The sequence below is a fragment of the Furipterus horrens genome, unplaced genomic scaffold, assembly GCF_987537825.1.
Source record: "Furipterus horrens unplaced genomic scaffold, mFurHor1.1.pri manual_scaffold_8, whole genome shotgun sequence".
Taxonomy (NCBI): Eukaryota; Metazoa; Chordata; class Mammalia; order Chiroptera; family Furipteridae; genus Furipterus; species Furipterus horrens.
Genome location: NW_028327178.1, coordinates 86,137,062 through 86,209,150, shown reverse-complemented (window position 1 = coordinate 86,209,150; position 72,089 = coordinate 86,137,062). Strand labels below are relative to the sequence as shown.

The 72,089-nt window shown below is 43.0% G+C and overlaps 1 protein-coding gene across 2 annotated transcripts; it reads left to right on the top strand.

Moving 5' to 3' along the window:
- Positions 1-58,720: 58,720 nt before the first annotated feature.
- On the top strand, positions 58,721-71,855 carry PRNP (prion protein (Kanno blood group)). Of its 2 annotated transcripts, none has more exons than XM_090286080.1 (3): positions 58,721-58,824; positions 61,245-61,341; positions 69,430-71,855. In XM_090286080.1, the coding sequence occupies exon 3, from the start codon at positions 69,440-69,442 to the stop codon at positions 70,250-70,252; it is 813 nt and encodes a 270-aa protein (XP_090142206.1). In that variant the 5' UTR covers positions 58,721-58,824; positions 61,245-61,341; positions 69,430-69,439; the 3' UTR covers positions 70,253-71,855. The 2 variants fall into 2 exon arrangements, with proteins under 2 accessions (XP_090142206.1, XP_090142205.1); XM_090286079.1 differs by having other exon boundaries at positions 58,721-58,828.
- Positions 71,856-72,089: the final 234 nt, after the last annotated feature.

Below are 72,089 nucleotides of genomic sequence, written 5' to 3'. Positions count from 1 at the left end.
CCATGCAGCAGACCCCCCCTCTCTTCGCAGCTGAAGGGTCCAAGGGAAAGACAAAGTCAATACAGCTTGGCTTCAGGTGCGCCGCAGGAGTTGCCGGTGTTGACTACAACGTCGAACCGCCTTAGGGACTCCGGCTCCGGATTTTCTGTCGGGGTTTACTCCCTTAGCCTTTCCCCTGAAGAGGTATGCCGCAAGGCAGCGGAGGTTTTTTGGAGTCAGAGTTTTCCTTCTCTGATTTTAGAGATGTCCTTCCTCTTTCCTCCTTTACAGTCTTGAGGGCAGCATTTACAGGCTAAAATAGAAACTGGCAGTGTAACCTTCTAAGCAGATACTACCAATACCCTGCTTGGGTATACTCACCCAACAATAAACATCTCTTAAATGTCCTCCAAGTGCCATGCCTCGAATTAGTAAATGGCAGTGCAATGGCAGCCAAACATTTGGATCAGTTTCACTAAGTAAACCACCAACACAAGTAGGTTTTTAAAACAATAGAATAGTGTCTCATTTTATTAAAAATAATAACTATTTTTAAGCAACTTACCAGCAACACTGAATAAAAACCTGGCTGTGTTTCCCACTGTTTCAACTGCTCCTCAGCTGGCTTTAACACAGCAGTATCCTGACTGGTGGCCTGAGTTAAGACTTGAAGAACAACAGTGCTGGCACTATTGAGATCCATGGAACCCAATTGGCTCAGTCCGAATAGCCCGGCTCTCCAGCTTCCACTGTCCAACACGAAGTGGCGTCGGTTGGTCCCGCGCCCCACGCTTGCAAGTCCACGCGCCGCCGCCCACTGATGCCGAAAGCGGCTTCTAGGAACGCGCCATGTTCTGAGTCGCAACTCTAAACGATGCGGACGCTAGAATATCGTGTCACAGACATCCACAGCAATAAAAAAGATCAAAATACTGATACACAAAACAACACAAATGAATCTCAAAAAGCATTACGCTAAGTGAAAGAAGCAAAGCATAAAAGTCTACATGAAGTTCTAGAAAATGCAAAATTATAGAGACAGAAAGAAGATCACTGGTTGCCTTGGGCTATGGGGCTAGAGGAAAGGATGATACAACAAGACACAGGATAATTTTTAGGGAGATGGAAATGCTTTAATCTTGATTCAATAGTAGTTATGCTACCGAAAAGCAATTTGGGGTCCTGCTGCCTGCCGCCACCCTCTAGGCAAAATTCCAGCTCCCTGTGACTCCCATTTATATATCCTCCATATATTATATAAGCTTTCAATAGGGGAGAATGATAAAAATCTTTCAAAAACCACCATCCTAGCTCACTGAAAACCACAAGCTAGGGACCTTATTTCCCATAAAAGTTGTACTGTCAAGGGAATACATGTGCCCATTAGGCCTGGCTTAATGAGTACTCTACCCCAGAAAAAAGTGATAATTTCCAGAGCTGCCTAAAGCCTTTATTCTCTGCCCAGAAGTGATGCTATGAGAAGTGAAATTACACATAAATTAAATGCTTTACAGAAGAGGCTCCAAATGTAACTTACACTAAGTATAAATAATAACATTAATAATATATCCCTCATCTTGTGTTTATCTCTGGCCCTGGAAGGATCAAAGCCATCTGATAGTTGCAGCTTCAAAGGCCTCTCTCATCCCAGATCTGGGAATGGGCATATTCCAACAGGCCTCTCTCCATCCTCAGTTCCCACATTTCACAAGCAGAGAGGCACCAAATCATCTCAAGTAGTTGTTAGAGCCTTTCTGCTTATGATACCTCTTTTATAAAATTAGTGGCACTAAAACGGGGTGTTCTCTGCTGAAGCCACTATTGGTTTATGGGCAGGTCACCTGCTTCACCCTTCAGTGCAGGCAGCTGTGATGGGAGTTGGCCCTAAGGCACTGGGGGATGAGACACACGAACAGCCCAGCCCTTTTAAACCCTAAGTGGGAGAGGGAGCAGGAGGGGAAGATGGCGAAGTGCCCATAGACAAGCTGGGGGACATCGATCCCCTAAGAGCCACGTTACCTGGGGAACCAACTTCTCACCTTCAGAGGAACAGGGCTGGGGCAGCAGAGGCCTGCAGAAGTGATACCCACCCTCTAAAACCCCCAGTGGCTCACGGTTGACCTGGAAGCAGGACCTTTCTAACAAAGCCCCAGAAGAAGCTGCTGTTCCTCAAACCTCATGTAGTGTGGGAAGGTCTAAACAAGTTCTGAATAGCAGCCCCACACTTTTGAGAGTTTATAAATGGAGAGAGAAATTTTCTAATGTCTAGCACAAATCTGCTGCTCTAAGCAATGAGGATTTTTAATAGGGACAACAGGGATAAGGGGGGGGACAATGTTGATTTTACCTGAGCCTTGTGCTCCTGGAAAACAGTGGCGGTTAAGAAATCCTCCCACCCTTTTGGGTTCTGGAAAGGACTTACTGCAAAGAACCACCCTTTCCCCTTAGGACTCATGGATGCCCTCCTTGTTTACCTAGACAGAGCCAGACACAGACGCTCCAAATTCCCATTTTTGCCTCATAAGTGATGGGCTGAACTGCTTGCCCCCACTGGTCAACTGGAACAAAACACGTGTTAACCAAACTTGGTTAAGATTATCTCCTTCCCTCAGGTCCCTGAACTTGGCCCAGGATCAGCCTGAGCTGGCACACAGCCCCTCCTCAACGGTCCTTCCTGAGAAGAGGCTGGCGCCAGGGTAAAACATTCTCTGATGAACTTCCCATCACGCCACTCGCCCTCATCCCACGTCCCCACACCTGGTTCTTTCTAGCCTTCTCCCTTTAAAATGTAAACTCACCCCGGGGGTGTGTCTCAGTGGATTTGGTGCCAGCCTATGAAGCAAAGGGTCGCCAGGTTGATTCCCAGTCAGGGCACACGCCTGGGTTGTAGGCCAGGTCCCTGGCTAGGGGCATGCGAGAGGCAACCACACATTGATGTTTCCCTCCCTCTCTTTCTCCCTCCATTCCCCTTTCTCTAAAAATAAATGAATAAAATCTTAAAAAAACAAACAAAAAAACCCAACCGTCCTCTTTACTTAACCCTCGACATAAGCAGTTCTTAGGGTCATGGCCCTTCCGCTGTTGCCACAGTCCCATCCCCCCAGCTCCCCTGCACTTGCAATAGTAGTACCTTTCCCTCCCTTCATATTCCCTTCTTACCAAATGCAGATTTGTTGTTTGTTGTTTGTTTTTGTTTTTTAATTTGACGGGCAAAAGGGAGAAGTTAGAGGGGAGTTGTTTTGGACCAGTCATCTTGAAGGGAGGCAGCGGAGGGCAGCTGAGGAGGTTGCTCGTGGGAGGGGCAGGGGTCCTAGGGACTAGCTGGCAGTCATGACCTTTTGCCCAGGCTCAGCAGGGAAGAACAGGACTGAGGATCCAGGGGGTGCGGAGGGTGAGAGGGCAGCCGTCCAAGTCTCGGGCCTGGATGCCATTTTTAATTCTCCACTGCTTCGTCGCTGCCTTCCCTAGCATGGGACCCCCATATGGATGCGCCCAACTTTGGCCAAATAAATGGAGACCCTGGTCTGCCTCTCACCTCCGCAGACTTTCCTTTAGCAATTAAACCCTCACTGTTCCATACCCTCGTCCTCCCCCCATAAACCAGCTCCTCCCTGGCATTAAAACATCTCCCCCATCTTAAACAATTTCCTCCTTGACTCCCAATCCCGAGGCTGCCCTTTCTCTTCACAAATAACCAAATTTATTTAAATGAGTTGTCTGCATCACTGCATTTGGTCATCTCCCAGCCTGGCTCCACCCATGAAATGCCTGTGGCCCACACTGCTCCCCAGCGTTCTCCACAGGTGGGTCTGCTGGTGGCTTGATAACCCTACTTCCTGAAGCTCCTCTAATCGGTTCATTGCTGCCACAATTTTGTGTTATTCCAACCTCTCTGCTTTCTCCTTCTGAAACTTTGCTGGTTGTCTGTCCTTGGCCTTGGCCTTGGCCTGGCCCTCATCTCTCTTTCCTCCCACCTGGCTATCCTTCCTTCCTGGGTTGCCAGTAACATCTACATGCTGATGACCACCAGACTTAAATTTCCAGCACAGTCCAGTCCCTGGAGCTCTAAACACATCCTCCCAACTGTCTGCCAACATCTCCCCTTCAGAAAATGGCAACCATGTCCACATGGGCGCTGATTCCTAGCCTGCCTTTTCCTCACCCCACATGCCCAAATCACCAACAAAATGTGTGGCTACTTCTTCCAAACTCTATTGCCCTGCTGCTTCTCCTCATGTCCAATGCTGCCACTCCAGTCCAAGCCATGGGCATCTCCCGCTGGACTTCTCCTGTGAGCCCCTCAGCTACTGTTCCTGCCTTCTCCAAACTGGCCATCTCCACTGAGCTGCCATAGAGATCACGCTCCTTCCCTCTCGAAGCATTCAGTGGATTTCCCCTGAGCTCCAGTGATAACCCTAAGTCTTCAACGTGGCCTGTGCTGTGTGTCCCCTTCTCCCACTGTTCATGATGCTCCAGCCATGCTGACCTTCTTCCCTTCCCTGAATTCACAGAGCTCTTTTCTTTGTCTTTTCTTTCTTTCTTTCTTTCTTTCTTTCTTTCTTTCTTTCTTTCTTTCTTTCTTTCTTTCTTTCTCTCAACTGATTTCAGAGAGAGGGGAAGGGAAGAGGGGGAGAAACATCAATGTGAGAGAGAAACATCGATTGGCTGCCTCCCAGCCAGGGACCAAACCCACAACCCAGGTTTGGGCCTTGACCAAGAACCAAACCTAAGACATTTCAGTTTATAGGATGATGCTCCAACCGACTGAGTCACACAGGCCAGGGCCACAGAGCTCTTTTCTACCTCAGGACTTTGCACATGATTTTTCCTCTGCACAGAGCACCTGCCTTCCTGTTTTCTGCTTGGTGAAGGCAAACTCATCTCTCGGTCACAGCCATAATACCTATCTTCAAGGAGGCCTTTCTCTCCGCCACAGTATGCATCTGGCCTTATGTCATGATCTCTTGTCACTCCTGAACATCTTCTCAGCACTTATCACATTTTTGTATGAATAGCTACTTAATAACTATTTTCTCTACTTAACCATAAGCTGATGGAGTCAGCCTATCTGTTCTCATAACAACTATTAGAACCATGCTCTTACTGGAGTGCTGCACACAGAGCAGGGGTTCAATAAATGTGTTTTGAATGAACACTAAGTATTTTACAATAATAAATAGATGCACACTCAAAGGATATTGATTAAGCACATGGGAGTGACTGTCTGTTGGAGCTGTTGGCAGCCCACTCTGTGGGGCCCCACCTTCCCCCCAACCCCAACTGCACTGAGTGTTGGCTGCTAACGTTGCACAATGGCTCCCCTTCTTTGGAGAATTGTCTTCTGCTGAGGAGAGCTCTCAGGCCACCCTGAACCCCTCAGATTATAGGCCTGTCCCCTGCCTCAAAGTAAGGTAAGCAGAATGGGGAAGAGAAAGCAACACTCTGGGAGGCCATTCCCATGGGATCGAGTGGAACCTAGACGGCATCTGAACACACGTCTTTCCTCAGCACCTTCTTTAACGTGCTCACCTGACCAGGCTTTCCTGAGAGCTGCTCCTTGATAAACCACTGAACAAAAATCTCTGTCTCAAGCTCTGCTTCTAGGAAATGCAATCCAAAACACCAATAATGGGGAGAGAAATGTGTGTGGGGTCAGGGATTAGAAGGAAAACTGGAATGAAACGAGAGGCCTGCATGGACCAGTGCACACCCAAGAATTGAGGTGGATAAATCAACTGCATCTTTGGCCTCTCCCAAAAATCGTTGAAGGAGAGAATGAGGGGGGAAGAAAAAGAGAGCGGAGAGAAGGGAAGGGGAAAGGAGCAGTAGGGAGGGGAGAGGAGAACTCTGCTTCCTCCCCTACTTCTTGCTTATATTCACTAGTTTCAGTCTCCCACCCCACCCCCCGCTGCTCTATGAGGGATGGATGCAAGCGCACATTCTCCAGTCCATTTGGGTTTCTCTCTTAGTGTCCCTGGGAGTCCAGAAGGAGCCTGCCAATCCCCAGTCCTCTCGGGGACATTAGGTCCCGAAGCCTTCTTTGCCCTGGAACCAGCCTGCCTGCCCTGTGTGCTGCAGCATAACCTTTTGTTGCTCACTGGCTAGGGCACTGGGTAAAGCAGCTTTTCAAACCCTAATCCCTTGGGCTCCTGGTGTTTGAGATTCTTAAATATGTTGTCATGGTGACAACAGCCTACAGATTAATTTACAAATCCTCCTGGAACCAAGCTTTAACAAGGTGGGACTCTGCCTAAGGGGGACAGGGGAAATTCCACAGTCCTCTCCAGAGTTGGGACCGTGGACCCAAGAGGTGGGGAGGTGGAGCAGTCACCACTCCAATTTTAGGGGGACACTTCCTGGGGGCTCTGGGCTTCCTGAGTCAGTCCTACCTCTGGAAAAGGAGTGTCTAACCTCAAAACTTGTCACTGAAAGATATCTGTGTCGCTCTTTTATCTGAGGCTTTACCAGTTATCATGCTGCCGGCATCTCTGCATAATTAATGAGCTAATCCTCACAGACACTACCCAAACACCAAGCAATTCTTAGCTGGAAGATCATTTGAAGCAACTGGTTAACAACACCCGGCCCCAAAAGATTAAGTGTCAAGCAGGTAATTCCTTAAAGGAAGAAAACTGCTTAAGGTAAATGCTACTAGTGCAAATCTAGTCAGAGAACCCAAGATGGGATTTGACCCATAGTTTTAAGTAAACAAGATTGGAAAGTTATATATGTAGTTCCCCAAAATAAGCCTGTCCCTTCTAATTCAGAGCAGACTTGTAATATCCAAGTGGGCTCTCAGATTAACTTTGGTGGCTTTCATTTCTCCCAGATGATTACGGTCGATCAGCTGAGAGTAAGGACTATTTGAGAAATCCAGAGGGGCTGCGTGGGCTGCTTCGCAGGCAACCCCTGGCGGCCTGGCATTGTCTTGCAGGCAGCGCTAATGGCTGCACAAAATGTGGTCCTCCGCCAGCAGCATCGGCATCACCTGAGAGTTTGTTAGAAACAGACTTTCAGTCTCCACATCAGACCTACTGAGCCAGAATTTATATTTGTAGGGGAGGAAATAAAATTTTTCCTCTATACTCTTACAATCTATGCCTGGGGCCCTGGAAATTAAGTTGAAAAAGGACGGATTAAGAGAAAAACAGGGTTTATTAACATACATATAGGCGAAACCCAGTGATAAGTGACTCAAAGGAATGGTTGAAGCTGGAGCTTATATAACATCTAAACAGAGAACAGTCAAGTTTTAGCAAAGTGACACTACAAAGGAAAGGGGTTTAGGCTTTTAGGGGTGGCAAACTGGGAAGGTAAATATGTGGGGGAAAACTAATAGAAGGTAAGTGTTGCTTTCGTAAAGTTTGTTGTATAGATTCCTCTCAGTATCGTATCTGGCTGATGAGAGTCTAGTGTTGTTCCCCTCTTCCTGCTACGGAAGAGAAAGATGCCTTGACAAACAAAAATTGAAATCCTACTCTTAGGCAAATGAGGGGAGGGCAGAGAGCTTGTCTGGTGTCTGCTGTTCTCAATTCTCTTCAGTTCAGAATAATCCTTATGCCTATGCGGCATATTTTGAGTTGGCATATTCTGATTCCCTACACATTTTACCAGATTCCCAGGCAACTCAGACATATGATAAAGCTTGTGAGATGCTAGCTATCCTTCAGCCCTTGAGGTTTCTGGAGTGGATGTGTTTACGTGTGCACATGCTTGTACAAGTCAAATGGCAAAATGGACTAGGTCTTTAGCTCACATCTCACTAGCTACCCCACTCAATGCCATAACAGGAACTAGCTTGGGTTTCTAATGACAGTGTAAATATGAATGCTCTGGTATGACATAAAATGGAATTGGTGCCAAGTAAAAGAAAAAGACAGAACCAGAATTATAGTTGTTTACACACGTTCCCACTTCCTCCCTTTGATCTACTCTCAGTCTGGCTTCTGTGTCCCCAGACCACAGGAGGTGCTCTGGGCAAGCTCACTGTGGTCTCCATGTTGCCAAATACAATGGCCAATGGTCATTTCTCTGTTCACACATCATTTGACTTCTCAGCACTTTTCTTCCTGGTTGAGCACTCGTTATCAGACCATCATCCTCTTCAGTATCTCCCGGCTCACCGGCTGCTCCTACCCTCCACATGCTGTGGTTCCTTCAGGCTACTCTATCCCAGAACCTCCTCCCTTCTATGTCCCCACTTCCTCTAGGTGATTCCATATACCAATGGCTTTAAATGCCATCTGTGCTAAAGTCTCCCAAATGTTCATTTTGTGGACCTCACCTCTCCTCTGGGCTCTAGATACAGATATAACTGTCTCCTCATTACCTCCACTGAGATTTCTTAAATGGCATTCAGAGTAGTATGCAAACAGGATTTCTTATTTTATACTCAGACCAGGTCCTTCCCCAGCCATCTCAAGAAATAGCATCACCATCCAGCCAGTTACTAGAATCAGAAGTCAGGGGTCCTCCCTGGCTCCTTCCTTACCCTAACCCCCCACACCCAGCCCAGCCCTAAGTCCTGTCAATTCTGCCTTCACACACCTCAAATTCATCTGATCTCTACCACAACCTCCTTTACTGGATGACTCCCAGAGCCTTCTCAATTTTCACTCTCCCCTGTCCAAGCCTCTCTCCATGGAGCAATCAAAATAGGCTTGAAATTCATATATCAATCTAGGCAATGGTCATCAAAAAGTAGAAGAGAAGGAAGTAATGAAGGAAGGAAAGAAGGAAGGAAGGAAACAAGGGAGGAAGGAAGGAAAGAAGGGAGGAAGGAAGGAAGGGAGGGTGAGATGAAGGAGAAAGGAAAGGAAAGGGAAGAAAAGAAAAGTAAAAAGAAAAGGAAAGGGAAGGAAACAGGACAACCAGAATCATGGACTTCTTGATGAAAGTACACAATACCACCCACGAGACTGTGTTTTCAGAAATATAAAACCTCTACTTAATCAGGTCTCTATAGATACTGATTTATAGAAAAAACAAGGTGTGAGTTTCTTGGGCTATGTTTTGAGGCCTCACTGGGTGGGGAGGAGCATTGGAGTTGCATGGAAGGGAAGCTTGGGAATAGCCCTCCTGGGAGCCTGCAGCAGGTCAGACTAGGAACATGTCTCTTGGACCTCATCAGAGAAGAATTGGGGAAAGGACCAGCCCAAACATCCTCTTGCTAGTCCTTTCTCAACTCTTTTTTTCAGCCAGCCTTTTGATAAATACTGGAAAACAGTGCATTGGTGAGATGGTTTCCACTAACCCACACCTGGAGGCAGCTAAGATGTGTGCTTGGAAGACTCAAAGGACAAGAGGGACAAAAGAACCAACATCCTGCTGAGAACATGCTGGGCAAGAAGGCTTCCCAAGAACAGAGTTTGTGGCCTACATGACTTGTGGTCCTGATGACTTGTATGCATTCTTACTGAGTCCATTTATAACCGATCTGAGGTTAACACCTCTTCTCTGCCCAGCACTGTAAGAGGCGATCCACCTGCTCAAATTGTTGGGGACATTAACAGTGATGCAATGTGATACTTGTCACATTTGAGGGTGACATCTTCTTCCACAAAAATCTAACAAAATTAAGGCTTTCCTTCAGTCCAAAACAGGGGAGTGAACAGGATGGGATTTTGGATTAGGCTACAAAACCAGACTCAGATGAGTAAGGCGGTTTCTAAGCCTGCACCTCATTTTTCTCTCCAGAGACACAGGACAGCTGCTCTCTGGGAAAAGACAGCATATCTTACGGAGTCACTAATGCCAACATATGCCAAAGTAGATGGAAAGAGAACACCATTAGCATGGAGCTTTCATCCAGTCTCTCTCTCTCTCTCTCTCTCTCTCTCTCTCTCTCTCTCTCTCTCTCTCTCTCTCTCTCTCTCTCTCTCTCTCTCTCTCTCTCTCTCTCTCTCTCTCTCTCTCTCTCTCTCTCTCTCTCGCTCTCTCTCCAAACAATTGTGGTTCTTCCAGGATGGATGTCCTAAGATGTTTCACTTATCTAAAAGTGGTTCAAGCACCTGCTTCTCCTCTCAACCTTGAGGCAACAGGCATCTTTCTGTAACAAGAACTGAAATACTAAGCTTCTCCTTCTCTCCCCAAGTTGCTGGGGAACACTCCTTGGGTACTTTCAAAAGGAGGAGAAAAGGAACAGCTGTTTTCAATCTCCCTAAGAAAACACTGAAGACCCCACCCACCCCTCATCTCTGCACAGACTGGCTATGTCAGTCTCAGTTAACAAAGGGGACTAGCCCTTGAACTTTGTTCTCCGGAGCAAGGAGCTATCTACACATAACAAATTTCAGATGCAAAAATTCCCCCCTCCCCATCCTTCAGAGTTCAGGTTTGAACAGAACTGGCAAACAAAAATTTCAAATGGCCTTTTCCTGCTTCTTATAGCTGGTTTCAGTCATGTTAACTTCCCAGTTGTCACGTATTGTGGTACTGACTGACTGTTAATCATCTTACTGCTTCTCTTATAATTAAACCGATAATGTTTCTCCTCTGTTACAGATGGAAAGTATTAGTTACTGGAGTGCCAGAGACTTTTGGTGGTTGTGAAAGCCTAAATGAATTATTCAGCAAATAGTCACACCCACTCCTTCCCCATCCCATTGATATTGGACTTGGCCATGTGACTGGCCTTCTCTGTGGAGTATGAACAGACAGAACTGAGTGCCAGCTCTGGGCCTGGGCGTTAGGAGGCCTTGTGTATTTCTGCTCGGCCCTCTGGGAGCTTCTGAACTTCTCTATGAGAAAGAACACACCCCAGGTAACCACAGATCCAAGGAGAATAGAAAACATGGAAGAGACCTGGACCCAGCCTTTGCCCAGAGCCTGGACTCCAGTCTCACCAGCCAAACTGCAGCTGACCCTCAGACCCAGGGGTGAGAAGTAAATGGCTGTTGTGCCAAGCCACTGAGCTGTGGGGAGGTTTGCTATGCAGCATTATGGTGGCAATAACTAACTTAGACAGTAGACAAACTAGCATGTCACCGCAGAGCCAACAGTTAAGCGTGCTTCTTGGGTCCAGAGAGCAAATAGGTGTACTGTGCCCTAAACTGCAGTGTTGACACTTGAACTCCAGCTCTGGAATACAATAAAATGCCCTCCCTGTAAAGATCACTGTAAAGGTCACTTTACAGGAAGAGGAGCGGGGAGAGAGGACAGTAGAAGGCACAAGAAAAGGGGTAAGAGAAGGGAAGTTTAAAAGGAGAAAAAGCCTTGATTTTGATGGCATCCAGCCCAAATCTATCTATCATCTACCTATCATCTATCTGTCTTTCATCTCTCCTCTCCCCCACCAGTATGTTTCTGTCTTGAATTGATTTAAATGGCACTCTGATGAGAGTGCTCTTCTCTCTGAAGAGCTCAGAGCATTAAGTGGCATTGTCTTCCTGTTGTTCTGGGCATGAGGTGCAGTTGGGGGTGGAGGGCAGGAATGGTGGATCTCATTTATGAATGAGAGTCCAAAGGCACAGGGCTCTTCTGCGTGTGATGGCAAGTCCCTGTCTCTGGCTGAGGCAGGCAAAGCAGGAGCAGAAGCCAGATCCCAGCTCTTGGCAGTGGGTATGGAAGCAGGATGCTTCTTTGAGTGTTCCCATCCCCTGAGCTCTGTCCCAAAAATCAGATTGGAACCAGAAGAGATTCCCTGGATCTTTCTCAGATCTCCCCAACACATAATAATGACATCTAAATCCCCAAAAGACAGATGTACACATAACCGTGAAAAAGAGGTTCAAGTTGGAATATAAAATACAAATTTATGTAACATGTTCAGTCTTATAAATGACTCATAACTTAATGTGATTGAGATTATCAGACTGTAATAGCCTAGAGGAACAGTTAACTATGACAAGAGGGAGGAAAACGCAGAGCAAAATGTTCTCACATTTCTTATTTTTCTGTCTGTGACTTAGGTTACAAAATTCTACATATAAACAGACACTGCTCATATTTTGAAATAACTTAATAAATTGTTTCATGCACATTCTATAGCAAAACAAATACAGGCCAATGAGCATACCTACCACACAGATCTTAGTTCCTAAATGCCATTCTCCACTAAGAGGAACCAGGAATGCATGGAGAAACGGCCCAATTCCAGGACTGGGTGTGGGCAAGATCAAGGTGACCTTGGAGCAATTTGCACCAGAAAATGAGGATGTGACATAAATAGGGTCCTAACAAAAGGACATGGGATTCTGATTAAAAAGGCTCCTACCAGACAAATTTGGGACAATTTCAGCATCAACAATAAATAAATAAATGAGGACAATCGTATGTCCTAAAACACAGAATATTAAAAAACATAGCAATTATCAAAAGAAGATGAAGAAGATGACAGAGGAGAAGGAGGGGAATACAAAACATGCTAAGGAAAGCAATTTTTTACAAAAGAATGCCAGCTAACTGATATAGAAGGAATGGAAGAATTTGAAAAATTGCCATTTTTCAACTGCTAATTTAATAATCAATATGGGCTTGGGTATTTAATGAGACAGATAGTCTGGACCCTCCAAAAATGTTCAAGTCTTTAACAAAGACCAAATCAACAGGTTCTAGATTAAGGGAAAATAAACAGACCTGACAACTAAATGCTATGCATGATCCTTTATTAGATTCTTGACTAAAAAAACAAAACATAAAAAAGAAAACAAAAAACCCCCCACCATAATGAACATTGCTGAGACAGTGTAGAAATTTAAATATGCAGGCATGTTAGACTTTAGTATTGATGTTAAATGTCTTGGCTATGGTAATGGTATTGTAGTTATGTAGGAGAATTTGTTTTGTTCTTAGAACACATAGTGTTCCCAGTTTATAACTTATTTTCAACTGGTTCAGGAAAAGAAAGAAAATATGCATATAAAAAGAGTATAAACAAATTGACAAAGTGTTTATAATTACTAAATCTAGCTGAAGGATATTCCTGGCACTATTTCTTCAACTTTTCTGTAGGTTTGAAGTTTTCTATAATAAATAGTTGAAGAAAGAAAACAGCATCTTAATTCCTAAGGGATGTACCTGGAAATAATGATGAATGTTTGTTCTTGAAGTTGGAGACGTCCCAAAGCTTAGAGATTCTGAAGTAAGATCATGTGACCTAAATCACCACCAGAGTTACGCTGATGTCAGTGAGCACACTCTGGGTTGAGGGCCTTGAAGGGTGAGGGGTGAGAAGTGTAGGATAGAGCTCCGGAAAAGCCCTTCCTTCTGCACCCATTGAGTGGGAGTAACCCACAAACCCCAGTAACAGGTCCTACAGTCTGGTTGTTCCTGTGTTTGCCTTGCAGCTAGTTTCTCAAAGGAAATGTCAGTGCTGCTAAGGTGAGTAGTCCTTTATTTGATCAATTTTCAGAAACACAAGCTTTATGACCCAGAAATCAAGGAAATAACTGCAGTCACTTAAGTCCTCCTCACTTTGCTCGTCTACAGGAAAAACATACACGAAATCTGAGTGGCTATGAATTCAGATATTCACAGTGGATGAAAATAAACTAAAGTGACTATAATCATGCTTGAGTAAAAACAGTCCTCAATTTCCCCAAAAGCCACAATCCACAAACAAATCTGACCCAAAACAGGAAGGGAAGTAAGAAATGAAAAAAAAAAAATCTTTACAAGCCTTGGAAAGGTGTTGAAACAGTCTTTGAGCACATCCAGCAACCAACTCTGTATGTATTGTCTCCTTTTTCTGACATTTAAATATAATTTTGATGTCTGCCAGATTAAATTACCCACTTCACCAATTTATGCCCTTAACGTTAAATGCTGTAATTATCCTTAATAAGCATAACTATCAGCCTGTTTTTCTTAATGGTTATACAGTTTTATGCCTTTTAATAATCCTCCTACAGGTGGACCATCCATTTTTCCAACTTGCTGACATTCTGCTCTGCAAAAGCGTCAAACCAAATCAGTCTTGCTTTTGTTCACCAAAGCACCATGAGCTTTGAAATGTGGGTTTGGAAGAAAAAACACATGCGGAAAAATGTTCTCTCAAGAAAACTGGCAAACCAAGGAAATCTTACACATATTTTGCAACAACAAAACTTGTCTCCTAGGACAAAAAAAAATTATTTTTTTGAGATTTAAGCTTCATCATTTTTCCTGACAGTAATTAGAGTTGGGTTTCTGGAAATGACACCCTGTTCATTTTAGCTTCTCAATATGGTGCTTTTCATCCCACATCCCTGGGTTGCTGCTGCTACTGGTTTCATCCACAGAGGTGCCTGATTTTTAGCAAAACATTTGGTTCAGGGATTCCTTTTTGTGGGTGGGTATTCATACTGCCTCTCATCCTTACACCTGAGTGAAATTTGTACATTTACTTTGGTTTTGTTTTCTCTCGTATTTATATGGTGTCAAGTAAAAAAACAAATCTGTACTTAGTAAGGAGAGATTTTAGTCAACAAAATTATTGCAAAGGAAGGGCCTGTTGCAATTGGGCTTATCTTTGGCCATAAGATCTATAAGTGTCTCGAGGTTTAGGCAAAAAGGAGCTTTCTTTTATAGGGAGAAGTAAACCATGCTCTAAAGAAGCACATGTGGGGACATGAGATGAAGCTGAGTGGCATGATTGGATCAGATAATGTTTTGCCCTAAGGCAAATACTGTTCTCAGTGTTACTGAAACCCAAAAGGCCAAAACTCAGAACATCAGAGTTTGGAGTAAGGAAAGGTTTATTGATCAAGAAGATGCCAACTGAGAAGATGGGACACCTAATGGTACCTTAAATGCATCTTGCTTACCAGACTAGATTAAGGGGTTTTAAGGGCCTAGGGAGAACATGTATGCAGAAGTGCTGGTGGGGCAAGTTTTAATTGGAGGACCTTGAAACTTGGCCATTTATGATAAAGAAGCATTAATACCGGAATTTCCTGGACACCAGATTCTTGGCTTTTCAAAGGGTTCCAGTGTTCAAAATCTCGTTATATCCTTGTTCATTGGTTCTGTGGCAGGGGTGGAGGTGTGGAAGAGGAGAAACTTTGGTTCTGTGAGCAGCTGGAGGTCAAAGTGTAACCACGATTTAATGTTACCCATCTCACGGTCAAAGTTATGTATTCCTTAACAAATCAAAGTATATAATCAACCCTGTGCTTTCACGTCTGGCCAAGTTCTCATTATAGTTGAACAGCTTGTTTTCAGAGTAAAGCATGCTGACTCCAGCAATGAAACCACAGATGTCTGGCTGACACGCATTGAAAGATAACATCAGAACAGAAGAAAAAGCCTACAAAAGAACTGCACATCACCAGAAATTCCATAGTTCCCCTTTTCCCATGATTCCCTTATATAGCTGGCCAAGGCGTTTGAGACATTAAGATGATTTTTAAGGACAGGAATCAACCATCTTCTCAGGTCACAGAACATGAGTAAACCTCTTTTCTTACTCACCATATCTGTCTCATGAGCATTGACTTTCACTGGGGCAGGCACCTGGGCCTGTGGATCATTTCCCTGGTTTCAAAAGTTCTCTCCTCTGCACATGCCCTGACTGCATGACATGTGGTTTTGGTCTGTTATCTCTGAAAAGCAATTCAGTATCTCGTTAAAGATTTTGAGCTGGTTCCAAGGTTGCAACAGGAGGGACTGTTGAGGAGGGGCTGTGCACTGGCTCAAGCGGATCCTCGGCCAAGTTCAGGGACCTGAGGGAAGGAGAGAACCTTAACAAAGTTTGGTTAACATGCATTGTGTTCTAATTGATGAGTGGGAACAAGAAGGCCAGCCAGTCATTTAAGAGGCAAATGAAACTGGGCCTTAACATTGTAAATGAACCTTAATAGTTTTTTTCTAGTTTTAAGTGTCTTTCAGGAGATAACAATAGGCCTTCTTGCAGCACTCCAGAGACCACAAGATCAAGCCAGATCAGACTGGTTCCAGAAGCTTGAGCAAGCTTGGTTAACAGCTACACAACCCTAAACTGACATTGAGAGCACAATGGAACCAAAATTCTTGGAACTCAAGTTGTGGAGATGCTACTTTTACCACCTGGAGCCCAATAAGAAGCAAAGGGGTCGGTGTGGAAACAAAATTTGGACACGTGTAGGACTGATAAACTTTGCCAGATTGGAATTCCTTTGTTCTCCTTCACCTCTCCCACATTCTTAACCTTAGATGGCTTAGACTACCCAATTAGATCCCCTGAATTAAGATTAATAAATATGTATAACCTCTCCCTATACTCACCTCTTAAAACTGACCCTAAGCTTCTGTTGAGCTTTATCTCTGGTCTCCTCTTTTAGCCAGCCCAAGAATAAATTTTTTCTTCACAAAAAGATGATGCCTCAGGTTTTTGGCTTTTCTAGCAGCAGGCATCAAACTCACTGTCTTTGTTCATTAACACTAATAATGTGAATCTAAAGGTGAACAAAGGGGGGGGGTATCCAAACACACCATGTGTTGCTTTGCTGGTACAGAAGCAGGAAGACATATGAATTGTCAGGAGTGGATAGGACTGTCCCACCAAAACTGGAAAAGTCAGCACTTGTGCTGCCTGTCACTACCAGAACCAATAGGTAGAGACAAGGATTGAATCATTATGGCACTTTATTCAGATGCAGAGATCTGAAAAGACAGTGGGTTATGTACCCTAAAAACCACCTTAACATCTCATCTGAAGCTGACCTTTCTATAAGGAGAAGAAGTTTGGAATTCAAGGGAGAAGATTAATCAGATAAAAGTTGCAGTCCAGTGATTTTACCAGCATTCTTTTATTTGCTGACCAGCAATTCTTTATCTGCATCCTGGTTAGCAGATGTTCTCTCCCTGGAGAACAATGGCTCAGACACTGTCTTGATACCTTGCAGTCTTCCTGGGAGCACAAAAGTTGAATTGTTTGCAGGTCTCCTGTACTCAGAGTAGGTATGGTCATGCATTCCAGGTCCTGGAACAAAAGCTTTCTATATGCATTAATCACTAAGCCTATTAACTATAACTAAAGCTAAAAATGTTTAACTATTGAGTCCACCCATCACCATCTGGGACATCAGCTTTACTTGTAACCTCCTCAGCTACCTCCCCAATTTCATCCCATTTGGGAGCAGGCATAAGTTCCCTGTGAGCTGGAGAAAACTAAAAATATGGAGGATTCTTTCAGTTCTGTAGCCTACTTCTTATACCCTTAATAGTTCTGTTAAAGAACAAAATTCGACCAAGTAAATTTGAAAATCTAATGGCTTTCTTACATGATTTATGAATCGAGCAACATCCCATCTGGCAACTAGAAGAGTGCTGGAGGCAGTTGTACAAAATGGAACATTTTTTATATGTAGAAGGGGTGGTGCAAGGGAACTATTAACAAAAGAAAAGATTGTTTTCAGACCAAGTCATCTTTTGGAAGGAAGGGAACAGAAAGAGTTTTTACCATGCAGATTGCCTCTTCTTTAGGAGATGGGATGGAGTGGACCCAATGATAGAATACCTCATCCATGTTGACAGAAAGTTGCAGACTGGTTGATTAAGATTATATTTCTAGGAGAGCAATTAGGTCAGATATTAAATCCAGGATTAGCATCATGGCTTCAGCACAGATGACACCATTCTGTGCCTGTGGTTTTCTCTTTAACAAAAGTCACCTGTCAATGCCTGCCAGCCTAAGACCTCCAGGAACACACCTGTATTTTAAAAAATTGAGTTTATTGCTCATTTAATGAGGGAATACACACAGAAAGGAGATCCCTGGGGTGTCTCAGTAGGAAGGTGTTACAAAGGACAGACAGAATTGTGGTTGTATAAGGCAATTTGGGGGAAAGCTCAAGGAAGCAGGGTTTTGCTCAGGGTGAGATGCTATCTGGAAACAGGGGCAGTTTTGTGGTCCGGTATCTGAATCCTTCCTAGGTAGAAGACGAGAGGATAAAGTGAAGAGAAGAAGCAGCCACAGCTCTTAGCCTGGATGGAGGCTGCTTGGTCATTTTGTGTTTTAGACAATGTAAATGTTTTTGTCTGGGTTCAGACATGATTGTGGAGAGATTTACATTTTGTCTTAATCGATCAGAGTTACAGAGTGACCTTGTCTGCATGAAATAACCTATTTCTGTTTAACAGGAGAATGTCTCTCCTGGCTATCAAGAGCCATTGTACCTTTGTCAAGCATTACTGAATGTGTTAGCCAGGGTTCTCCAGAGAAACAGAATCAGTAGGGTATATGTAGAGAGATAAGTGAAGACTTAGTATTGGAATTGGCTCACATGGTTATGGAGGCCAAGGAGTCGCAGTCTGTGGTAAGCTGGAGAACCAGGGAAGCTGGTGGTGTAATTCAGTGGAATTTGGAAGGGTTGAGAACCTTGAAGTCTCTGGTGTAAATCTCAGAGTTCGAAGGCCAGAGAACCATTGTTACCAGAAGGCATTTGTACCCAGAGCAGGTCTGCCTTGGGCCTGCTGGTAGTGTGTGGATTCTTGGTTTCACGTCAGAAAGATTTCACAGCAGAAGTCCAGGTGATTTTCAGAGTAATGATTTTCATTATCCCAAAGCTAGGGATAATGAAACAAAGAAAGGGTTTAAGATAGAAGAAGCAACAGTAGCGAGCTTAGGCAGGGCTGCTTTGGCTCACCGAGAAATAAAAGTCACAGTGACAGAAGTCAGCTCACTGGGAAGTCAGAGAAAAGGGGGCCTTGGAGACAGGTTCTGCGGGTCAGCCTGGGATGAGCTGCTGCTGCCTGCTGCTCCCCTGGGTGCAAGTCTTGTTGGGTCCCATAGAGCTCAGGATAAGGAGAGCAGAGATACAAGGTGTGGGTGTGCTCTAGCGAGACCTCGAGTAAATTGAGTCTGTTAAAGCTGGGGACAGTGCCTACGGGGGAAGAAACGGGGCGAGGGAAAGGTTCAGGTGTGCTCCTGGGAGGTATATCAGACCTGGACTCTTTGTCTTGAGGCTTTTTATCTTCCTTTTACCATCAGGAATCCTAGGGCCGATTTTGGGGGTGGATCTTAACAGAATATTCATTAGCTTTTTGGGTGTGTCCTTCAATATGCTGACTCATCAAAATGTGTGTATAAAACGATCAGGGTTATTTTTCTAGTTAGTTTCATTTTTAAAGAATGTTATGAAGAGGGACCAGGACTGAGGCCTGTCTGCCCCGGGACCGTCTGGAATGTGTAAACCATTTGCTCCTAAGTGTTCTTGGTTAGGAAAGATAAAACCTTTTGGTTCATTAGCTGGCTGTAAATTGCTCAAATTGTTTGGCCTTTTCTAATTACTAAGTTTCAGTTTTCCTTATTATACTTGTCAAGAAATTCCCCTAGCTTCTCACTATCCTGCCTCACCAGGAGCTCAGATGTCTGAGAGAGAAGATGGACTTCATAGCTCTAGAAAAGAGAAAGAATGTACTTTGTTACTTTTTGCCTTTGTTATGTTTGTTATTTGTCTTTGTTATTTTTTAGGCTTTATTGTATTTTTTCATTACCATTTCTTCTCCTTATAGACCCCTCCCCCCAGCAATCACCACACTGCTGTCCTGGTCCACAAGTCCATTTTGCTTTTTATGCCATCACTTTGCCTTTTTGTTTGCTTCATTCGGGCTCCCAAAGGAATGGATGGTGCCCACCCACACCAGTTAGGTGTGGATCTTCCTACTCATTTGTTGAATCAAACGTTAATCTCTTCCAAAAACACCCTCACAGACACACACAGAATTAAGGTTTTACCAGCTACCTGGGCATCTCTTAGGCCAGTCAATTAGCACAAAAGTAACCAACATGCTGAACTCTTTTGTTACTCATAATTGATTCTCTTGGACTTTTTCTAGGTAATTATCCACATTGTTTTTAAAAATTATGATAAACATTCTCTCGTCCTTTCCTTTATTTATACCTCTTGCTCTTTTTTTATTGCATACTGAAACTTGTAGAGCAATATTAAATTATAGAACTGATAGCAGGTTTGGTCTTGTCTTATTCCTTACTTTAATTGAAATGCCTGTAGTACTTTATCATTAAGTATGAGTTGGGCTGTTTAGGATGATGTTGATATCAAAGGTTATTCTTAATATACTAAATAAAATTTATTCTTGTCTCAGTGTATTCAGAAATGACTGTTTAATTTTATCAAACACTTATTTTATACCCACAAGGGCAATGATGTTTTTCTCCTTTTCTCTACTGATATGTTCAATTACATTAATGGATTTCCTATTATTAAAATATCTTTGCACATCCAGAACATCAATGTTGAGTAATTTCTGAATAAGTGTCTAGATTGGAAATACCAGGGATTTATTCAGATTGTATACATCTGTTTATATACAAGTTTGGTTTTTAACTTTTATGCTGTATTTCAGCATCAAAGTTATTATAGTTTCACAAAATAAATTGGGAGATTCACAGCCTTTTTATATGCCTGAAAACAGCTTATACGAGATAAAAATGATCTATTCTTTTCAACTGACCCATACAAGTTTTGCAATGACTGAAATGTTTTATATCAATGCTTTCCAATATGGCAATCACTAGCCACCTGAGGCTGTTGAGTGCTTGAAAGTGGTTAGTCCACCTGAGGAAATAGATGTTCATTTTTAAAAATTTTTGATTAATTTGAATTTAAATGGCCACATATGACTTGTCACTTATTATAGTGGGCAACACAACTTTAGAGTTTAGTTGAAACAATCTATGAAACCATATGTGTCCAATACCTTTCTTGACATAATTCTCTGGCAGCTGTTCCCATCTCTCTCCGGTTATTATTCTGACTTTTCTAGTCTGTCAGACAGATCTGGCAATTAATAATTGTCTTAGAAAAAAGTCTCATCAGAATTTTCAAATTCTGCAGCTTAGAGTTATATATCATTTTGCTTTCAATGGTTTTAATCTCATCTGTATCTTCCATAGTGTCCCCTTTCTTATTATTAATGTTATATATTTGTATTTTCTCAGTTAAGCTTGTAGAGGTTTGCCTCTTTCATGGGATCTCAAACTCAAATGCCTTTGTGGCTAAATAAGTATTTGAGGGTGAGTCCCTGCTTCTACTGAACGTCAATTCCTACACCAGTCCCCTGCCTCCCACCCCACCCTCTTCAGGAACCTCATGCTATTATTACACATTTCCTCCTCCATACTGTATTCCCAACCTTTACTTTTGCCTGTTGAAGTCTTCCATTAACATTTAAACATGTTCTAATTTCTTAGATTTTCTCTCTTGTTCCAGCTATCTCCTAATTTCCCTCTATGGCCTCCTCCACTCCATGGCCATATCAGTGAGTTATCTATTGCTCCACACCAAATCACCCAAAACTTAGCAGCTTAAAACAATGCACATGTATTATCTTTCTAGGATTATGGAAGGGACTTAACTGGGTAGGTCTGCTCAGGGCCTGTCATGAAGTGGCACTCTAGATGTTGGCTGGGACTGTAGTCATCTGAAGGTTTGCTGGGGCAGGCAGGTGGGTCCTCACATGACTATTGGTGCAGGGCCTCAGGGCCTCCCTGATAGGGCTGCTCATGCTATAGCAGCTTGATTCCTCCAGAGAGAGGGATCCAAGAGAGGGCAACCAAGACAGAGAGCTACAGGGTATTTATAAGTTAATCTCAGAAGTGACAGACTCTCACTTCTGCCATATTCTATTGGTCACAGAGATATACCCTGATACAATGTGAATACCAGCAGGCAAAAATCCTTGGGGGCCATCTTGAAGAGGATGGACATATTTTTAAATTTTTTAATTTTTTTTATCCTCACCCAAGGATATTTTTTTATTGGTTTTTAAGAGAGAGGAAGGGAGAGAGAGAAACATCAGTGCAAGAGAGAAGCATCAATTTGTTGCCTTCCATATGTGCCTAGGCCAGGGACTGAACCCACAACCTAGGTATGTGCACTGACTGAGAATCAAACCCGCAACCCTTCAACTATGGGATGATGCTCCAACCACTAAAGTCACACTGGCCAGGGCTCCTGTGCTACATTTGTTTCCTCAGGTCAAGCAAGTGTTCTTCTATTTTATCACCTGATATCTCTGAGCATTGTGACTACTCTTTTCCCACGCTTTTCTAAAGTTGGGCCTCCTTCCTCCCTTCTAAAGTCCACTCTCTTCCTCTCATCTTTTTCATCCTACTCTTTTTTCTCCAGATTCTGGGAAACTTTCTCAAGTTTTCTCTCCACATCACTGATTTGATTTTATGCAGGTTTGATTCTGCTTTCTAATTTTTGAAGATTTAAATTCTATAACTAAACTTTTCCTAATCTTTTAACCCCCATTTATGACTATTCATCACCCACCTACCTCATCATCTCTGCTGCACTGGGAGCCACCACTCATCTCTTACCTTGAATCCTAACCTTAATTATGTCAAGAACACATTGCAGGTGCTTTCTAGAACTTGCTCCTTCTTTTGTTTTTTAATCCTCACCTGAGGATATGTTTATCGATTTTCAGAGAGAGAGGGAGAGAGAAAATCAATCGATTGACTCTGGGATTGAACCTGCAACTTTTCAGTGTGTGGGATGATGCTCCAACTAACCAAGCCATCTGGCCAGAGTGCTCCTTCTTGAATTAAATATTTCTCCAAAGAACTCTCCCCTCTATACTTGACTCTCTGTCTCTTAGCTATAAAATATTTTCTTAGCTACCATATTAGCTTGTTTCTTTTTAATAATTTTTTAACAAAAAACAGTCCATTTAATCCTGGGTTATGGACTTAAAAAAACATTTTTTCCTCACCATGGGACTCTTTGATATTAGTATCTGTCTCTCAGTTCTTAGGCTAGAAGGCCTGTTGATATAAACTTGCAGATCTATAATCCAGCAGCAACCTGGCAAGAGAAAGAAGAAAATCAGAGCCATGCACTCTCCTGCCAAGGGATGTTTTTTCTCTGATGGGAAAAATTATCATCCCTAGAATTAACTATTTCTAACTTGCTATGTGTCTGGGTAGGAAAGAATCTAGTCTTGCCCAAAATGAGGTCTGATTTTTGCCTCGGCTTTGGAAGGTAATCTATACAATATCTGAAAGAAGTGACTGTTGAAAGGTGGGGATTGGCCATCCTGAATCTTAAAGCAGGATTTGTCACACCCAACAGTCTTAGGATAGGAACTGACTATGCTGGGAAGAGCAGTCATGTGGTTTGGTGTGAGGGCTTCTGGGTACACAGAATCAGTTGACCAGAAGACTGAGTTCAACCACATGGGCAACCAATCTATCAGTCCTGCCTATGTAATTAAGTCTCAATAAAAACTCTGGGTGTTGAAGCTCTGGGGGACTTCTCTCATTATCAATACTCTGTATTGTCGCACATTGATACTGGGAGGGTAACATGATTCCGTGGGGAGAGGACAACAGAAGCTTCACACTTGGAACCCTCTGAGACTCTGCCCTTTGCATTTCTTCCTGTGGTTGATTTCAGTCTGTATCCCTTCCCTGCAGTAATCTGTCACCATAAGTCTAAAGCTTTCATTGAGTTCTGTGAGTCTTTGTAATAAATTATAGAACTTGAAGGTAGATTAGGGAAACCTTCAGATTTACAATTGGTGTCAGAAGTGAGAGTAGTCTTATGTGAAGACTGTATTTTTACACTTTGCAGTTTGGCTAATTCAGGTAGTTTACTGTGCCAGGTTCCAGCTAAGACCATACTCTACCTCTTTCCTAAGGCCGCTGCTTTATGTTGACTAAAGCCAATTCTATAAATACTAAGAAAAAGGCAGCCAGGCGTTGAAAACCTCTCATTTGCCTCCATGCTTGATCATGAGTGAGAGAGGGTTCCATGCGAGCCTCCATTTACTCCAGGACGGGGATCAGAGAGCCGACCCTCATTCTCTTCCTCTGTGTCATACTATATGTACCACATGTAGCACACATTCCTTGAAATGTCTGGCATGGGGTTCTATCCCCTTATTGATGAGTTTATTTTCTCTCACTTTCAGTATTCAGTTGGTCATTTTCAGAGAAGCCATGGAGCGCTGGCTGGGTAGTTCAGTTGTGTAGAGCATTGCCCTGATACTCTCAGGTTGTGGGTTTGATCTCTGGTCAGGGCACATATAAGAATCACCAATGAATACATAAATAACTGGAACAACAAATTGATGTGTGTGTCTCTCTCTCCTTTCCTCATTCTAAAATCAATAAATACAAAAATTTTTAAAAGAGGTACCGTACCATGAATTGCAGGATGGTGAGGAGGGCATCACATGGCGGAGAGAATTATATTGCAGTCTTAACAGGAATGGATGGAATAGATATAAAACAAGATTTAGCCTAACTTAAAATGTAATATTTGTTGGGGGAGGAAAGCCGTTTGAAAGCCACACATTCGTTTTTAGTCTTTTTCCCATTTATCTGTCCTCATATCTGCCCTCCCCCTTCATTGAAATATGGAGTCACATCCAGTCCCATTTCTAGCCTTTCTAAGGTTCTAGCTCTAAGCACTATTGACATTTTAATAATATTGAGACTTCCAATCCATGAGTGGGGCACATGTTTTTCCATTAGCTCAAAGCGTGAGCTTACCATAGAACCAATAGAGAATACTGTGTCCATGACAACCAGAAAACTCAAAGCAGTGGCTGATTTTAACCATCTGGTTTCAACTTCGTTCTTTAAATTCCTTTTTTTTTCTCAAGGGCTTTCCTTGTTGCCTTACATAAAGGGCAGGCACACTGCTACACAGGCAGACAGAAAAACACCCATGCTGCCTGCTGGAAGAGGTGAGACAAGTATCAGTGTGTAATAGATGCCAGGTGAACTGTTGAGAGAATAAAGACCACTTGCTGCTAAAGATATCAGCAGGGCTTTCTGTAGTCCTCATTTGAGCTCCGCCTTCAGGGTGATGACTGAGTTTTGCTGGGGAGGTTCACACAGGTGGGCATTCCAGGGAGAATATCGCCAACTTGCAAAGATGCAGAGGAGGGAGAAAGGGAAAGTATGTTTATGGAATAATGAAGAACTCACACTGGATTTGTTTAAGACCAAAAAGTGGTCTAGGGTCCCATTGTGGAGACTTCTGACCGGTCAACTGAGGAGTCCAGATTCACTTCAGAATCACCTGTTTTTAGTGTAGTATTAAGATATTTTGTCTCTTTGAGTCGCATGCCTCCTCTCCCTGGATGGCACAAATGGTCTTTTTTGTGTCACATCATCTAATACAGTGCCGTGCCTAGTGATGGTGCCAAAAGAGTTGTTGATTTCTATTGAAAGTATTAAATAGATAACGAGACGTCATTAATAGGTCCTGAGCAGAGAAATAGCTACATAGGGAAACCAGGATCTACAACAGGTCTGTTACTTTTTCATCATCCCTCACTCCCATAATTACCAAGCTTAGATTTTGTGATTTACCATTGTAATTGCTCCCTTGCATATGCCTTCAGTTCTCTGCCCCTCTCTCACTTGGCAAAACCCCAGCCCTGGTTTAATCCAACTCTCACCTGCTGATTAACATTTCAATGCTTACATGAGAGAAAAAATAACACAGTGTCCATGGTTGAACAAACTGAGGTTAGAGCTTAGGTGTAACTCACTCACTGCCTACAGGGGTCTCAGCCTGAGAAGCATACACACAAAGCTCTCTAGCCTCCAAGTAAACAATTATTCATCTACTCAGACACCTAAAAGAAAAAACAAACACTAAGTTCCAACATGTAAAAGGCTTAGAAGTCATCGCACCCATCCGTCCAAGAAAAAGCTAGACAAATGAAAGATAATTGACCCATCAGAGAACTGAGGTGAGAGGCAAAGCATTTTCCTGAACTGTGGAGAGACTAATGCATCCAGAAGTGTAGCTCCTGAGATTTGAGTACATGGACTAGAAACCATTAGAGTCAATAAGCTCATAGAAGCACTTAAATCTTTATTTTGATGACTTGCAAGCATCTGAGTGCAGAAGTGTGTGAGAGTAAGACACTCTGGTGAGTACCTGAAGTTATGGGGCTGTGGAACCTTGTTTATATTGGCTGTCACCCCAGAAACTCCAACATCTTCATACAAGTATATATAACCTGAGAAAGGTCCCCTCTAATTTGAATGGGAAAAGAGTAAGCTTCTCCAAACTTGCCCAGACTCTTATCCCTAACAAAGGACTATCCTACAGGGGCAAAGAACAACTTACTGCCCTGGCTGGGTGTCTCAGTTGGTTGGAGCATTGTCCCATACACCAAAAGGTTGCAGGTTCGATTACCAGTCAGGGCACATACATAGGTTGCAGTTTAGACACATATGTAGGTTGCAGTTTAGACCCCTGATTGGGGCGTGTATGGGAGGTAACCAACTGATGTTTCTCACTCACAACAATGTTTCTCTCTCTCTTTCTCCCTCTCTCTCTATCCACATATATCCTTGGGTGAGGATTAAAAAAAAATTAAAAAAGGATGTCTTACCTATAGAAGAACAAAGATTACAGCAGGCTTATTAGAAAATATACAAGCAAAAAGAATGTGGAGTGTTAAAAAGAAATTGCCAATTTAGAATTTCATATCCAGAGACATCACCTTCAAAAGTGAAGGAGAAATAAATATTTCCTCAGAGAAACAAACACTGGGGAGATTCAATGCAGCAAGAAATGGAAAAGAAGTTTTTCAGGAAGAAAATGATTTAGGTAAGAAACTTGAATCTACACAAAGAAAGGAAGAGGATCAGAGAATAAGTGAAGGTAAGCTAAAATATTTTACATTTTTATTCTCAAAAATTCTAAAATAAAACTATTTAAACCAATCATAGTAACAATGTATTTTATGCTTATAACCTATAGCTAAGTGAAATGAATGACATTGGTATCACAAGGGATGGGAAACAGGAACTGGGAATAATGCTACGTTACAAGGTACCTATACTGTGCAGGGCACTGGAGGGAGAAGCAGAGGTGCTTGTGCTCTGGGAAAACAGCTCATTCACTTTGTATTAGCATCTCTGTAACAGAGCTGTCCTCTGAATCACTTTTCCTTCTGGTCTCCCTCCCTTAGATGCAGACAGGGTGCTGGCTCTTTGCATAAAGACACTTGTATTGACCTGTCCCACTACGCTACACTGACAGGTCAGATTCATGATTTGAGTCCAACAGCAGCTACCACAATTCCTGATTATCATTAACACCCCACAATTATTTTACATCCTACAACTGGGCTGCACTCGAAGCCTGTTTCTCAGTCCCTCTTCTAAACAGGTGTGAGTTTCTCATCATCCCATCTCCTGGATAAGAGTAGCTCTCCTTTGGGTACTGATCTGGAGGTAAACTCATAAAGCTCTCCCAGGAAAAAAAAAAAAGCCTTGACCAGCGTGGCTCATTTGGTTGGGCAGAGTTCCATGAGGTGAAAAGTTGCTGGTTTGATTCCTGGTCAGGGCACATGCCTGGGTTGTGGGTTCAGTCCCAGGTCAGGGCACATACAAGAGGCAATCAATCGATGTTTCTCACATCTATGCTTCTCTCCCCCTCCTTCTCCTTCCCTTCTGCTCTCTCTAAAAATAAATAAATAAAATCTTATTAAAAAACAAAGAGATGAAAAAGATGAGAAAGATGCTAGGTACAAAAGTACAGAGACCAGAGATTAAAACCCAAGAACAGAGGGTTCCTGAGTGAGAAGCAAGAACAATTAGACTAGAACAAATGAGCAAAGGCATAATTGAGGCAAACTGCCCCAAGACTGGAAAAAATAATAAATCTGGATATTTTGATTAAAAGAACTTCCTACATCACAGAAAACACCCATGAAAAAGAAGTCTTATACATAGGACATCCTGGCAGAATTTTAGTTACTTTATTAAAATAAATTAACTTTTCCTCCCTGAAAAAAATAAAGAATATGCAAACATATTCTTGGAAAATATAGATTAGCAAAAGGAAGAGAATAAAAATCATCTATTGTGCCACTACCCTGAGAGAAGCTGTTAATATTTTGATACAGTTTTTTATAGTTCTGTTAATATGCATATTATTGTTTACATAACAGTGATATACATGGAATACACAATTTTAATTTTCTAAATTTTTAAATGCCTTTTAAAATTAATAAATCAATACACAGTAATGAAAGAAAAGTGGAAAATTGAAGAGAAATTATGAAGAAAAGGGTTTACCACAATTCATGTTGAGATTACGTCCTCATAGCCTTTTAATCTACACTTTTTTACACAGTTGCAATTATGCTATGTAATCGATCTAATTCTTAAACACAGTTACCATCTAGCAGTTCAGAGATTTAGACGGTAAATGACAGAGGCTTACAGAGAGATGGTTTGCACAAAGTGATTCAGTAGTCTTTCCTAATCAATAAAGCCCAAATACTCAATCATTGAGAATAAGTTTTAAAGTGCTAAAGGCCATAGGAAAAACATAGCAATTCTATTAGTCCCTGAGGTCTGAATAGTTTGGCCACCATCTGCCACACTGGAATGTAACAGCACACACTATTGTTCTGAGTTAATGGAATAGCAGGTTTGCATGACAAACAAACTTCCTGGTTCTGGGAAAGCCACAGAAGTAGAAAAGGAGGAAATTGGAGGGCCAGGCCTTAGTACTGTCGCAGACCCCATATTATCCAGTAAGAATTTGGACTTTGTGGTCAGGCTGAATAAGTCCTTTTGTACAGTGATCCCTCACTTATCGCAGGTATTACATTCTAGACACACACCCCCTGCCCCCCCGCGATAGGTGAAAATCCGAGAAGTAGGAACCTTACATTTATTTTAGTATTTATATATATTTTAAGGCTTTATAAGCCCTTCCCACACACTTATAAACCATTCCCACTCCCTTATTAACCTTTCCCACTCCCTTATTAACCTTTTCCACACTTTTATAAACACTATTTATGTTCTTAAACATATTCTACACTCTTAAACCTACGTAACTTTAACAACATATGTATACACTACTGCAAAATCCCGCGATATAGCAAAAAATCCGCGATAAATAAATATATAATATTTTTTAAAATCCCGCGATAAGTGAGGCCCACGATATGTGAACTGTGCTATAGAGGGGGACTACTGTACTGTAACATCCTTGTTGTGGGGAGAGAGGCAGATGGGAGCTGCACTCAAAGGAAAAGTTATGGCCTTAAATGTTCTCATTGTTCAATGAGAAGAAATGACAAAATCCAAGTACGCAGCAAAATGACATAAAGAAGATTGAAGGGAGCAATTGGTAAAGACAAGCATAGCAACTCATGATTAATAAAATGAAAATATGTTAACTAATAAATCCATCCAAGAGCTGGTTCTTGGGCTCGGGATCAGTTTGTGAGAAATCAAGTCACTGAGAGTCAAGTCCGCCCCCTGCAGTGGCAGCTGAGGGCCTTGCATCCATTTCAGAGAGGAAGTAGAAGCAAACAGAAGAGTCATTCCATGTGCTGCCAGACTACTTCCACCTGGGCCTGTGTTCTCTCTCCTTTCCTATTAGCTGCAATCAACTGTCCACACTCCAAGCAAAGACCAGCCTCCCTATCTATACGCTCCATCTCTTTCCTTCTCAGTCACTCAATGACATTCCTCTCTCTCATGTATCATTATTATCTCCATCAGAGTACAAACATGCTGATAAGAGAAACCCTCCTAGAGCCTACATCTGTCCCTCTCCTCAGCCACTGCCCCACTGCTCTGCCTTCCTTTACAAGGAAGCCCTTTAGGTGATGTCCATGATGTGTCTCCCGCTCATCTCCCATCCTCTCATGAACCCATTGCAGTCAGGCTGGGCCCACCTCTCCTCCCAGACCTCTCTGATCCGGTCTCCAGTAGCCAAGGCCAACAACCGTTTCTCAGACCTCATTTACTCTGCTTCTCAGTGGCATGTGGCACAGCTCATCTCTCCCTGCTTCCTGAAGCACTTTCTTCCCTTGGCTTTGGGATCTGCCTCCATTTTTCTCCAGCCCATCAGGTACTACTTCTCAGGCTGCTACTCATCTCCCTGACTCCCAGTCTTCCCCAAGATGCAATCCAGATATTCACTCCCTAAGTGTCCTCATCCAGTCTCATGACTATAAATATTATCTTTTTTTTTTAAAGATTTTATTTATTTATTTTTAGAGAGAGGGGACGGGAGGAAAAAAGAGAGGGGGAGAAACATCAATCAGCTGCCTCTCGCACGCCCCCGGCTGGGGACCTGGCCCGCAACCCAGGCATGTGCCCTGACTGGGAATTGAACAAGTGACCTTTCGGTTCACAGGCCGGCACTCAATCCACTGAGCCACACTAGTTGGCGCTATAAATACCATCTTATCTACACGCTGACAATACCCATGTTTAGATCCCCAGGCTGAACCTCCCCTCTGAACTCCAGACATGTACCTCTACCTGATTACTGGACACCGCTACTTGGTTGTCTAAGGGGCATTTCAGATATAAGAGCTCCAAACCTGAACTTCTGAATCATCACTGCCCCTCCCCCCCCAAAACCTGCTCCTTCTTCAGTATATATATGGGTGTCCCACAAAGACATGAGACTCAAAGGCATGGAGGCACTTGAGGCTTCTATGCCGTTCTGAGCTAAGGAATGGGATATGTGCTGTGAAAGAGAGGAGGGCCCCTCACAGGAAGCTAAGAACAGATGTTTGGTAACCAGATGTTTGCTCTGCCAGGCAGCTAAGTCTGTCAGATAAAAAAGTTATCTCTGGTAATAACCCTCTTTCGGGGTCAGACACCCTATCTAAACTCTTTAAGGCAATTAAAAAAGGGGTAAAAAGCTTTTCCTGAGTCTGCTGGGTCTTTCTTGATTTATCTCAAAATAATCCGCATGCCAAAGTGGCACATTTGGAGCGGCATATTCATCCCCCCCTCACTGAACTTGATAAACTAAAGGAGATTTGAGATGTTATTTAAAAAAATATAAACAACCATTAGTGGAACTAAAACCAGACTTCTTTTTTCAAAATAATAAGAGGACAAAAGGTAAAATAAAATATAAGCCAAGAGCCAAAACAAAGGAGCAGTTAGGGTGCTACATTCCAGGAAACTGCCATCTCACCTCACACCCACTGGAAAGCGAGGCTCAGCACCTTGTTGATGCTCTGCAGAGCTTTGGCAAGTAATAGACTGTAGATAAGATTTTCTGGGGAGAGTGAAGGGAGACCTTACAGTGCACTCCACACAGCAGACAACCTAACACATTCTTTTCATGTTCCACATCCGTCTTGGGCTCTCAGGTACCAGGATTTTTGTTTGTTTGTTTTGTTTTTTAATTGGGATGACAATCTAACCAACTGAGCTACCCGGCCAAGGCTAAGTACCAGGTTTTACACAATCTCAACACTACTTAGCAAAAAAGAATGAAATATTAAAAGAAAGCAACAACATGGATAAATCTCAGAGACAGTATGGTAAGCAAATGAAGTCAAAAACAAGAGTATGAACTGTATGATTCCATTGACATGCAAGTCCTAAAAAGGATAAACTAGTGAAAGCAGATCAGTGGTCGCTTGGGGCTCGGTTAAGGGCAAGGATCTGGTGCAAAGCACTCAAGGAAACCTCTTAGGACAAAAGTCTGTTCTATAGGCTGATTGTGGTGGTGTGTACATAAATATGTGCAATTACCAAAGTTCATCAAAACTATACAATTAAAATTGGTGGTTTACAGTATGTAAGGAATACCTCAATAAAGAAAAAGAAGGAAATGCTTCATTTTCAGGTTACCTAAAAAATAAAAATGTTACATATCAAAAATCTATAGACTACATCTAAAGCTTTCGTTTTTAACAGAAAGAATAAAAATATATTAGGCAATAAACTTAAGGGTGACAAAAGAAAAAAAACTACAAAATTTGGAGAAAGTCATAAAATTATAAAAGTTAGACATCAATTTGAAAAAAGAAAAAGGAACCATAAGTAAACCCAGCAGTTAGTTATTGTTAAAGCAAAACTCCTGGCTAACTTAATCATTAACAACAGGAGAAAGCACAAATATACAAAATTAGAATAACAAGGAGAAATAAACTGTAAACAACAAGAAATTAGAGAATTATAAGAATATTATGCACAACTCTTACCTACTTTGAATCTTCTTTAATATGAGAGGTAATCAAAATTGACTCAAGACTGAAAACAGACCAAGAACCACAGAAGTGTAGAGAGCTGTGAAAGACATACCACAAAGATGTGCCAGCCCTGTCAGTGCCAGGAGTGAATTCATTCTTTTTCACACTAATTAGTCTCCTGCAGCAAAACCCCTACCCTGAAACCTGCCAAAGACAATACAGGAAAAGATATCTGCAACTCAGGCACTCTTAGCAATATTGAAACACATTTCCAAGTTAAATATTAGCAAATTAGTCCAGCAGTCATTATTTGTTAATTGGCTCGATACTTGGCAATGTATTATAAAGCATGTGTTAATAAGGGAATAAACAAAATAATATTTGATGAAATCCAATATTCATTCCTGTTTTGTTTTGTTTTTTGTTAATCTTTAATAATGGTAAGAGATAGATATTTCCCACAACATAACCCACTGCACCATGCTTCATGATGCTGCCCTAGAAACAGCCCCCATTCGATGTAAGAAAAAGCAGGAGTGGCCATTCTCACCACTTTATTTACCAAGATTCTAAAAGCCTGACTCAATCCAATTAGAGAAGAGATCAAAATAACAAACACAATACACAAAGAAGGAGACCCTCATCGTAATTTGTGGATGCTATGATTGCATTCCTGGAATTCAAAAGGATCAACAGAAAAATGTTTTAGAAATAATCAGAGAACTTAGTAAGGTGACAGGTTATGAAATTAAGCTGCAAAAACCAAAGGTTTTTCTATACTCAAACAGAAACCAGTTTAAAATACAGTGAGGAAAAAATATCCCACATACGAGAGCAATAAAAACAAACATCATTTATATGGACAAATTCTTGATAAGAAATATACATGATCCAGAGAAAATTAACCATTAAAAAAATATGAGAAACAAAAGATTTAAATAAAAGATAGTACTAACAGTTATTAAAAGATGAGCTGAGGCATATTTAAAATTTTTTAGAGTTTATTTGCACAAAAATCTATTGGAATGGGGCAACACCAGATGAGAAATTGTTAGGAGCATTCACCTAACGGGAGCTAGGGGAGAGATTTATAGAGAAAAGGTGAAATCAAAGTAAGGGAATTACTGATTGACTATAGTTTAAAGCACAGTTGGCTGTTAGTGATCTGTTGTCCTTAACGTTTGATTTCATAATCTTGAGGCATTTATGGGCTTAGATTTTGGGTTGCTTATGTAGGTCGCCACTGGCACTAGACCATGTCAGTCTAATGGCCTCCTTTTTTTGTAATCATGATCCAGGCATTTGCTAGGCTCTGTCAGGGGTTGTCATGGGTATCTCCAGTTAAGCCAATGAAGCGGCTTTATCCTGCGTCTCATGGGAAGACATAATGTTGTAAAAAAAAAGTCAATCCTTCCTAATACAGATTGTCTTAAATGTAATCCCAATCAAAACAGCAAGTTGCTCACCATCTCTGTATCTCTTTCCTCACATGTAAATTGAAAATCACAGAAGTTCTTATAATAAAAAATTAAATTAGTTAACACATGTGAAGTATTGATAATAGCACCTGGCATAGTGTAGATGTGTAAATGTTAGCTCTATTATTGCCTACAAGAATAAACATGAGAAGAGCCAAGGAAATCTGGGCTGGGATGGGGTAGACAAGGGCAATGTTAGAGGGCTAGCCCAACCAGATGTTAAAGTAAACAATAAAGCTACAATAACAATTGTTTAAAAGAAAACGACATGGAATTAACACTCAGATAAGTGAAATAAATAGTACGGGATTAAACTCAAGTACATATGAGAATTCCGTACATTATTTAAAAGTGACATTTCAAACCAATGGGGGAAATCTGTTACATGAGAAAACCTGTAGGGATAATCTGTTAACCATTTGGAGAAAACAAATAGAGTAAATCCTTAATGTCTTTTCTTTTACCCAAAATTTCTTTGACATGATTTAAAGACTTAGATCTTTAAAATGCAAACAAAAAGCACTGTTTTCATGGGTGCACATATTTTTACAAGCTAGGAACAGAGAAAAAGCTTTCCTAAATATGAACATGAATTCTAGAAGGTACAAATAGCAAGGTAAATAGATATGACTACATAACAGTTTAAAATTTCTATATAGTAAAGGTATGCATGTCTTAAATTAAATCAAAATATGTGTTACACATAAAAGAGACCAAAATTAACTTCCTAACATACAAAAAGTTGATACAAATCAATAATGGGAAAAATACCTCGTTAAAAATTTAGAAGAATATATGAAAAGATTAATTACACAAAATAATACAAATGACCACTAAATATAAAAAGAAGTTCAATCTTCCAATAATGTAAATTTAAGTTAACAAATATGATTTTTATGTGTTTCCAAATGCCAGAATTTAAAAGATTAATAATAAGTAATGTTGGCAAAAGGGTGGAGAACATGTATTCTCAAAACTGGTAGCAGAAATACAAATGGGTATTCTTTTTTGTTCAGAAATTTGACAATATCTACTAAAACTTCAAGTGTGCCCACTTTTAAGAATTTGTCCAGGAGAAATACTAGCAAAAGTAGGCAAAGAGAGGTGAACAAGGCGGGTTATTGTTTAGAAGCCTAAAACCTTGGTGTTGAAGGGAACCTGAGGGGCATCTGGTCCAAACTTTGAGGTCCACCCTAGAACAAGGGTGCCCAGCAACACATCCCTGACACTCTGCTTGAGTGTCCCTTAGAGCTCCACAATTAACGATTGTATAATCTAGTAACATGGCCCTTGGCTGGTTTGGCTCAGTGGATTGAGCGTCAGCCTGCGAGCTAAGTGTCGCTGGTTCGATCTTCCAGTCAGGGCACATCAGAGAAGGAAAACTCTGACTCCAAAAAACCTCCGCTGCCTTGCGGCATACCTCTTCAGGGGAAAGGCTAAGGGAGTAAACCCCGACAGAAAATCCGGAGCCGGAGTCCCTAAGGCGGTTTGACGTTGTAGTCAACACCGGCAACTCCTGCGGCGCACCTGAAGCCAAGCTGTATTGACTCCGTCTTTCCCTTGGACCCTTCAGCTGCGAAGAGAGGGGGTGTCTGCTGCATGGGCAACAGCAGACCCTCCATATCACCCTGCCCAGGCTCTGTAGCTTCAGCTTCACTGGAGAGGACACTCCAGCGTCATCGCAAGATGTCGATTCAACACAGGAGGAGACAGATACCGTGTCACTCCCGAGTCGGACTGCACAGCCATTCTCGGCGGTGCAGATAGACTCTTAAGAAGCTACACCATCGTCTCTCGAGACGGACGGCTGCCGACGACGACGAATCTAGTAACAAACAGAGCCTTTCAAAGCACAACGAGAACAGAAACGCCCACTCTCCTCTAACTGCCTGTGGGGTAGGTAGCTCAGGACATGGTCCCTCCACAACCTCATAGAACAGATGGCTGCCTGGCCAGTAGCCATAATGAGCGAGGAAAACATTCTGTATCTGGAGTCCCAGCCTTCTCAAGGCCCCTGTGCTTATCACAACTCTGTAAGCATTTTCACAGACTACTGAGGCTCCCTCCCTGCTGCCACTTCTTCCTCCCTAGCCCGATAAGTAGCACCAAGGCTGGAGGCAGACATCGTCACTCTCCCTTGGTGCACTCCCGTTTAATGTGAGCAATAAATGACTTAGCCACAGCATGTCCACATCTGCTGGTCCTCTGGGTGTTTTTTTCTTTTTTTTTTTTTTTGGAATATCATGAACACAAGTACAGCTCCTGGTTTGGAGCTTCTGCGTTACAGTGCCCAACAGCACTTCATTTGGAAACCCTTAACACAGCATTTGTCAAACTTCAATGTCCACACTAATCATCTGAGCATCTTGATAAAATGCCAGTGTGGTCTAGGATGGTCCTGAGACTCCGCATTTCTAACCAGCTGATAGGTAATGCTGATGATGCTGGTCCACGGACCACAGTTTGAGTAGCAAGGCCACCACACACTACTTTTTACCTGTGGTCTGGCTGTTTGCAGACATGGCTTCTCCACCGAACCTGTAGGCATCACTCCCTTGACTCTCATCCCCTACAGTGAGGCCCCACAGCCTTGTCATGCCCTTACCTTAGCACTACCCCTGGCTGGTTTGGCTCAGTGGATTGAGCGTCGGCCTGCGAGCTAAGTGTCGCTGGTTCGATCTTCCAGTCAGGGCACATCAGAGAAGGAAAACTCTGACTCCAAAAAACCTCCGCTGCCTTGCGGCATACCTCTTCAGGGGAAAGGCTAAGGGAGTAAACCCCGACAGAAAATCAGGAGCCGGAGTCCCTAAGGCGGTTTGACGTTGTAGTCAACACCGGCAACTCCTGCGGCGCACCTGAAGCCAAGCTGTATTGACTCTGTCTTTCCCTTGGATCCTTCAGCTGCGAAGAGAGGGGGGGTCTGCTGCATGGGCAACAGCAGACCCTCCATATCACCCTGCCCAGGCTCTGTAGCTTCAGCTCCACTGGAGAGGACACTCCAGCGTCATCGCAAGATGTCGATTCAACACGGGAGGAGACAGATACCGTGTCACTCCCAAGTCGGACTGCACAACCATTCTCGGCGGTGCAGATAGACTCTTAAGAAGCTACACCATCGTCTCTCGAGACGGACGGCTGCCGATACGATATACGATACGATACCTTAGCACTGACCTCTTATATCCTTACACCAGGTTTCACTGTTTTCACCATCTGGTCTGCAGTGCAGGATACTAGGAGGTGGCTGCTGGGGTTACGGATTCCCCTCTAAGTTCTCAGCTCAAACTGTAAAACCCTGGTGTTCTGGCAGCAGAAAGGGTCTCTGGTTGCAGATTGAGTTTAACAATCCTGTATTTTTCCTTTCAGACAGTTAATGTCTCAAACCCTACTTATGCTATATAAAATTATCCCTTAATCCCCAAGGAATTTCCTCTCCTGCTTTCCCCCTCCCTCTTCCCTTTGACCTCCCTATCACCGCCCCCTGGTCACTCCATATAAATCTGTGCCTTAAAGGATTCCGCTGGCAAAAGTGAAAATGATTCTAAGTCAAAGTGAGTAGCTCTTTTGGGTTTCAATTCCAAACATATAAACTTGGGTTCTTAATTATTGCCTTTGTGGCTATAGATTTTGCTCCAAGTCTACTCAGGGATGAAGAGTAAAAGGCAGGCATGAGATGTGTAAAAGGGCTGGGGAAGAGAAGAAAGAGGGCCCAGGAGAGCCCCCCAATGAAGGAGCGAACCCCACTCATGGACAGAAGTGGGGACTGAGTTGGAACCCCTACACCATCCCTGAGTTCTTACCCCCGACCCCTCAGTTCAGAAGTAGCCATGAGCCACAGAGATGCTCTTTTGGGTGGTTTGTCTCCTCAACTAAGGCCAGAGACTCTTTCCAGATGTTAGAACATCACCCAGGGTGTGGCTTCCCGACCCATCTCTCCAACCCTTTGACAGGTCTTGACCAGAAACTGAGTCGTAACTGTGTGGAGGGTGGAGGAAGGAACTCCAGGGAATTTTCTTAAAACCTCTATCTCATACAGCAATTTTATGAGACCTCTCACACATCAGAGGAAATATGTTGCCTTCAGGCCACCTGCTGTGCCCCATCTGTGCCTGATTGGCAAATGTTCTCAAGTACAAGCTCCCGTCCAGAGCAAGGCTGTAAGCACAGCCCCACAGCATCTAGAGAGGAACAGTCTTGGCTAGAGATGTACATCAGGGTGTCACCAGCAAATTTAAATACTGTATTGTTTAAAGCCATGAGTCCAGATGAGATAACTTGGAGAAAGAAAACAGAGGTCATCGCTGTAGTCCTGGGCACACATCCATGTACAGTCGGGAGGAGGGGCAGCAAGGGAGGGACAGGAGCTTGTGCGAGACGAGAACCAGGAATGTGGTGTTCAGGAAGCCGCGGGAAGAGCACGGCTGAAGGACGGAGCGAGCAGCACAGTCAGGGAAAAATCGCAGCTTTGAGCACAAATAGGCAAACACAGGGAGACCGGGAGAGACCAAAGAGCAACGTTTTGTCAACCAGAAAGCAGATGGATGAGAAGTAAATAAAGTCTTTCGTCCTAAGTTGAACACACTCAGCTGTACTGGGGAAAGGAGAAAGCCTAGCCTGTTTACACTGCTGAATCCCCAAAGGCTGAGAAATTGGAGACACCTGGTCCCTCTGAGCATGGAGATGAAGGGCAAACTGCAAGGAAAGAGGTCTGGTTGAAATACTGTTCAAGAAGCAGTCAGATCCCGGATCTCCCTAGTCTGTTTAGCGAGGTCACTGATCTCTCCCCTACAGGAGGTGGACGTTTATTTCCTGAAGAGGGAGACTGAAGCGTCTGTTAGGAGACACGAAATTCAGTGGAAAGCAGGACTGCCACACTGAAAACAAAGGAATTACGCAAATGTAGGCATTCTGAATGTCGAGACATCCTTCACCCAGCCCTACTTTATTCAGTTCCCAGAATGCCAGCCACCATCCAAACATGAAATCGAGAAAGGTTTCCAGTATAAGGACTCAGCCAGCTGAAGCCAACCAGCCCCACTCGTGCCTCCAGAGCGTCCAGGCAGCTGTTGAGTGTTCGCTGTAAACATGAGCAGGCCGTCAGACAGAGTCTTCCGTGAAAGACAAATCCAAAACAGACTCAGAATAACCTGTTGGAGGAAACTGAAACTATTCAAGGAGAAAAAAGCTTTAAAGTAGTATTATCATTACTACCCTTAGGGAGATAAGTGAAGAAATACTATCCATGCGATGATAACAGAATGATATGGAGAGCTTTGTTCCAGAGAATAAAAAGATTACTTAGAACCCAAAATCATGACAACAATACTGAGGCACAAAATAGAAGAAATGTAAGATAAAGTTGAGGAAATTTCCAGAAAGTAGAAAAAAGCAAATGGAAAGCATGGGGGAAAGATTAAAAATAAATAAATAAAACCCAGCCTGGGAGGCCCAATGTCTGATTAACAAGTACTCAAAAAGACGAAGAAACCAGAAGAACTAAAAAGGAAAAAATTACCAAAGAAATAATTTAAGCAGATTTAAATTTTTCAGAACTAAAAAATAGGAGTTTTGAGATTGTGAGTACTCAGTGCAAAGAAAGAAATTGACCTACCTTAAAGTACATAACTATGGAATTTAAGAATACTGGAGACAGAAAGCATATTCTACAAGCTTCCAGAAGGGAGAACAGGTCACATACAGGAGGCCAGATAGCAGAATGGTTTCAGACTTCCCGAGAGCAACCCTAGAAACTAGAGACAATGGAGCAATCAATGCCTGTGAAAGCGGAAGGAAAAACATTTCTCACTTAGAATTCTATACCCAGTGAAACTAAAAATGAGGTTTGAGGTTAGACTAAGGATTTTCATAAATGCAACAACTCAGAAAATTTGCCTCCAAGGTTTCATATTTCAGGAAACTACTAGTGAATGTTGTTGGGAAATATAATTAAAAACAAAATCTTCTCCTCACATAGAAAACCTCTCCACAGATATAGTGTTGAGTGAGCCTTAACTAGAATGTAACGTGTGTTACAGGCAATCCACTAAGAGACTGCAAAGAGAAAAAAAATCTTTTATGTAGCCAAAGGAGATACAAACTGTTATATACATGTTTTCAAAATAAACAATAACTAGTCCTCAGGAGAACTTGACAGCACCTCTTGTCACACATAGTTTATTTTAAATTCACCTGGTAATTGTGTTGGACATCTATGTGTGCTAATTAGTTTATCCAAAGTAAAAATTAAATTGTCCTATCTTTATGATAGGAGCTCTTTTTGCAGCTTGGAGTGAGAGACCCATAGAAGTTAGGCTCCTCCCCTCCCACAAAAACTGGGAGATAGGGGTGTTATCTCCCTTGATATTTATGTTTCAAAGAGATGGCTCTCATGTATTTGTGAAGACATTCCTGGGCCATAAAGCTGACAAGAGGTTTATTTAGTTTTATAAAGAGATTTACATAATAGAGAAAATTTAAAAAGAAAAGGAAGTCTCTTTTTTTCAATAGAAAGGATTAGCTTTTTATCTTAAATTTGTATTTGTCCTTACAATGTATCTCACCAAAGTGAGAGCATAAACCAAGAGGAAGACCAGGGGCTCCAAAAAGAAGAGACCCATCATGGGTGAGGCAGAGGGCATCCTCAGGATGGTGGAAGAGGGAGAATTCAGGGTGATGGCTGTGCAGACAGGAGCAGTCAAAAACTGCAGGAGTCTTTTTAAGGAAGAAGGAAATGAATCCCAGATGTACCTAAATGCATTGAAAGACATAGGCAATTGAAGAAGAGTTTGGTGTCGGATTCATGATAGTACAAGAAATATAAGCAAACAATAATGTACGCAGGAGCTCAACTCTAGGCAGGTTAACTTTAGATTCAGTGAGACTGAAAAATGACAGTGGAGCATTGGAGAGGGAATTCATACAAAGTTTATTCTGTTCTCGCGGTGGCAAGCGAGACAGGAACACAGGATCCACCTTTGTCTCGTGGTGGCGGGTGAGACAGTAACAAATCGTCCACGCTGCCTGAACAACATATGAAATTAAACAAAAGTGGCATGGAGCCAACCAGAACTGTGAGACTTTGAGACATACACTAAGGTGTTCTCTTAGATAAGGGTGAGCTGGGAAAATGCATGCATATGGAGGCGGGGATCCTGGCTACAGTCACCCTGACATGACAAATAACAAAGCAATTATCAACTCTAGGAAAACAAAAAGTTGAACAGAAAACAAAATCATAGTTTATTACATGGCCTAGTTATGAATAGTATTTTCAGATCATGGCACTGTTAACTCTAAATATTGATCTATATAAAATTATATCTTCATTGGGGTGATAAGGTGGAGGTCAGGAAGAATAAAGACTAATGTGGGGGGTTAATAAGCCAGAAGGGCAAATAGATAAATATTCATATTTTATAAGGAGAAGATAACGTTTATAACTGAAAGATCAAGGAGTAGCAATGGAAGTGTGTTACTAGGAATATAGGGATAAATACCAAAAATAATTACCTAAAAGAGATCAAAGTATTTGCTTCTAGGAAAGAGAAGTTGGCAGGGGAAGAGGCCTGCTAACTTCTTCACAAATTCTGTGGCACTGTTTGACTCTGTAAACTAGATGTGTAACTGGTAGAAATGGGAAGTTAAGTTATAAACAAAAAATTTTTAAATTTATTAAGTTGGCTAATACATTCCTGAGGACAGACAAAGGAATAATTCTTATCTTTGTGGAGTCTGGAATGTAAAAAAAAAAAAGAAAGAAAATTGTCAACCGGTGGTCATTGGTGTCAATTCAACACCAATAGGAATTCCCAATTCACAGTGTGGTGAAGATAGAAACTTTATCAGTGCAAACAGCTCAGTTGCGATACACCATGGGCTGTGGAACGGCTCAGTTATGTTTCAGCAAAATTATGAAGCAGCACAGCTGTGGGACAGCATTGCTGTGAGGTGGCCCTTGGGCGAGGCAGCCCTTTGGAGAGGTGGCCCTGGAGCCAGGCCCCACTCCAGCTAGACAGCTGTACTTCACCCCTCTCAGCTCAGCTCTGCTCTGACTTTGCTCCATGACAGTCTCTTCTGCTCTGCCCTGTGCTGGTCTGCTCTGCAAATGAGGACTTCAAATCCTCACAGTTTGACTGGTCCAAAAAGGCACTGTCCTGATTGGTCAGAATGGAGCCCCTCTGATTTGTCAGTGAAGATATTGATAGGAATACAGCTGTGCAACTTTGTTTGGGCAGGGAAAGCCTCAGTCCTGTTGGCTGAAATACAACTCCAGTAACTTCTTTATAAAGGCTGACACAGATTACAGGAACACAGTGAAGGCATGCAGTTCAGGGCAAGAGGCAGACAGTTTAATGCAGGCTTCCCTCTGAAGTGTGGTTTGCATGAGAGTCCTCCTATATAGAAATGGTTGCTAGTCTGTTCTTAAATTTGAGCGCAGTCAGCCACCAGGAGTTCTTCCCGGCAGGTATCTTTTTTCGTAGTCCACAGAATGAAAACAATTTCACACAGTCTGATCAGGAAAAAACAAACAAACAAAAAAAACCCTCAACTTTCTATACTTTCCACTCTTTCTATGAAATTCCACATATTTCTCTGACTCATCTGCAAAGGAATATTTAGAATATTCCAGATAAATACGACAGCATTCACAAAGATTACCGAAACACAGGAGGTAAATTCAGTAACAGGAGTAGCTGGATTCCTTATACAAGTAAGAAAGAGAAAGAGAGCCAAGAAACCAATGGGCAACAGCTTAAACAAGTTTTAGAAAATGCTTCCTCCTCACTGTCTCTTGAGGGTTTTTGTAAAAGCCAAGATTTCACATTTTAATTTTATAGCAATCAATAAGCTTTACTCATTAATTAGAATAATTAAATACCACTTCACTGATCAAATTGGCAATGATTAGGAAAAAATGTAATACTATGCTGGGAGATTGAGACCTTACTGGGAATATAAATTGGTACAGCCACTCTGGCTGCATATTTAAAGAGCTTTAAAAAAAGTGCCAATCCTTTGTGCATGTTCTATCCCTAGCAACTCATTTAGCTGCAAGATTGTTCTCACCACATAATGGAACGCTATACCAAAATGTTGTTGCATAAGGTATTGTTATATGGAGCAAGGAAGAGGTTACTAGTTCAAAAATTATGACTACATTTGGGAACTTAAAAAATATTCATGCACATAAAATGGGGTAGAATTATTTTTATTTTCTTTATGCTTCTCTGTATTTTCTATAAAAATTTTATTTTCCATGGATATATAGAGAGCATTATTGCTTTTGCAAAAAAAAATTTAATTATTAAAAACTGTTTTTTAAATTATTATTGTAGTTTTTATGAAAAGAGGGAGAAGTAACTGTTCTAAATGCTGCTCCATGAGGCCTGGTTGTTTCCTGAATGGGTATTGTCATCTCTTGTTTCATTATAACAAACCCTCTTCCACTGGAGCTGGGCTGAGTTGGGTTTCTTTTCCTTGTTCACCAACACTCTATCTCAACTTTGTATTATCTGGTGGTACTGGCCAAAGAAGAAACCCAAATGTTGACTTGTAGTATCCCAGAACCACCATCTCCACCACCCAAAACTTTAGGACTTGTGGGGGCAAACTCAAATTTTCAACATCTGGAATGGTTAAGATCATCTTATAGTATTGCAACAGTAGGGTTAAATAGGGCTTCTGTCCCATCTCAGACAGACCGTTGCCAAGAAAGCGGAGGTTTGGGTTTGAGCCACAGGGATGACACTCCGCTCTCATGCACAAGTCGACTTCCCCAAGTTATGATTTAACCCGGTGTGGAACCTGACTGCGTTTGACACATATGAGGGTTTCTGACTCCCTCCTAACCCTTGAGACTCCAGTCCCTCCTGCCCCGGGACTGTTCACCTGAAACTAATACAAAATAATATTGAATATAAACTGTAATTGAAAAATAAAATTTAAAGTTCTTTAAAAAAATATAGCCAGTCCTGTTCTCAGTTTAGTCTTGGCATAAAATCACAGTCAAAGGAATAACAGTCCATCAGAAGATTAAAACAATTAACATCTTTATGTGCCTCTCAAGAAAATACCAAAGATGAGTACACAGAGTTTCTGAAAACAAGGTAGAGAATAGAAGTTGGGAGAGTCAGGATTTTAATGTGTGAGACACTACCAGTGAGTCAAACCATAGGCTTTGAGGAAAAGGACATTGTGTTCAGAGGAGCAGGCCCAGAAGTCGACCCTGGCTGGCAATACTCAAAGCAAAAAGAAAGTTCCAGCTGAGGGGAAAGGTACAGAGCTGGGTGCCTGGTGAAGCACAGGGTACAGGCGCTGGTCTAGGGGTGACACGAATGGTGGTGCTTGAAGAGGTTTCTTGCAAACCCAATATCTGAGAATATGCTCCTACAAAATATATTAAAAATGATGTGCCTTACAAAATGATGGAAAAGTTAAAACCATTTGACATATTTTCACACTTTTATTAAAGAAAAGAACACCTTGAATTACAATGCAAAATTTCAGAAACCCATCAAAAGCAAGGTCCGTTCATAATGTTGTTGGAAATAAGCTCAGCGTGATGACAGCAAATCATGTTTTTATTAGTGGAGGTAGGGGGAGGAGACATGAGGAAATAGGCTTCCTTTCTAACTGCTTCTTTATTTTTATTGCCGCCACTTAGACAAGTAGAACTGGTGGTCTTGAATGTGGGTTAAAAGTTGGAGCACTAAAGGTAGATTTGGGAAATATCTGTGTTCCTTGTCTACTGATACAGGGCCTAGCCCCCTGCAGAGCACCTTTGGCCTGCCCAAGGGTTTCAGGAATACAGAAGGTGTGTTCGTGCGTGTCCGTGATGACCAAGTTCCTTTCACAGGCTCCAGGGCTGTGGTAGGAGGGCCTCCTCCCTGGGCCACTGCAGTCACCACGGCTGAGGCTCTGGAAGATGTGGGATGCTTCAGGGCCTTCCAGCCCTACGGCCTCACGGTGCCCCAAGCAGATAGAATCCCAAAGACTTTTAAGTTTCCTGTGGTAAAAAAAACTTTCCATTTTCCTATTCATAGCACTCCCAACCAAAACAGACAAACACAAGGGGCAAATTGTCTGTGCTACTAGGCCAAGCCCATCTGGTTGACATTTCTGCCCCTCACACAAACCTTCCCCCTGGGGGCTCCTGGCAGGCATCACCAATGGGGTGTCAGGCCCTTGACTGACTCAACTGTGATGTGGAGCAGGACACAGCTCAGGCTAAAGCTGAGACAACCCACCCTAGCCCTTCCCTCCCAAACATGCCTCTCCCCCAGCAGGCCAGCTGCACAGAAATGAGGCCCACAGCCATGAGAACCCACAGAAGGGGACCGAAAGAAGAAAGCATGCGGTCAGTCAGAGAGCTGACTAGCTTCTTGGGCTGCAGTTGAGAAGAAAGTCCGGCTCTTAGAGAAGAGAGACATCAATACAGAATATATTTTAAAAACAAGACAAGGGTGTTTTTGGCAAAGGCAAACAGATGAGAAAAAAAATGCCAGACTCCCTGTTCTGTACCATTTCCCGGAAGAACCTTAGAAAAACAGAACGACATTCAAAGCCTTTCACTCTTGTAATGGGTTCACCAGCCACATTCTCACTGTCAGGGACCTTCCACCAGAGTGACTTTGAGCAGGCAGAGCCAGGAGCGGTCATGAGCCTCAAAGGGTCTCTTCAGGGAACAGGCCCCTGTCACCCACCTTACCACACTGGAGAAAGGGATATCTTGCAACTGCAAAGCTCACCTTGAGGACAATGCAAACACATCAATGACAAGCCTTTCCTAACACTTGCAGTCTTAGAAATAAGTCCTTCCCACCGATATCCAGGTCACAAATCATAGAGCCACAGCCCCATGTATTACAGATAGCCGCCACAACATCTATTTCTGTAACTGCTTGCTAGGGTACTTTTTTCCTTTACTTGCTCTCTGGGTGTGCCTGGGGAATGCTCGGATGACTGTCTCCCTTCATGGTGCTTTCATGTCACTCATCCAGAGCTATGCTATAGCCTTTCTTCCTTCCCTCTGCCGGTGTCAGACCTTTAGGAGGCAGAAACAGAGCAAAAATATGGAGGGAAAAAAGAAGTTCAACATTTTTTTTGTGCTTCTAATTCTATCTGTGCAATGTTTGGGGATTTTTTTGCAATGGGTTCTTTTTATAAGCCAATTATATATGCAAATTTTAACTGTATCCTTTCCAGGAATACAACAGAGTCTTGCCTAGTTTGTGGCTGTCAGAGCCAAATATCCCATTGTATATATACTGTGGAGGCAACATGGGCATTCAAAATAGCAACTCTTAATAAGAGAGGAAAACTGCAAAACTTGTAGTCTTGGTTTGGGGGTCCACCAAAAGTCCACACTGAGACTCAGGTGGTTTATTTGGGAGGTAATTTCAGGAAGCAAACGAGGAAGGTGGAATCATGAGACACGGAAGGAGAAAAGCCAGGGCAGTTACCACTGTGGGCGACTGGGGCTACATCCAATGGGGGACCTTCTGGGAGATGATGGGAGCACAACTCAGGTCATCCAAACACAACATAGGGAGGATGAAGCATTGGTCCACCAATTCGCATCTTCTAGTAGTGAGGTTGGCCCAGGAGCCCTAACCCCCCACATTTTGGGGGTGCTCTTGTGGAAGGCGAGACAAGCTTACATGATGCCAGGGGAAGACCTTAGGCATAGAAGAGAGATGCAGCTTTTGAGGTGGGAAGGTACAAGTATTCTGAAAACCTGTGCAGGTGAGCTCAGGTGGGCCAAGTGGACAAAGGACAAAGCATCAACAGCATCTACCATTACCCTATTGGAAGGTACACAAAACCACCTCAGGAAACAGATTCATATTTTCCTGAGATGGGAGCAACGTACTTTACATGTCTTAGTCACCTCAGGCTGCTATAATAAAACACCCCAGACTGGGTGGCTTAAACAACAGAAATTTGTATCGCATAGTCCTGGAGGCTGGGAAGTCCAAGATCAAGGTGCTGGCCAATCCAGTTCCTGGTGAGAGCTGTCTTCCTGACTTGCCTTCTTGGTGTATCTTAACCAGAGGCGGATTTAATGGCGGGCACATCAGGCATGTGGCCTGGGCCCTGACTTCTGAAGGGCCCCGCAAAACCCCAACTTTACACTGTTTTCTAATGACACTAAGTTTGGTTTCATATATGCAATTTTAATTACATACAAGTTTACAATTGGCGGTATAAGTGAATATTTATATTCACTTATTTTCATTATTTCATTACTACGTTGCATACTATACACATACTACACTGCATAGCCCCTGCACAGCTGCGCTACTGCTCATGGGAGCACTAGAATCGTATTTACTACTTTGTACTTACAAAGGTTCTCCTGCAGTGCAGGCTTACGATACACGCAAATACGCAGGGATGTAAATTAGTTTGTGAATATGTACTTGTTTCACTTAACAGTTTTAAAAATAGTTTTCTGTGCATATAAATAAATATTCAGGTAAGTTGAAATTATATCAAGATAAAATTAATTCCTGTTGTTACATCAGCGCATGGATTTTCGTAGTCCCTGAATAATTTTTGAATTTTAATTAATCATTAATTTATTGCACTATAACAAAAAATCTCTAATCTAGTATTCTAATCATTCAGACTATTAAATTTTATATTTTGCCCTGGCTGCTGTGGCTCAGTGGATTGAGCATTGGCCTATGAACCAAGTATCGCTGCTTCAATTCCCAGTCAGGGCACATGACCAGGTTGCACATTAGGTCCCCAGTTGGGGGTGTGTGAGAGGCAACCACACAGTGATGTTTCTCTCCCTCTCTTTCTCCTTTCCCCTCTCTCTAAGAATAAATAAATAAATAAATAAATAAAATAAAAATTTTTAAAAATTTTTCTATTCATTGGTAGCTAGAAAAACAAAATGACATCAAAACTTTGTGATTATTATTATGCTTTTATTAATTATATTATACATATATTATATTCAAATTTTATTGAAATAAAATATTAATAGTACATAATATTTTTTATTTATTTAAAAATATGGTTAACGTGTATTTTTATTTTCCCTGTCTCCCTCTTTTTTTTAAGGGGCCCAATATTTTCTTTTGCACTCGGGGCCTCAACCGACCTTAATCCACCTCTGGTCTTAACTTGCGTAGGGAAGCAATCATGGATCTCACTTATGTGTCACTAATCCCATTCACGAGGGCTCCATCATTGTGACTTCATCACTTCCCAAAAGGCCCTACTTCCAAATACCATCACTTTGGGGATGCACATATGAATTTGGGAGGGGGGACATTCAGTCCATAGCACATAAGGATGTCAATCCTTCACACATTCATAAATGCAATGCCATTCCAATAAAAATCCTAACCAGGAATTTGTCAGAATTCAACACAATTATTAAATTAATCTAGAGGAAGAGTAATGTGGAAAAAAAGGGTTGGGGGGACAACATACTAAACCTGACACGCTCGGAGGAGGCCTGCATGGTAGGCCTTATAAACTCAGGGACTGAAAGTAACTGCATAGGATGGTCTCAGTGTTCATGGTGGGTAGTCATGTCCTAAGCCGGTCGCTTCCTTGACAAAGGTCAATCTTTACCTTAAGTGAGCCTGTCTCTTGCCTTTTTGCGTCTAAAATAATATACCTTTGAAATTTCAGAGGAAGCTTTTCCAGACCCCTCAGGGCACAACTGCCTCCACTGGAGCATGAGATCATGGAACCCCCACATACCATCTCTATGGGCTACGAATGCTAATTAACTATCCTGTACCACCAACATATAAGAAGTATGATTCATTCACACAACAGGAGCCACCTGGTGTGAGTGAATCAAAATTATACCTACTTTTTTAGTCAGATCGGCAAAAAATACATTTTTGGTGTGCCTCAGAATTTTAGTAATTAGTTTATGTATGCCATAAGGTGAAAAAGGTTGAAAATTGCTGTTTTAATGTATAAAATAAGCTGCCATTCTCCAGAGCATTTTCTCCACCCATTGAGATCTTGCTTCCCAGCAGCTGACGTCAGTGTGGCTCAAGTAAACTCATAGGTTCTCTACAGGTTTGGACATTTCTTACATAGACAGTAAGAATATCAGATTCTGAAGCAAAGAGAGGATAATGAGTGATATTTCTTCTACCAGCTGTTGAAGCATACGATACAGCTGTTACCTGCCTCATGTATTAGTATTAGTCTGGGTTTAATAAAGTGTGAAAGGAAAAGCTCTCCCCAGTGGCACCCCTCCCTAGGCTGTATCTGATATGCCTTATGCACAATCGATGTAACAAGAAAGTAGCTGTTCACACCAAGTAGAGGCTGAGGGTGGCAGCTGACACACCAAGTAGAGGCTGAGGGTGGCAGGTGACTGTTCACCAATGTGACGTTATGATTTATAGGAAGTATGTATTTGGTCATTCAGATAAACAAAATATATTTCTCATACATTCCTGGTTCACAGCTCCCAAAACTCTTGGGATTTCCTGTGCAACAAGGGAATGGGGGCATCTTTCATTATAATATTCGGTCTCTTGTCCTCAAATTTGAAATCATGTCAGAGACATAAAGGTGAAACGGGTGTTTCATTATTCATAACAAGCCTCTTTCCAACACTACTGGGTTTGTATTAATGAGGTGACTTTTAGAAAGCACCTAAGGGTGGGAGCTAATTGCCAAGGGAACCAACTATGAATAGAAGACTAGAGCTTTCAGTTCCACCCTCTGATTTCCAGAGAGAAAACTAGAGGTTGGTTCAGAGAGCTTCTGGGTTCATGAACACATGGAGATCTGGGGAGAGCAACATGCCTGGAAGCTCCATACCCTTTCCCTATACCTGTTCCTATGCGTCTCTTTTATCTCGCTGTTCCTGAGTTATAGCCTTTTATAATGCGCCACTGCTCCAGTAAGTAACATGTTTCTGTGAGTTATGTGAGTCACTCCAGCACATTAATGAAACCCAGGAAAGGGGTTAATGAAACCTCTGATCTATAGCAGTTTTTGTCAGAAGCACAGGTGACAATCTGAGCTCACAACTGGCATCTGAAGTGGGAGCAAAGGGGGAAGCAAAGTCTTGTGAGACTGAACCCTTAGCCTGAGGGATCTGATGTCAGAATTGAGTTGAATTATAGGCCACCCAGCTAGTGTTGGAGCATTGCTTAATGGTGGCGGAAACCACACACACCCGTGTTGAAATTAGGTGTTAGAATCATTTTAGTTGATGACAAGAAAGCTTACTAATGCTGTAGGAACTTCCAGCTGCAATACAGAAGAGTTCCAGTTTCCAGGACAATGGAACAAGTCAGAAGCCAAGCCTGGGCAAGAGACAAAGGAAAGCTGGCAAAATCGAACAGTTTGTGCTATATAACCTGTGGTGCAGAATAAAGCAAGTGAAGGACCCCAGTGTGGCAAAGGTTCTAGATGACACAAAACATTTGGCTGTGGTTTCAGGGGGAGCTGGGATAACTCACACATAACTAGACACACAGAGAAAAGGAAAAATTCAACTGGAGCCCAGCGGAAATTAGGAACAAGAGTAAAACGAACAGTTGGAGGAGGTAACCACATTCAGGTTATCACTCAACTGATTTTCCTGGACACCTACCATCTGCAAAGCCCTGAGGCTCTCCTCCCAGGATTTACAACCTAGTTAAAGACTGACAGGTAAATAACGGGGCTGACCAAAATGGGGCTGGATGGTATAAGCCAGTTACTGCTAGAGCAGGACGAAGATAGTTGAGTTTTGGTGGGACAATATGGGAAGATTTCACAGACGGGGACCCATCTGAGCTAGAACTCTAAGGAAGAGAGGTCAGGTGAAGAAATTCAGGGCTGAGGAAATAGCTAGAGTGGAGCCTCGACATGGCAGTTAAAGAAAAAAGAAGTGGCCTGCAGGACTGCAACCCAGAAATGTGGTCAGGGCCCTTTCATATAACATTAATCCCAGAGCTTAGAGTCTAACCACCAAGGAAGCACTAGAGTGGACAGACATGAGCCACCCTGTACTGTGGCAGCAGCATATTCTCTTTAAATTCAGGAGCACACACCTTTAGAGAAAATGTTCTTCACTCCTAAGAGGAGACCACAAAAACAAGGTGGCTGTCTTCTTCCTCTGTCTGTAGTGATTTCCGGTATGGTACTTCACATTGTCACAGCCATTGGACTCCAGCCTGGGAGGGCAGAGTGTAGAGAGGGAAGAAATGAGGTCTTTGAGAACATGACTGTCCCATTGAAGGGGCCCACCCTGAAAAGGCCCCGCATTGTTAGAGAGTTCAAAATAACCTCCCTTTCATCTACACTCTCCTCCAACTACTGCCCAATACTCTGCACTCCTAAAGGTAAAGCTCAGCTGTCTCTACTCCCTCATCTTTCATTCCCTCTTCAATTCACATCTGTCCCCATTAATTTGAGGCAGGAGATAGATTAAGAAAGGAGGAAATCCCAAAGGCCTTGCTAGCATGCTGCCACCAGCCAGCATCCTGGATTTACAATGGCCAGAAATTTCTCCTTCCCCAGGCCTCTCAATGGAAAATTTTAAAGGCTCTGCATGACTCCTTTCACATAAGGGGGAGGATGATATAACAACATTAATTAATAGATTATTTGCAAGCAAAGGTCTGACAACCACTAAAAGAATACTTGCTAGGCCTGTACTCTTTACACCAACAACAACCCTAGGCACAAGCCATCCCTTCCCCCACTGCTAGAGCCTATTCAGCAAAGGGAGACTAGTCCGGGAGAAGAATGGCAAATGACTTGACAAAAATGTCTCCCTGTAGAGGATACAAATATCTACTAATCATGATGGACACCTTCACTGGGTGGATCAAGGGCTTTCTGACAAGGACGAAGAAGGCCATAGAAGTAGCAAAGGATCTCCTAAAAGAAATAATACCCTGATGTGGTCTTCCATGCTCCCTGCAAATTGATAACAAGCCTTCCTAAGATCACTCAATCAGTCTCTGAGGCTCTGGGCATAAATATTACCTCCAATCTGCTTGGAGACCTCAGTCCTCTGGGAAGGGAGAGTGGGCGAATCAGACTTTAAAAAGAGCATTAGCAAAGCTCTGTCAGGAGACTTCTGAGAACTGGGTTAAGTTACTGCCTACAGTCCTCACAAGAATCAGGGGCTCCCCTAAGGCTAATGCTAGGGTCAGCCCATTTGAAACACTGTGTGGCAGGCCATTCTTAACTCTAGATTTAATATTTTATACTGAGACCCATCAAGCAGTTAGGCACATAATAAACTTAGGACAAGTACAAAAGGCATGGCAAGAATATGTAAATAAAGTTTTGCCAGCTCCCAAAGGAGAATTCCAGGCCACCATATCTTGAGGAGATTGAGTTCTTCTCAAAACTTGGATATAAGGATCCCCTACCAATCAATTTAACATTAAGTGGAAGGGGCCCTACCAAGTTGTCCTAAGCATCCCCATGGCTGGGAAGCTATTAGGGGTTGATAGGTGGGTCCATATGTCCAGAGTGAAGTCAGCACCAGTCAACCTGGACCCTCCCTTGGATCAGCAGAGGAATTTGGACTCCACCTACACTTGTGAACCCTTGGGGGGACTCGAACAGCCCTGTTCAGAAAGGAGGAACAACAAAGATAAGTCAATATGAAAATTCTTTACTTACTTACCCCTTTTCGCTCCCTGGCTGGTTTGGCTCAGTGGATTGAGCGTCGGCCTGCGAGCTAAGTGTCGCTGGTTCGATCTTCCAGTCAGGGCACATCAGAGAAGGAAAACTGACTCCAAAAAACCTCCGCTGCCTTGAGGCATACCTCTTCAGGGGAAAGGCTAAGGGAGTAAACCCCGACAGAAAATCCGGAGCCGGAGTCCCTAAGGCGGTTTGACGTTGTAGTCAACACCGGCAACTCCTGCGGCGCACCTGAAGCCAAGCTGTATTGACTCCGTCCTTCCCTTGGGCCCTTCAGCTGCGAAGAGAGGGGGGGTCTGATGCATGGGCAACAGCAGACCCTCCATATCACCCTGCCCAGGCTCTGTAGCTTCAGCTTCACTGGAGAGGACACTCCAGCGTCATCACAAGATGTTGATTCAACACGGGAGGAGACAGATACCGTGTCACTCCCGAGTTGGACTGCACAGCCATTCTCGGCGGTGCAGATAGACTCTTAAGAAGCTACACCATCGTCTCTCGAGACGGACGGCTGCCGACTAACCCCTTTTCAGGTCAATAACTCTCTCTCCTCCACTCTTGTCCAATATTAACCTGAGTCTGCCTACAACCTTGCAAATCACACAGCTCAGCTCTTAAAGCTAAACACTTCTTGTTGGATTTGTCTCACCACTTGCAGCTGGGGATACGTTCACCCCCCACCTCCAGACCAATGGGGAAATATTTCTACTTCCCTAGGTCAGAAAACCCAGTATTACAATCCATGAGTTATCACTGCAACCCAGAACATCTAAAGGCTACAACCTCAATCCTTCTCCACCAGAAGCCAGCACTCCCTTCAAGAAGCCCTATTTTCTCACATAATCAATCACCTCTAAGTCAAATACCCCTTTTGCTTTGTTAGCAATGCCCCAGGAGGTAGGAAGCATTTCCGAGGATCAATGCCAATTGGAGTTTTCTAGGCCCAGGACCTCCACTTCAAGAATACCACCAGTGGAATCTCTCTGACTGCAATCCCATATGTCACTGGTGAAATTCCCAATCCAGGAGAGGAAACAAATTTCATATACATCTGACAACTGGGACCACTCACCACTACACCCTTAACCCGCCCTTACCCGGAAACTCACCAGAAACTACTTATTGTCCGGGTAGATGCACCACAACAGTCAACTATTATCTCACACAAGAACATTAAACTTGTACTACTCTTTTCTGAAATTCCCGCCTTGCTGTACACTTTGGGTCCTACTAGGGCTCAGTCTTTACTGAATTTATAAGCAATACCCATTTTTGCAATCCCACTGTCAACCCTTTGGTAGCAGTTTCTCTTGCCGCCCAAGGGGCCTGGTTGTGGGCAACCAAATATCCAAGAGCCAAGCAAAAAATAACTGGCAAATTTGTCTCTGTTGAACCCAGTCTGTTAAGCTTGCTGAGATCATCTGAGATGCAGAGCTACCACCCAATCAGGAGTATACTGAATTTGTGGGTCTAAAGCATACTGGACCCTCCCTTCTCGATGGAAGGGAACTTGTACCCTGGGGTACATTCCTCCTGATATCACCATAGCCTGGGAGAACACCATTTTTCCCATTCCCACTACGGGATCAGGACACTTGACCCAATACACGTATCTCTTACAGGCAATCTTTCAGCCACAGGGGCAGCTGCATGAGGAACCTCTCTGGACATCCATCACTACTTGTCCCAAGAGACCACCAAAGCACTAACTAAACCAGGGGAGACCTTAGCACTCCTCCAAGAACAAACAGAATCCCTAGCAGGGGTCACCCTCCATAATAGAAGTGTTAGATCTACTCACTGCTTCAGAAGGAGGCACATGTCTATATCTTGAAGAACAGTGTTGCTTTTATATTAATAAGTCAGGAAAAGCTCAACAAAACATTCAAGATATCCTTGAGTCTGCATCTAAAATCAAAACTTTGACTTCCTTTTGGGATTTAAAGTCATGGCTCATGTCTGCTTCATTTTGTGGCTCCTCTACTAATTATCCTAATATCACTTATCTTTGGCCCTTACACCTTTAACCTGTTAGTTAAGTTTGTATTTTCCAGGCTTGAATAGCTCCACATCAAAATAATGATGCTGCCAACCAATCCCTGAGGGTGAAGCCAAAGCTAGCCAACATACTGCATCTGTGAGGGTCTCAGGAATTCCTCTCCAACTGCTGGATAAAATATGGTGAGAGTTTTGTGGTTCTCAGCGGGCATGGTCTATTGTCCCTTTCTAGCAGGAAGCAGCTTCAGAAGATTTTGACCATCCTCCCTCAGCAACCCCCTAAAAAATTTTTTTTGAGAACCATGTCTCTCAGGTGGAAGTTGAGGCAGGAACTAGATCAGAAGCTGAGGGAATCCTGAATGCCTCACTGTGGTGTTGTCATCAGCCAGCATCCTGGTTACCAAGAAATGCCTCATAGCACCTAGCTAGAGACCATGCCTACACCTTCGCTGTACTTGTAATTAACCTCTGTTTTACCCTCATTTAGTTATCATGCCATTATAATAAATTAGCATTGCTGTTTGACCTAAAGAGGGCAATCAAGGGGGATTATGGGAAAGTACATGCACAGAAGCTTAGAGGTTATATAACCACTCACACATGCACAGTAAAGTGACTGCAAAAGGAGACAAAGGAATTCACCCCTCACGCACGCACGCACAGTAAAAAAGCCTAGGAATGACAGGGATTCAGAAAATGCCCGCCCCTTAGGATCCCTGCATCTTTTCGGGGGAAGAGGCCATTTTCTGTTACCTAAGAGTGGTCCACTTCTGCATCTTGGGAAGTGTACTTTTCTTCATAAACATTGCATGCTTCACCTAACCCTGTTTGTACAGTCCATTCAATTCACTCTTTGAGGCCACCAAGCACCTGGACTTCATCTCCATCTGCAGCAACTCTATTGAAATTACTCTTATCAAGTCCCCCATGATGACCTCCATGTCAACAAATCCAGTGAGCGCTTTCCTGTCTCTGTTTGGTCTCTCAACAGTTGACTTCTGCCTTCTTGAAACACTCTTCTCTCAGCTTCTGGAACCCTCTTGGTTTCCCTCCTACCGCACTGGCTGTCACTTCTCAGTCTCTCTTGCCAGCTGCTCTTCCTCCAATTCAAAGTGTGGTTCAGCAGCATCTAGGAAGCTGTTACAAATGGAGATTCTCAGACCCCACCCCTGACCTACTGAGTCAGACTCTCTGGGGTGGGGGCCAGCAATCCGTGTTTACCCAGTCCTTCATGTGACGCACACTGAAGTTTAGGAACTTCTGATTTAAAATGGTTAGTGTTCCTTGCGATTCAGTCCTGATTCCAATATTTCCTTCTGACTACACTTTCTTCTTTGATATTATCATCCAAGCCCATGACTTCGAAAACCATCTATAGATTATATACTGACACTTCTAAATGCCCATCTTCAGCACCAACCCTCCCTTCCTCCCAAATCCTCTACATTGAGTTCCAGAACTCCCAGGCTCACCCATCAGGGGTTACACTGACATCTCAAAATCAACATGTCCAAAATGGAAGGACCTTTTCTAAAATTTGTTCCCTCTATAACTTGGTCTTTCACCACTTTTGACCATTTTGGAATCCACTCCCCCTACCACCACCCCAGATCAGATCATTTCCTCTCCCCTGGACCATTGCAAAAGCCACCTATCAGGTCCTGCTTCCACTTTTGCTCCATACAACAACCAGAGTGGAGTCTGTTAAGAAGGCAAATCAGGTCATGTCACTCCCCTGCTCAAAACTTCAAGAGCTTCCTATTACATTTAATTAAAGTCTAAACCCCTTGTCATAGGCTTTAGGACCTCATGACCTGGTCACTTTCTTTGTGGTTGTCTATATTCTCTCTGCTGTCTGAGGTAAGACACTAAATTATCTAATTCACACTAGGTGCTCAATAAATTACTTGTTGAATGAAATAATTCTCCTTTTGTGAATAGATAAATTTAGAGTTTGACTTATTTAGCTTCTCCATATTGGCTGAGGAGGATCTAGGTAATATTGACAAATAACTCTGAGCCTGGACACAGGAGATGTGCAGGGAGTCTTCCAAAGAATGACTTGATGCCCTGACTACTGTGGCTCAATGGGTTGGGCATTGTCTGGAAAACTAAAAGGTCACTAGTTCGATTCCTGGTCAGGGCACATACCTGGATTGCAGGCAAGGTCCCTGGTTGAAGCCATGCTAGAGGCAACCAATTGATGTTTCTCTTGCACATCGGTGTTTCTCTCTCTAAAAACAAATCAATAAAATCTTTGAAAAAGATATGAATGACTTGATTGTGTTGTGAAGCTCAGCAGGTAGGCCCCAGAGGACAAACCCTCAACCCTACTCCAATAGTCCAGAAAATGATCTTCCTTGTTTATACTGGGATACGGTGATTGTGGTGAAAAGAGGCAATTGTAAATAGGGTTGGGATAAGGAATGATGTAGGGCCATTTGCAAAAGCTTCCCCTTGTGGGCTGCCTATAAGGTCAATGAAAGCCCCCAAGAATCTACAGGTCACACCACTAACCCTATTACAACAGTTTTTTTTTTTTGTTTGTTTTGTTTTTTAATGGCCACAAATATGCCCTGACCAGTGTGGCTCAGTTGATTGGGCATCGTTCCATAGAGAAAGGTTACAGGGTTGATTCCTGGTCAGAGCACATGCCTGGGATGTGGGCCAGTCCCAGGTCAGGCCACATATGACAGGCAAGAGATTAATGTTCCTCTCACACATCAATGTCGCTCTCCCTCTCCTTTTCCCTCCCTCCCCCTCACTCTAAAAATAAATGAGTAAAATCTTTTTAAAAATATGGCCACAAATTCTCTGGTACTCCTCCCACTGAGAGATATCCTTTACCCTTATATCTGGATGGTCATATGACTACTTTGGTCAATAGCATAGAATGAAAGTGAGGTTATATGATTTCTCAGAATAGGAGGGAAGTGGCAATAAAGCATTCATTTTGTCAGCTGAAAGTCTTAGTAAGCCATGTAAGAAATCCATCAAAGCTGAGATAGTCATGCAGGGAAGAAGCCAGGTCACATGGAGAAGCCATGTGGAGGCATTTTGATCAGCACAGCTGATCCTCAAGTTCAGCTGTCAGCCATCCAGGTGAAACAGCTTTCAAGTGATTCCAACCCTTGGCTATCAAGTCATCCTCAGATTCTGAGTCTTCAGACATCATGGGGCAGAGCCAAACCCCCGCTGTGCCTGTCCGACTCCCTGGCCTACACGATCCACAGGCATAATAAAATGTTGGTTGTTTGGGGGTAGTTGCTACATAGCAGTAACACCCAGAATAGAACATATAGACTATCCTGTTTGGTTCCTTCAGCCTTGCCTTTTTGAAATCCTCTGCCATTTGAGCCTTTTCCTGGTGGGGATGTGGAGGTGGAGGAAGCAGAGCATTCAGCCAGTAGACATAGAGCTCTTGATAAAAAGCTGAGTTCAGTGTCTTCTAACCAAGCTTTACAGAGCCCCTCTTACCAGGGGGAAGCCAGCCCCTTTCCAGTCTGATCTACTCACCCACTCCAGCTCAACACTCAGAGATGCTGCACTTCCCATTTCACCTCCCAATAAGCCATCTCTGAGGAAAGAAAGTAAAACTCTAAAAGTACTGTCAACATAATCATCATGTAAGACTGACGGATAGAAAACAGGCTGGCATTGCTGCCCAATGCTATTTCTAAGTGGCCACTGTCCAGTTCTCTGTTACTGAATCATCTCCTTCCAGATCGTTCAGGGCTCCACCCACACTCATATAAACAGCCATCACCCGCAGCTGTTTCACCTCACTCTGTACAATTCTGCTGGCTTCTCCACACCCTCACCTCTTGTCCCCTCCTACTTGATAGCTCTGGATACAAGTATTGAATCCAAATGCCATTTCCAGTGGGCGCCTTGATATTCTTAAACCTCTTTTCTTACAAGATTGTTGGAATTTTTTGCCCATAAGGAGAGGACTAGATGTCCCATTTTTCCTAGGACAGTGCTGGTTTCTGCCCTTTGATCAGCTTAATTTTGGTGCCCCTTTCATTCTCAAAAGCACCTCAATTTGGTTAACAATTTATATGATTCCTCTAACCCTACCACCTGTCCTGTCGCTTCATCCCTGGCCATCCATTACATGAGACAAACCCTTAATTCCTAAGCAGGAACGATGAGCAAGAATACACCATTCGGTAATGTACAGAGTGGACTTGTTCAATGGAGTGCATTTTTTTCTCACTCGTGAACACCATAATCTAAATCATCTCTTTTGCATATAATAAGGAGCAGAAACTGAGTAAATGAAGAACAAGAGATGGCTAGAGTCCTTCCTAGGCCTTTAATTTTAATGACTTACGTGGGAATTTATAAATATTCATCTACATCCAGGGTAAAAAAAATTTTTCCTCTTCAGAAATTATTGGTGATCAAAGTTCCAGAAACTGCTTTCTCATTCCTTAGCGTTCTGTTTTCTCGAGTATTCCTTTATGTAACAGGGGGTTAGGTCTTCGGGTGGAATTTCCCTTTAAAGATGATTTTTGCAGTCAATGAGCAACGTCAGGGAGTGATGACAACGGGAGAGGTATCAGCTGACATAAATGTTTAAACGAATCTCAACTCGTTTTTTTCCCGGTGACTCAGATACCCCGTCCCTCCTTGGCAGAGAAGCACCTTTCCAGCAAACCAAGTTGCGGCTCCTAGTGAGCCAGGGTGTGCGCGAGGCCGGTGGTGATTGGTCCGCACGCGACCTCCGCCCTAGAGCGCCACCGCCTCCTCTCCCGGCCCCTGGCACCGCCTCCTTGTCCCTGCGCGTCGCCGCCCTCCGCGCCAGTCGCTGACAGCCGCGGCGCTGCGATCTTCTTCTCCAATTGAGGCAGGTAAACAGCCTGGTCGCCCTTTGAATTCCCAGCGGGGTCGGGGGCTGCTGTCCTGGCAACGGGGTGCGCGGGCGCTCCGCGAGTCCGAGAATGAGAACCCGGCGCGCGGAGGCCGACCTTGACGGTGGGAAGGGGCAGGGGGCTTCGCTGCGGACTCTTGGCGCCTCGGGCCTGCCGGTGTGCTCTTTGGTTTTCGATGACGCAGCTGGGTTGTGCCTTTCTGGTTGGGAAAGCTCCTTTTATTCGGAGTGAGGCTGGGGGTGCTGACCGAGCCCCCTTGGGAGAGATGTAGGTGGGACCGAGGAGTCTGACTGCTTTCCTCCCTCCCCCCTCGCCCCCCCCCCACCTGCGTATCCGCGGCGGGAGCCGTAAGGGCGAGTCTTGGGGTTAGAGGGACTGCGGGTCGGGGGGAAGAGGAGGCGATCACCCTGAGCTAACGTGGCCGGGGAACCCGAGGAGGACCGCAGCGGACTCCGCTGGGGCGCTGCGCGTGGAGAACCAGGGAGAGGCGCTGGGGGCCGCCGGGCTCCTGGCTCAGCGCCCGCCGGCCGCCCCTCAGAGCCAGCAGGCAAAGAGGCCGGGGCTGGGACTGGGACGCGCGTTGGCCAGACCCCGCCCTTCCAGTTGCTCAGGGGATGCGCAGGGTGGGGGAGGGCGCCCCCCCCCCCCCCAGCAGCCTTGGAGCTCCTCGGGAGAGGCGGCCCCGCCCTCCATTCTCTAGGCCAGAGCGGTCCCTTGGGCTCTGGCAACCGCCCGATGAGCTGCACCGGCCTCGGGCCTCAGCGCGTGGGGCGAGGGTGGGGGGGCGCCCTTCCCCTCCTTTCGCCGGCCCTGGACGTACAGGCCCTCGGGGACAGAAGGTCTCCTGCGCGTCCCAGGTGTGGCAGACCCGCAGCCTGCGCTTTTCACTTCCTCTTTTCTGGAAGGAGAGAGAACTCGACTGTCTGGGGCCTCTGAGGGAGGGGATCCGGGCCAGGCGGCGCCCCACGGAGAACCATCCTTCTTCACTGCTTTCTGTTTCTCATTTCCAGATTCATACACAACAGAATACAATAGCACCGTCCCGATCATGATTATCCTCCTGGTATTTGAGGTTTCTCTTTCCTTGAGAAAAACCCCAGGCAGCATAGGATTAAAGATTTTTACAAATCAGATTACCAGAAAAAATAGGAACAGAAAATTGAATAAAAATGTCCGACTTCTGGAAAAATTAACAACTCGCTGAGATTTGAAGGGAAAAAAAAAATCAGTGAAAAGGAACACTTTTACCTACACAAACACCTTACAGTGAAGCTCTTACAATGAAAAAGAACTAAACTGAAAAGGGAAAGAAAGCAGAGCTTTGATGTGATCTGTGTATTATTTGTACCTAACAAAAGTTTTTTGTACTTGTGAAAGGAAAATGTCAAGATTATAATAGATAAATGGTGAAATGATGGGTCATTTACAGAATAAAATGCAAATTAAAGCAAATCTGGATTATCATTTTCCATCTGTAAACAACAACAGTAAGAGTAACAGCAAGCCCTGAAATTTGCGTATTCCAGTTATCTGGGCAGGTGGCAGGGCTTTGGGATTAGAAAGCTATCTCTGCAACTAACTTCATGACTTTGGACCAGTTACCTAATTTCCTCATCCTCCTTTTGTCCGTTCAGGAAATAAGAGGAAATGACACCTACTTCCAGAATTCGTTAAAGATTAACTTTAACCATCTATGTAGAACTGACCATTGGTATATATACCTGTATTTGTTTCCTAGTCACGCCCCACTGGGGATGTTGTGAATCAGTACAAACTTTCTGTAAAGGAATTAGGCCATGAATTAAGTTAAAAGCCATGACCCAGAAATTCCATTCCTGGGAATTTACTTGCAATGGAAGAACCAAACAAGAAAGGAAAAAAAGAGCCCTATGCAGGCACATATTTGGGGCAGAATGACCTAAAATTAGAACCAACTGGGAAACAAACTGAGTGTGTAACAGCAGAACAGTAGCTAAGAAATCATGGCATATTAACTGAAAGGACCTTATGTAATCATCGGAAGTCATGATTTAGAGCCTGCGATACATGGGAAAAAACTGACATGTTCACTGCAGGTTACTCAACTGTATCCACTTATAATGAATGCATATGTGAAAAATCTGAAAGGAAAAGCAAAAACAAGTTTTAATAGAAATTACAGGTGATTTTAATTTTCTTTTTGTAGTGAAATAGACTCAGTTTTCTATGTGTAAAAGAGACCAAGCTCAATGTCATGTTTGCTTTCTTAGCTGACCTCATTCCTTTTTTCAAATCTTTTCCATTTTGTTCTGGAATAGATTTATGAGTGGCTTAGAAACTTATATATTAAGCTTTTCTCTTAAGGAATCATGTCTTAGATTTATTTACCAATTCTGGTTTTTATTTTTGTTTTTAGGGACTCCTGAATATTTTGGAAAACTGAGCAATTTCAGCCAAGCCAAAGCGTTGTCTTCCTGGAGGCACAAATCCAGCCTAGCTGAGCCACAGCAGATGTATGTACCCTCTGGAATCTCTTTGGTCTTGTGATGGTTGAAAGTCTCCAGTTGTCTCAGAAAATAAGGGTTTGGAAAGGCTGTGATCAGAAGCACCTGGCCTGGAGGCCTATGTGTGTACCTCATACCTTTTGCGTCGTCCTTTCTTGTAAAATCCGCTTGATTTTGCAGAGAAAAGGCCAGTTTTCTCTAGGATCATACTGAATTATATAACAAAACAACCATATAAAAAATACAATAAAATAATAACATATGCATTTCTGCACCAGATTAACACTGGAGGTGGCTGTCGACCAGCTGACAAAAGGTTTTAAGGAAGGGAAAGGTTTTCTAAGCTGTAGTTTTAACTTACCTATTCCATTCTCCCTTTTCATATCTTATTTCCTTTTCAAGGCAACTGTATCAGCTGTGAACTACCACATATTAAACATTCAGAACATGCTTGTGTCTAATGAGGTGATGGCTACAACATTATAAAGTCATCCTTGAGCAAATAGTGGGGTAATTTTTTTCTCAATTTCTTCATCTTTTTTTCTCCTTGTATTCTACTTATTACTGTCATAGTACTCTATGATCACATCAAGGGAGGTAGGTATCTGTGCCCTTTTATGAAAAGCATAATGTTGTTAAGTGTTGGGCATCTGAGGACCTAGCTCTGTAGCCTGGCTAGGAGTGCAATTCCTTGGGAAGTTTTATTATAGGTTCCCAAATCCCACCGCTAGATACTCCCAGGCTGCTGTCTGGGAGAGGCTCCAGCAATGTCACTTTTTAAAAGCTCTTTAAGTAATTCTGAGGATTGATCAGGTTGGGGACCATTTGCCCTGTTCAGTCCAGAGCTGGGCCTCAGAGTAGCTGTGAAAACACATCATCCCAAAATGTTTTGCAAAAATTTGTATAGCTTGTATCAGATTCTGTAAAGGGCAGTGAACTAAAAAAACAAATAAGTAAAATGTAGTAGTTCCTTCCTATCCACTGCAGCTTGCGTTCTGCAGTTTCAGTTACCCGTGGTCAACCTCAGTCTGAAAATATTAAATGGAAAATTCTAGAAATAAACAGTTTAGAAGGTTTCAACTGAACACCATTCTGAGCACCTCATTTCATCTTATCACGTAGGCATTGTATCATCGCACATCATAAGGGTGAATGCAGTACAAAAGATATTTTGAGAGAAGAGACAGACCACATTCATATAACTTTTATTACAATATTGTTATAATTATTTTATTTTATTGTTAGTTGTTATTAATCTCCTACTGTGCCTAATTTATAAATTAAACTTTACCATAGGTATGTATGTATAGAAAAAGTAGTATATATAGGGTTTGTACTATCCCCAGTTTCAGGCATCTACTAGGGGTCTTGGAGTGTACCCCTCACAGATAAGGGGATCCACTGTATGACAAATGAGTTCTATTTAGCTCAGGAAATTTCCTCAGGGAGGTGGGGAGTGTTAGGGGCTTTTTGGTGCCATTTCCCAGTTTAACTAAAGAAGTTTCAAGTTGTAACGTGTTCTCAGTATCAGAAATTTGGCCCCTGGCATACAACCGTTGGACAAGTTTCTACCAGCTCTGACTCAGTTCCCATGTATGCATGGGAATAGGATGATTAGTTTAATCTATGGACCTTTTTTGTACCTTCTGTAGTTCTGTTGCTCTCCCATTCTGCTCATTTCCCAATGCCACATGATCTTATTTATTGTAGCTTTACCATGTGTTCTAACACCTGGCGGGCCAAGCATGCCCTAGATTTTCTTCCTGTTCAGTAGTTTTTTTCAGTCTTCTTAATTTTGAGTATCATTTCCTCATGTTCTTTGAAATCCCCTTTGAATCCTGACTAAAATTATGTTGACTTTATGGATTATTTTGAAATGAATAGGTATCTTTCAGAGTTGGTTTTCCCAACCAAAGATATTATATGTCTTTCTCTTTATTCCAGTCTTCCTTTATGTCTCTCATTAAAATTTTATCACATTCCTCATATAAGTACTATTATTTTTAGATTAACTCCTAGATATTTTTAATATTTTATTACCATTATGAGTAGAATGATCTTTTTCCCCATGCTAAATCTTCTGATTTAAATTAATTGTGGACTGTTTTGTTATATATTGATTTCAAAAACTGCCGCCCTAATTAGCTCACTTATGTATTTTGAGATGTTTTTGGTTGACTTTCCAGGTAGAAAATCATACCTGGTTAGAACTTCCATAATAATCTATAATAACAGTGATTGCTTGCATTCTTATCTTGTTCACTACATTAATGAGAATGCCTGTTCTTTTTTAATTAAGATAGGGTGTGGGCTATACGTTCGTAGTAGTGATTCTTGATGATGAAAAGAGAGTACCTTCTAGTTCTGTAGAAACTTTCAACAGTTTCAACTTAAAAAGTCAGGAATGAATGTTGTTCTAAATGAAAACTTTTCAACATCTGCAGAGAATCCCCCCCCCCCAACTTATTAATAAACTTCCTGATTTTGAGCCATCCTTGTATTCCTTAAATAAGCCTTATTGGTTACAGTGTATTCTTCTTACATTAAAATGTTCAACTCAGTTCGGTGGTATTTCCTTTTGGATATTGGCACCCATATTACTGGAGGCTGGGCGACTAAGAGTGAGAGCCCTGCACTCAGAATACTGGGGTTTGAATCTTGACCTTTATCCCCTTGGCTATTAACACGACTTCTCAGGTGAAGATGCCCAAATGCTTATCTATACTAAGTTCCACATTCTTTTACCAATTGCCTAAATTGATACTCCCACTTGAGTGTCTCATCGATATAGCAACATTAATGTGTCCAGACTAAAACTCTTGGTTTTCTCTCCCAGGCATGACCCCCCACCAGTTTCCCCTACTTCAGTAGATGGCATTGCCACCATCAGCATCGTCACAAAAGCCACACACCTGGTTAACTCACTCTTCCATCCACTCTTATCAGCAAGTCTTACTTGGTTCTTTCTGCAAAATGCGTCTCATTTATTCGTAGCTCTTCAGCAGCTTTGGCACCATCCCAGGCCACACTGCCGTCTTCCCTCAATTGTGTCCTAACTGGTCTCACCATTTCCTTTCTTACCCAATTTTCTTCCTTACACAACAATCAGGGTGATCTTTTTTAAAAGTAACCCTAATATGTTACTCTCCTAAAGCCCTTTAATCATTCCCCACTGCATTCTTTGTAAAAATGGAAACTTTCTCTATTGCGCTTGAGGCCCTGTGAGCTGGCCCTCACCCACTCCAGTCCCATTGGGTCACCTATCCTCTGTCTCATCAGCTCCAGGTACATCTCCTTTTTGATCCTTGGACCCACAAGCTAAATATCTTATGCACCATTTTGTCCTTGGCCCCTAACACAATGCTAGAGTCTTAGAAAAAAATTAATTGAATGAATAAGTAATCATACATAATTTCTGAGATTTTTTCTCCACCTTTTTGACACATAAAAGTTCTTAGCTTATGAATCCTCTCATGAAAAACCTGCACGATCACCGCAGATAAAGTCACTGAAGAATCTTTACGTCTGTTGTCCGTCTCCAGCTCACCTTTTGCCAGCACCAACGTTGGCCTTTGCAGTCCCCCTGACTTTCTTCGTTCTGTTCTGGCGTTCCCCGCTGTTTCCTTGAGGTCTCCTTCTCATATAGACCATGTCTCGGAAGTCTATGTGTGAGCTCAGTTTTCTCTGCGTGATCCAAGGAACCATAAATCATGCCAAAGCCAGTTGTCTTGCCACCACCAAAATGGTTCTGAATCCAAACACAAAGATGACATCTGGTGTGGTCTTACACATTTTTCTAGTTTTCCCCAAATTTCTGCCTTGGGTGCTGTTGCCATCCCAGGGTAAAGGATGTCAATGACTATTTGTTTCCCCTGAAGCAGTCTGTTGGTTATGAACTTCCTGGTCTGGATAGTTCCTGTGTCATTCATGATGGTAGCTGATCTTCAAGCAGCTAAGGAGGAAAAGAGCTCCATTTTTTTCCATGGTCATTGGTCAGTTCAATTTTTCTATTTCCTTAAAAACTGGCACATAGTGCTTATTCCATTAATATTTGTTGAATGGGTTAATTCTAAAGTTGGTATTTGTAATTTATATTTTAATAGAAAGGCAGCCTATCTCATACAGATTTTTAATTCATAAAACAAAGTTGTATATAGTAAGTTGCACTCAAGGATATGTCCCTTGACCATTTTGAATCTTGGTCTCATTTGTAGAGTAAGAGGTTTGGTTAAATACTGTAAGATCTTTCTTATTTTATCACAAACAGAAAGAGATTCCCCAAGGTCTCGTGTAAGTTTTAAGTCCCTCATGTCCTTAGAAATAACTCTCTACTTTTAATTGCTTTTATTTTTATTGCTTTTCATAATTGAATGTTGCTTTTGTTCTCAACTGATTTTGAAATGATCTAGTCTTAATCTATTCTATGAATGTATCAATAGTATGAATATAATAAAATACAGAATATTCTATTCTTCCCAACTTTATTCAGTAGTCAGTTTTAAAGGACTAATCAGCAATACAGCCATGGCTCTGGTTCCCTATTGCCTGCATCTCCAGCCCATGGTCATTCTTCGACTCTAGACTCACCGAGCTGCCTACTGGTATCTCTTGCCCCACACATAGCTTGATAACAGAATTGCCAAAGCCAAACCCCTCATTAATCTCCCTCCAGACCTACTCCACCTTCTGCATTCTGTCCACACAGCTGCCCAATGCAGAAACTTCAATTCTTCTAGTCTCTTACCTTCCACACCAAACACCAAGCCCTCCAGAAGCTACCTTCTAAATCAAACCATCTATTTCTCTTCATCATCTGGTCAAGGCCATCATCTTCTTCTACCTTGACCCTGTAGTACCTTCCTAAAAGTTTCTGTATTCCCAGTCACACACCCATACAATCCCCAATCTGTTCTCCATAATGTTCTTTCTGAAAGAAAACTCCCAAGATTTTCAGTGGTTTCCCATTGCCTTCAGGATCAAGTCCAGACTACTTGACATGCTTTGGAATTAGGCTGACCATATAACCTAACATCTAAACTTGGACTCTTCGGAGAATAAAAGGGGTACTATTAATATAAGCACAGGAACAACAGGTGTAAAATCTCCCGGGTAAGTCAGGATGCTGCTCACCTTGTTTATGAGGCTCCTTATTACTTGACCTCAGCCTGCCTCTCCCCCACACATTGAAGCTTCACTTCCGTAGAACTCCCTGTGGTTCCCAGACCTGCCAGCCTTCTCTGTCCCCACCTGTCCCCACTCTGAACACTCCGTGGCCCCACCCACCTTCTGCGTCTTGCTCTCAGAGGACCAAGTCTCTCTCCGCGCCTCTTTTACTATATGGTGTCGTCACCTGCCCCTTGTCTAGTTGAGCTCATTGAGCTGTAACTCTTACAGCCTTGAACAAGGCACGATCAATGCTGGACTCAGTGTTTCTGGTAGATAGTTGGCCATTGCAGAAAAGAATGTTTTGTAAATTCATAAATATGGTTCACTGTAGTTCTCTATTTACTAGCTTGGTTATTCTTATGCTTTGTCATCGATGTTTTGAGGCTCATTTATTCATTCAGCACGCACTTTGCATGTCTGTGAGTTGAGCACTGCATCCAGGCACTATCAATACTGCTGTGCACAAAACAAGACTCCTGTCCTGGAGAAGATGAACAATAAGCAAACAGTAAATAATAGATGTCGAGTAGCACCCTACTTGCTGGCTGAGGGGTGCAGCGGGGTGCTGATTTATGTAGAGCGGTGTGGACACCCTGTTGAAGCGATGTCAGAGCAGACCAGAGCCATATGAGGAACTGCAGGGAGAGCCTTCCAGGCTCTGGGAGCAGCAGGTACAAGGGTCCTGAGGTAGGAAAGTGCTGCCAGGTATGAAAAGCGGTAGGAAGTTCGTGTGGGGCCTGCCTGGCATGGTCAGGACTATGGGTTGTATCCTGAGCTTGAAGGAGTGGCACAGTGTGACCTGAATACAAAGAGGCTCTCTCAGGCCGCCAGGTGGAGAACACGCAGTGGGGCCTGGGCAGAAGCGGGGAAGCTGGGCCGAGGCTGCTGAAAGACTCCAGCTGGCTGGAGTCAGAGGAGAGGGAGAAGACTTCCACTAGGACGGTAGTGCTGGAAAATGAGACAGGTTTCGGGATTTAGGGTTTGTTTTCAAGATAGACCGAAAAGATTTGCTGATAGAATCAATGTGTGCTGTGAGGAAGGGAAAATTCAAGAATAGCTCTAGGGTGTTGGCTGGGTTTGGCTCATCCCGGTGAGTGAAATAGTTGTGGACACAAAAGCCCGTGGGAGTTGCTGACTGAGGATGATCACCCTCTCGTTTAGTCCCCTGAGGCGTTTGAGCTGAAGGGTGAGCAGTAAGGAGACCGGGAGCTGGGCGCCACGAGCGAATGCAGAGCAGATCAGAAAAGGGGCCTGCGGAGGACCGGACAGCTGGGAGACGTGGGTGCAAGAACGAGGCCAGTTGGCATGTCCCCGCACCCTGCCCCTCTCACCCCTGCCCAAAAGAGCCTCCCAAAACCCCTAAATTGGCATGATTTGAGCAGTTTCACTTGGCTCGTAACTTGCAAACCTAAGTTTATTTACTTACGACCACTAAGACATTTCAATGATAGTAAAAACATAAACAGGATGTTAATTCATTTATTTGTTTTATCCTCCTTCTTCAGAATATTATCTAATTTAGTTTTTAGCCTGAAGGTTATGAAAAGTAATTTTCTAGTACTTGAGGCCACTTTTATTTGACGATAAAAAAGTGCTGGGGAAAATACTAACATCAGCATTACAGCATCTGCTATTTTTGGTTTTATGGCATGTAATGATATTTCAGAGCATATGGTTTGATGTGGGGTAGAAACTGTTTAATAATCATTCTACTATGTCCTTTTGAGCTCTGCCCTTGGACCTGAGCACCCAAGATAAATGAAATCTTTAGTCTGAAGTGAGAGTTTTAATTGGATAAATGAATATACATTCTGCAAAGAGGCATAAATTATCATCCAGGATATTTGGGTTGTTTGTTTTTTCTTCCGCCCTTTTATATAAGACATGCTTCTTTTGTACCAAAAATTAGAAGAAAATAAGTCACTCATGAACCATTACATGCTGAACTAAAACTCATTCAGTCAATGAGTGACTGCAAATCTTGTGAACAGCCATTCTTACCCCCCTTCAAGCAGCTCCATCTGTCTGTTCATCTGTAAAGAGAAAGATTAATTTACAAGTGGACTTGCAAAATCCAGCATGTTTCTTGTTTCAAAAAAATTGTATTTCTTTGAGGAAATTCTTCATGGCACTTATATGTTCAGGGGGTATTAATTCCTTCACTTAACAAATATCTATCTTAGACCCTAAGGAAATAGCAGCAAACAGGAGACTTCTTTCCTTCTTCCATTCTCACAGAGGAGAGAAGACAGAAACCAACTATTTGCAAAGTTATTTCATTACAGCAGCATCCACCTGGGGGTCTTCCTAACTAGAAGTTAGATTCACAGGACTTCCATAGGGGCCACACCATGGTCATTGAGTGGTCTTCCCAGCAGCCCGGGACTTGTCTCTACCCCCAGGCCCCACAGTGACTGCTCAGGTTTAAGGGCATGAGATTCATATTAGTGAATAACAGGTTCCCCTTGGCATAGAAGCCCCAGCCTCATGAGCCAGTGTCCCTTCCAACAGCCTAATGGGCACAGCTTCCAGGGTCCCCACAAGGATGTGCTGGACGCAAGGATCATTGCCCTAAAGTCCAAACTGATGGCAAACCCACCAGATGTTTATAGGTTTTCCCAGTCCAGTTGCAATTTATATACGTGTCAGGTTATTTTTACCATAAGCAATGTTGCTGGCATTCCACCTTTATCAAGTTTCCGGGAAACAGCCAGAAATTACCTTAAGGTCATTTTGTCCTTAAAGAAGAAGCAGCATTTTGTTAACCCTTACTTAACAGTTAGTTCTGTCCTAAGTGCTGCACAGGAGAAATGAAGAGTGTAGAGCATTTCTGACCAAGGTGTTGATGCCACCGCTCTGCATTCATCCCTTATGCAGGAAAAATTAAGTGGTTTCCGCACATAGTACTCTGACATCTTCTTCATTTTGCAGATAAGTCATCATGGTGAAAAGCTATGTAGGCGGCTGGATCCTGGTTCTCTTTGTGGCCACATGGAGTGATGTGGGCTTCTGCAAGAAGCGACCAAAGCCTGGAGGAGGAAGCAGCAGTGGGGGGAGCCGATACCCAGGGCAGGGAAGTCCTGGAGGCAACCGCTACCCACCCCAGGGTGGTGGTGGCTGGGGTCAGCCCCATGGCGGCGGCTGGGGTCAGCCCCATGGTGGCGGCTGGGGTCAGCCTCATGGTGGCGGCTGGGGTCAGCCCCATGGTGGCGGAGGCTGGGGTCAGTCCCATGGTGGCGGAGGCTGGGGTCAGTCCCATGGTGGCGGAGGTTGGGGACAGCCCTATGGTGGCAAGCCTAATAAGCCGAAAACCAACATGAAGCATGTGGCAGGAGCTGCCGCGGCAGGGGCAGTGGTGGGGGGCCTGGGTGGCTATATGCTGGGGAGTGCTATGAGCAGGCCCCTCATACATTTTGGCAATGACTATGAGGACCGTTACTATCGTGCAAACATGGACCGTTTCCCCAACCAAGTATACTACAAGCCTGTGGATCAATACAGCAACCAGAACAACTTCGTACACGACTGCGTCAACATTACGGTCAAGCAGCACACAGTCACCACCACCACCAAGGGGGAGAACTTCACCGAAACTGACGTCAAGATAATGGAGCGTGTGGTGGAGGAGATGTGCACCATCCAGTACCAGAAAGAGTACCAGGCTGCTTACCAACGAGCGGCGAGCGTGACCCTCTTTTCCTCCCCTCCTGTGATTCTCCTCATCTCTTTCCTCATTTTCCTAATCGTGGGATGAAGGCAGCTTTCTGTTTCCACCATCCTCATCTTTTCCCAGGTTGGGGGAGGGGGTACCTACCTGCAGCTCCTTAGTGGCAGTATCTCATTCTCACTTCTCCCTTTGTCACCTGTAGGCTATTCCTCTTAACCCTGACGGCACTGGGGAATGCAAAGCAGGCCTGGCAGGCTGTGTAGTCAAGCCCATTTGATTGAGTCCTTCATGGGCCAGTGCAAGTGCTGGGCTGGTAAGGGCGTAACAGCAAATAATCATTCCATGACCTAGGCTTAATTTTGTCTAGTACAACAGATCAAGGCTAACTAATCTCAAAACAGTCTTCAAATACCTTTGCCTACTTACCCCTGGCTCCTTGCCCCGCTTGAGCTCAGTACACTAATGCCCCATCTTAGCAGTGATTTTGTAGCAATTTAGACACATTTTTTTCTCAGTAGCTTTAGGAAAACCTAACTGCATTTGCCTGTTGAAACAGCATTTCTTCCAAATTTGGAAGGATATTCATTCAAAAACAAAACTAGAAACTCTTAGCTCTTGGGCCCAGGCTCAGCCTGCTGGAGAATGTGTGCCCTGTGTCTGCAGAGAACTGTGACAATGTTTTGCATTTGCAGTACAGGCTACACAGCAGCTATTGCATCAAGAGTAAATATTCATGCAACATTAGACCTCTGGGCAGAGGACATTTTCATAGGGAATGAACATAACTAACATAATAGGAAAGGCTTCTGGGGCTAAAGGTATCTGATATTTGGGAGTGGTGCCCTTGGAGGGTACCTACATGGGGCACTCCTTTGTTTAGTAATGTAAACTATAGATAATTAAAGCAGTTAAAATTAAGTTACCTCCAGACACTAAGAACAAATCTCCTTTGTTCATTTACCTGGAAATAGGAATGATTTTGACACTGGGCGAAGCCAGGAGATTTTAATATGGAAGAAACTGCCGTGTAAAAACAGCATTAGCAGAAGAGTATGAAATGAAGAAAATGATTAGTGTTCAGAGAAATGCTTGCATTTCTTCATTGCTGTCTCATCATTGTCAAAAACCAGAATTAGGTTGAGTCCCTTGTCCCTGTAAATTGGCTTTTGAATAGAAGAATAGGGAATCAATTAAAAAAAAAAAAAATGTTAGCCTGGAGATGACAGAAACATGATCCATTCAGCGTAGAAAAGAAATTGTGTTCCTGTTATTTAAATAAGGTAAAATTACTCCTTGGATTGTTTAATATTGTCACCTAACAGATCTATGTTACTATTCTGCAATGTTATTGGCTTGCACTGTGTTGGTATTCTATGTAAGAAAAAGTTATATACATATACACGCACTGCACATGACCTACAGAAATTTTGATTAGAGCAGTTAACATCTGCAGTATCTGATGCACTACCTGTTTTTGTAAGGTACTAAATACTTACTGTGTGGGAAACCCTTTTGTGTGGTCCTTAGGCTTACAATGTGCACCAAATAGTTTTGTATAAGGATCCAAAGTGGTCTTTGAAATATGCATGTATTTTATATTTTCTATATTTGTAACTTTGCATGTACTTGTTGTATAAAAAGTTTATAAATGTTTAATATCTGACTACAATTAAACAGGAGCTGAGATGAGCATCTTCCTTGGAGTCTGCCTGTTGTAGCCACCTCCTGCCGGAGCCCCCAGACTGGAGGCCACCAGGGTGCTCGGGGCTGGCCCCTTCCCCCATGACTGTACTGGCAGATCTGAGCCTTTCTTCCCTCCCTCCCTCCCTCTCTAAAAATTAACAAGGAACAAACAGAATCATTATCTTAAACTTTGTATTGGGCAAAGATATCAATGTTCAGTAACTAACCCTTAGCACCCTCA

What these genes read in the sequence shown, in the direction of transcription:
- PRNP (XM_090286080.1), top strand. Translation starts at nt 69,440, where the DNA reads ATGGTGAAAAGCTATGTAGGCGGCTGGATCCTGGTTCTCTTTGTGGCC.